This window comes from Chenopodium quinoa, unplaced genomic scaffold (genome assembly GCF_001683475.1).
Source record: "Chenopodium quinoa cultivar QQ74 unplaced genomic scaffold, ASM168347v1, whole genome shotgun sequence".
Classification (NCBI taxonomy): domain Eukaryota; kingdom Viridiplantae; phylum Streptophyta; class Magnoliopsida; order Caryophyllales; family Amaranthaceae; genus Chenopodium; species Chenopodium quinoa.
In genome coordinates, this window is record NW_018743389.1 from 3,804,778 (window position 1) to 3,876,866 (window position 72,089).

Below are 72,089 nucleotides of genomic sequence, written 5' to 3' on the forward strand. Positions count from 1 at the left end.
GTATGTTTGTGGTTGGTTTTGGTTGTTGTTGTTGATTTACTTACCTTACATATAACCCTTGTAGAATTATTAATGGTTTCGATCACATTACTCAGTTTAGGTTGCTATAATTGCTGATTTTGAAAGTGAAAATAGAGCTTCTATACACAAAGTACATGAGCTCAAAGTACATGTAGTCATGACTTATGCCCATGTTGAGCTTCAAGAGGTATTAAGACCTTCATAGCTCAGTTTAGGTTGCTATAATTGTGTAGTTTGCTTGCTTGATGTTAGGACATTGCCACACTGTTAATGAATTTTTGCAATCTAATATCTTTGATTAATAATGGTCTTTTCTAGAATGAAACATGGAGGTTCCGAACTACCCTCTATATTGCTATTGGGGTGGAGAAATTGTCCACAAAGATAGCGATATAACGTATAGGGGTGGGAATCAAAAATTTGTGTTTGTACATTCTGCGATGACATATTCACAAGTTCTGAACAAGCTATATGAAGAATTGAGTGTTGATCCTAGAGGTGTGGAGTTGAAGGTGGTTATGCGTTATCCTATGGCTGGGGCATATGTTGCAATTCCGTTAAATGACGACAACGCTGTTAGAGCTATGTGGATTGCTGTGACTCAGAGTTCTTCTGTTGCAATGCAATTGTTCATTGAACAAGTTCCAAAGGAGCCAGTTGTGCAAACTAACACTGGTTCCTTTCCGGGGATGGATTTTTTTGGTAGTGTGGATCAACCGTTTTCCACTGGTGTTCAAAGTGTGGGCATAGGGTCATTCACAAGAATGCTTGTTGATCCACATTATGTCAATGATCATCTCTCACAGTTTAGGTCTCCGGCCTCATCGCCTAATGTTGGAACCTCGACAAGAACACAACCACAAGGCATTCTTGATTCTCTTGACCCAAACAATGTTGATGTATTTGGTGATGCAGAGATGAATGACACTGATGAAGATGATGATGAAGAGGTAATTGAAGCTCGTGATAAGGCAATTAAAGGAAGCGCCCCCACTTCAGACTTCAATGAAGTGGCGCAAGTTGATCCTCGTTTGAATAACTCATGGATGTCTTGGTTAGGAAATGAGACATATAACAATGGGGGGGAATTTGAGGTTGGTCAGCAGTTTGACTCATTGCAACAACTGAAAGATGCTGTGAAATCTTACTCCATAGCTAGAAATCAAACAATTCGAGTTGTGGAGGCAGAGCCAGAGAAATATGTTGTTGAGTGCAAGAGGAAAGAACAATGTAGTTGTTCGTGGAGGCTTAGAGGAGTGAAAGATCCAACACTCTCTACGTTTAAAATTGTGAGGTACAACGGCCCTCATGCAAGTAACTGTGTTGGTGACATCGACTCGGGAGATCATAAGCTACTGACTTCCGAGTTCGTTTGCAATGCTCTTCTAGATGTCATTCGCGTTGATCCTTCATTGAAAATCAAGACAATGGTGCAACTTGTGAAAGAGAAATTTGATGGATTCCAAATAACCTACAAGAGAGCATGGCTAGCGAAACAAAAGGCATTTGATGGGCACCTCTGATATGCTTTGACGTCGTTGAGTTCCACCTCCCAGACCGAGTCCTTCGTCAGTTCGGGTTAGACCAGCCGATCCCACAGGATGTAGACACGGACGTTGCTCTACACAGGAAGGATCGAAGGGGACAGCGTAATTGGGAGATTCGGCATTCGGACCATGTACACGAGTGGAGTCGACGAGAGGCATTAGTCGTCCAGGGATACCCGTTCACTGGGACTTCTTCCCCGGCCATGACAGAGTACATGGCTTGGTACCGTCGCATCACGAGACTGGTCATTACTCCACCTTCGCAGGAGCGCCCCCCGAGTCATTACCAGCCAGCTACCTCGGACCTCCTGCTTGTATGAACTTCACTTCATTTCAATCTAGTTCTTACGTTTTTGATTTCATTTTACTAACATTAAAACTACACTTAAATGTAGGCACATGCATTTGCTGATTTGCACGTCCAGCTATCGGGAGCTACTGAGACCATCTCCCACTTGCCACCAGAGACGGCTATACCATTTGCCATACAGACGATGCAGGGTTTTACATCATTTTGTGGCCAAACCTTGTCTAGGGTGGGGCAGTCACACCTTATTCAGCAGCCTCGACCGTCCACGTCTTCATCTTCTACTGTGCACACTATGCCGATCAGACCACCACCTCATCGTGGAGGCCATTCAGCACGTGCCTTCCGTCCACCGACTCCTTCTCAGCATACTATCATGACATCTCCTCCACTAGTGCATCGCCAGTATCAGAGAAACCGACGGCGTAGAAACACTACGTCTGGGGTTGGAGTTGGCCTGGATGACATTCCAGAGGAGACAGCTGCATCATCTTCATCGTCACCTCATGGGAAGAAGCAACGCCCGAGCTAAGTGTATATTTTGGAACTAAACTAATTTTTTTGTAAATGCTTAGAATTGGATTTTGTTATATTTAATCAATTGAAAAATATTCGACTTTGCAATTTCGACTTCCTTAGATCTTCATAAACTTGTTATTTATGGTGGTTGTGTTGAAAATATGCTATATATCTCATGTTTTACAGGTACACAACTTGCAGGTTTTTTTTTTGAGTGATTATGCAAGTTTGAAAAAAAAACCAGTCCAGGGTAAACCGCTACTTCAAGTAGTGGTTTTTAAAGTAAACCGCTACTTGAAGTAGCGGTTTTCCAAAATAAAAAACCGCTACTTCAAGTAGCGGTTTTAAACTAAGAAACCGCTACTTGAAGTGGCGGTTTATTGCAAAGAAACCGCTACTTGAAGTAGCGGTTTACCCTGGACCGGAAAAAAAAAAAAAACCGGTTTTTTAACCAGTGCTTACGTGGACGGTAGAATGGGAAAACTTAAAACTTTGGCTGCAATTTGGGAATTGCGGTTCTTCTTGACCTTAATTTGGGAAAGAGCTCATTTAATGTATCCTTCCACAATCAGTAACATCATAATAATAATACTAAAACAGACATCAAGAATGACACGTGTCACTTCTTGGTGCTGTTTTTTTCCCTCTAAAACTTTTTTCTTTGTTTTTTTATTCACTTCCTAAAAAAAAAAGATAAATCACTTCTTTATATAATTGTGATTCACTTCCTAAAAAAATATTCACATATTTTTCATATTTTAATTGTATAAAATATTATTCTATATCTTTTACTTTTTTTTGGTGTTCTATCTGGTTCAACGTTTGGTCTAATCCGAATTCGGAGCTCAATTCTGGGTATAAATTAAGATTCAAACTTGTTCAATTTCATTTAAAAATATGAGGATTATTTTTTGGTAGATTTTGAATTAACGTTATAATTCGTTATAAAATTTTGTAAAAACCGTGCGTGACACGGGTACATAATGATAACATAAACTTAAGTTAAAAAAAAAGGAAAAATTAAAAACAATAATTCCAACTTTTATTAGTCTTCATAAAATAGTCCCTATTTTAAGTTAACTTATAATAATCCCAACTTTTAAACCCATCTTCTTTTATTGGACCTAGTAACTGGAAACGGGAAATCGGGAAAACAAAAATTATTAAATTATGAGAAACGGGGAAACGGAAAAATAAATAAATAAAATATATTTATTTAGAATAAAATACCAATTGATTAAAGACCAAACTTTTCCTCTTTCCTAATACAATGTTTCCACCGTCATTCATCTCCCTCTTCTTTAGTTCTTCTCAAGCAATAAGAACATATATAGAGACAATTCATCAATTGCGAATAAAAACTAAAATTGTTCATACGGCCATCCGGGAGTCACGCACATGAACGATGACGGTAATTTATAAGATTTCTCTTTTTCTCTCAAATTAAAACAAAAATAAACCCCAAACCACCAAGGTTTAATTATTTTTATTAAAGGGGAAACGCTTTTTTATACCCTTGATTAAGTTTCCCCAAGGTTTCCAATCTTACAAATGGTGTGAGACGTTTCGCAAAACCAGGAAACTTTCAAATGCGTCTCAAAACGCGTTTCGAAATGTAAAACGTTTCCAAAACGTTTCGGCGATGAATTTTCACGTTTCCGTGCATCAGAGATCACGATTTATGCTCCCTCTGACCACCATTTATGCTCCCTGCACCATTACTACTCAAGTATGCAACTCCATTAATGCTGCCCTTCCTGTGTAATTAACTAATTATCGTCTCCATTACTCCTATTTAACTACCAGTTCCAATTTCTCTACTATTTTGATCTGAAGGTGAATGAAAGCTGAAGTATTTGCGGGAGTACGGGAAAGTGTGGTACGTACATAATCTGCAGCAATAATAGTAAATTCTTGCCCAAATTCGTATAAAATTCCAAGTCTATTACTAGTAAATTCACTCACTCACTCCATTTCTATTGCTAGCAACTGTCCAATTCTTTAGATCAATGTTTTACAATTTGGGCAAAAACTTATTAGCAATGTAAATACTTCCTTTCTCCCCTATTAAATTCATACTAAGCTTTCAGTTTTTTGCTAAGGTTTTCCCTCTAGTTTTCTCCTTGGGAGGGTGTTTTTCCTAGTTTTTTACTAGGGTTTTTCCAGTTTTTTCTTAGGGTTTTCCTTCAATCTTCTCCCATTCTCCCTTTTTCCTCCTTCTCTCCTTGATCTCCATTGTGATTATTGGTAGGGGCTACCACTGGTTCCTTGATCAATGATAAGCCCTAAAATTCCTTTTCAATCGCTTATAATAATAGATTCCATCCTTAGGATGGTCTTAATCGGTATATATGATTTCTCTTTTATCATCGGAATTTCTAATTTTTTGGTGGTGGTTCGTGAGGCGTTGTATCAGTTGTCAAATCAACGAGTACAATTAATTGAATCAGTTTTTGTTCAATTTAAAAACTATCAAAAATCGCAAGGCCCCCTTGTAGAAGAAGGTTGCAGTGGACAGCGATTCAAGAGACGAGGGTATTCATCAATGTCAAATCGTAGTTCTACAGAATTAAAATTGTTATTTGATTCAATTTTCATTGTATTTATCGTTTCTGATCTCTTTAATAGATGTCGTATGACTTCTTATTAATGTATTTATCGTTTCTGATCTCTTTAGTACATATCATACGAACAATTAAAATACAATGTCGAATTCTTCCCCAATTTGTAATAATATTTCGTCCCCAAATTCCCCCAATTTCGAATTTCCCCAATTAAACTGTATAATTCGCCCCAATTTTCCTCAACTGTATAATGTCAAAGAATTATACACAATTACACAAAGCTTATTTGGTGGACTGATCTATAATTGTATGCTTAATTTTAATTACAAAGGTAATTAAACTACTGCAATCTTATAAACTTACAATAAATTAAACAGCACATACTTTAAAAAATAATAAAAAAAAACAGCCATGAAAACATCTGTAACTTTCGACCCGGTTAGATTTTTTTTTTTTTTGCCCAGCCAAATATTAAACAAAATCTGCAGTTACACCTTCAAACAAATTGTGGTAGAAAAAAAACGAACAGGGAAACTAAGATAGGGCAGCGAAAATTATGGTGGAAACAAAAACAAGAACAATAGAAATGACAGAGGAAGGGAAAGCAGGGTGTAAATGGGAGGAAAAAAAAATAAAATAAAAAAAATAAAAAAAAATAACTTTTTTTTTTTTTTTTTGTTTTTGTTTTGTTGCTCCATCCGGTTCACCCTTTGGGCTAATCCATATTCGAGGATCGGTTCTGGGTGGTTAGGTTCTAGTCCCTTCCCAATTATTGTTGCGGGGGATCGAACACAGATTCTGCCTATCAAGTGCAGTTCCAATCACCACTACACCAACAACCAATTGGTTAAAAAAAAAAATAAATAAAAATAAAAATAAAAAACTGTTGTTGCCCTCTGCTACATCAGGTGGAAAATGAGGAAGGTCCAATAAAAGAAGATGGGTCTTTAAGTTAGGATTATTACAAGTAATTTAAAAATTGGGACCGTTTTAAGAAAACTTTTAAAAGTTGGGATTATTGTTTTCAATTTTTCCAAAATAAAATTCAAGTTCTTAACATAATTTGTGACATACATTAATACATAGTACTCCGTATTATGTACTACTCTACCTTTATTACAGCAAGGATTTTTTTTTTAATTATTATTTTAAAGATTTTTGTATTTAATAATGTATGAAAAGCTTGCTAGGAAAGATATAAAAAAAAATATTTTAAGTTAGTTGATTATTGAAAAAAATATATATATCTACGGGCTAAATACATATTGATAAGATATTCATTTGGTTAACAAGAAGACAATGATATAAATTTGTTGGTGAAATATACGGTATATAAATACATATATGCGTATTTCAAAAAATTTATATTGTTAATAATATACTCTTTTTTAATAAATTCATTTTACAAAGTAATAACTAATAACTTAGACAGATTCATTTTTTTCTAATTACATATAAATTAATTAAATAATAGTTATTGAAAAATTACCGTACATGACACGGGACCTAACCTATTAAGGAATCATTCGTTTGTCTATGCTACAAAATTTGTACGGCCCATGATGAGGGTGGTGCTCAATGGCGAGGAACAAATTGTAATGCACTGCAAGCCTCTCTACATCACTCCCATTGCTTAAGGTAAATGGCACCACCTCGCAAATTTCTTATCCCTTTGTCAATAAAATATCGAACTCGATGACCCGAACCGGACCGAAAACCGAGAAATTAAATTTCAAGAATCGAAGACCGGACCGATTAAGCTAGGATAGGACCGAAAAATCGGTCCAAAACCCGGACCGGACCGGTTTAATTTGGACCGATTTTAGAATTTTTAAAACAAAAATTTCTAAATTTTAAATAATTTATGGAAAACTCGAAAAAAAATAAAGGAAAAACAATATTTTAATGTCTTTTTTTGTATGTTTGGTATATAAAAAGCTCATATGACAAAAATTTTCCAAGTTTGTTAAGGATAATCTTAATTATTATTAAAGGTTTTATGTATGATTTTAAGCAAAAAACCGGTCCGGTCCAAGACTGGTTTTTATAGAGGTTTTGACCGGACCGGGAAAATATAGTACTCGACCCGAAGACCGGACCGATTAATTTGGTCCGGTCCGGGGTCGGTCCAGACCGGTTTTTCAGTCTGGACCAATTTTTTAACACCCCTAGTTGTGGTGGTGGCGTCGACCAGGCAACAAACAGTTGTTAACTACTTATTGTTCCAATTTTTCATTTGCTTTATGTTGACCCAAATAAATTTGAAGAGTGATTGAAAAGTAGTAAGAAAAATGTGAAGAGTGAAGCTTAAGAGGATTATATTGATGAGCATCTTGGAAGAGAGAGGAAAGGATGAAGATTGAAGCTCAAAAACGATAGCGGAAACACCGTACCGTGTAATGAATTTGTTCACGAAGGAAAGAAAAACATATAATATTTGTAAATGAACATTTAATTATGGTTTAGGAGAACATTTACTTAGTTTAATAGATGATGAGATATTTATAAAATTTATATTATTTGTATTATTTTGAGAATAATGATAGAGGCTTATAGAAAAAATAAACATATTCTGTAGATAAAGTATATGAATATAATTATATATGAAAATGAACATCAAATAAAATTTAAATTGAACATTGTTAACGAGTTGCAAAGTGGCATTGTTGGAGTAAATATTTATATAATTTGAACATTATACAAAATTTATAAACGAGTCTATACACTAATGTATGAAATAATTTGAAACAAGTATATAATGAATTTGAACATTCTGCATGCCTTTTATAAATGAACATTAAATTAATTGTATATAATAAGTAGTGTATAATATTACATCGTGTTTTATAAAACCTTAGAAATTTGTTTATTATTTAAAATTTGAGTTAGATCATGTGAAATTAAAAAATTGAATAAAATTTTTATGAAAATGAAAATTAACATCTATCAATATTAGGATAAACAATATACTCCATATTAATATATGAAATAAGAATTTCAATATGAATATGAATACATATAAAAATAGAAAATATACATCAATTATTAATATTTGAATGAACGTCTATCCAAATGAAAATGTGAAAGAATTATAAAAATGAAAATGAACATCCATCGATAAGAAAATGAACATAAATTAATATGTATATAGCCATGTATTAATATCGCAATGGATATATGTAATCTGCATAATGAATTTGTTTATGATCAATAAACGATGATCTTTTTATCATTCCTTTTAAAGACTAATATGACCCTACATTAACGAAGTACTCCGATCTTTTTTTTTTTTTTTAATGTACTCCGTAGATCTTTTAATATATTAAACATGTACTCAAATCTAAATGGACATTTGTATACGAATGAACATGTATTAATATGAAAATGGCCATGTATCAATATGAGAATGTACACGTGAATTTTAGTTTGGCTGGATGGAAGATAGCTACAAAGTAACATATTGGGACACCTTATGATCCTTCTAAGGGTTGATATCACTCTACTTTACCCAATTTTCTCTTAACATACCTTTTTTCTCAGTCGTATGAAAATGGTCACAAGGTCATTCTTGTGACCACCTTGTGACCATTTTCGGATACTAGTCTTTCCCCTAAAGATTTATTAGCAGTAACTACCCTAGTAATCAAGGAGAAAAAAAGTTTATTTCCTCCTTAATAAAATCTAAGTGAAATTAATATCACCAACAAATCAAATATTGGATATCTATAAAATATCAATACAGCTTCACACATAGTATCAAACACTATAAACTTAGATCCAAATTCAAAAAATTAAAGAATGTTAATATATAAATGAACATATATTTGTTCGGATATGACTATGAAAGATAGCAATTGATGAATGAACATGAAATATACATATATTGGAATAAACTTTTGAAGCTTCCTACTACTTATTTTAAGTCTTTTGTTGCTTGCATGCAATAATTTATATTGTTGTTTTTAACATATATATACTTACAATAAAAATATTTTATTAAAATCCAAAATTCATATGAACGACTATAAATAAGTGATTGGCCTTATTTATCCATATGACGAAAATGAAAATATATTGAAACTCAAATTAAAATTGATATGAACAGCAGTTAATACATGATTGAATGTATCCAAATGAGAAAGAACATGCAAGTAGAAAAATTAAATGAACATTATTGTAGGATACAAAAATGAAGGAGTAGTAACAATCAATAACCAAGTGTACATCTATTAATATGTGAATGATCATATATCATCATTAAAAAATGAACATTGTCATTTAATACATTTGGTATGAATAAAAATTATATAGAACATCCTCTTTGTTGTACGTTTATACTCTTTATATATAGTCTTATGGTGTTTGTCTGCTTTTCTTAATACACCTCTTTTCTCGATATATGCATGCATCCTAGCTTTCACCTTTCTTATTTGATTATCCTGTGTAAGAAAAGATCAAATTTTTGTAAATAAAAAATGTTACTAAAATAAACAAAATTGGATAGTTAAATGAACATTTACATATACAAACATGAATTCATTATTAGAAAACAAACATAGTTCAATATGAAAATGAACAAGTATTTAAATCTAAATGAACATCTTTTAACATGAAAATGAACAAGTATTATAAGTCAAATGAACATCTTTCAATACGAGATGAACAAAGGTTAAATTTAAATTGAACAATTTTCAATTAGGTAATATGAACAAGCACTAAAATTCAAACAAACGCCTTATAATGTGATAAATGAAAAATATTAAAATAAATATATGAATACCGATCTTTAGATATGAGAATATAATATACTTATTATAAGATTGCAAATGAACATCTTTCAAATGAACATGAAGTCAAACTAAAATGAACATTTATGATAAATTAAATTACTGACCAATATTCACCAAATAACATTTTTAATTAACAAAATAATAATATTAATTGATAATTGATGTTTAAATTCCATTAGTATAATTGATAATTGTATATAATTTAGTAAATATAATATAATTGATATTAATTTTACAAATGAGCATGATGAATCCTATTTAAATGTACTACAATATATTAAATTCACTTGCCAAAATTCATCGAATAATAAGTTTTATTAATGAAATAAGTAATATTAATTGATAATTGGTACTTCAATTCCATGAATCAAAATGATAATATGTCTTCAAAATTAGTAATTACAATTGAAAATTTGAATATTAATCTTTCCGCAAATGAACATGAAGTTCATCTAAAATGAACAGTTATGAAAAATTAGATTTATTAGTTGGAATTCATCGAATAACAGTTTAATTCACAAATAAGTAATTTTAAACTGATAATCGATGTTTCAATTCTAACAATCCAATATTCGAAGATAATAATGGAATTGCAATTAAGATTCTAGTGGTTTGAATATGAAAATTAATTTTTAAAACTTTTTTCTAAAAAAAAAACCCAAATTACCTCCAAATAACTAATCAATTGTCTGACTATTGTAGTAACATGACTCACATAATTTCTATATTAAAAAAATCAATCATAAAAATATAGAATCATAAAAGCACCTAATTTATATTAAATTCTATAAAATTCATCACAAAAATCACCAAAGAATAATAAACACAAGACATATATATATATATATATATATATATATATATATATATATATATATATAATAATAATAATAATAATAATAATAACGTTGTGTTTGTATTTTTTCTTTCAAAAAATGAATAAATTAAATTACAATTTGATTTTACGTCGTTCTTTTGGAGAAATCTCTTGTAATTGTACATCATCTCTTATATTAGACATTGTGCTTGATTTTTGTAGAGAATTTCTAGATTTTTAGTTAATGTTTTTGCAAGTGTTGAAGGTTTTGATAAGAGAGAAAATGGAGAGAGAAAAGTATTCTGATTTCTGGAGGAAAAAAAATTAACACTTCTAATTTATTTGGGGGATAGGAAGTTACTATAGCAGGTTTTATGTTTTAGTGGGGAAAGTGGGTGGTGGGGGTGTAGGTGTATATAATTATTGCCCCACCCCTGTAGTAGTGCAAAATACTATTACATTGTGAGCTATAACCTTAAGGGCTGGCAAGGAGGTTGCCCAAACATTAATTACAGTGAAGAAAAATAAGATGTGGTCATCCACATTGTATTGACTTATTGTATTAGACTTTTAACAAATAAAAAAAAAAAAAAAAAAAAAAACAATCCTTGTTAGGATTAATGGAACAAATACATAAATAAAATACTTTTCACTTTGTAGTTATTATTGTACAAATTTTTTTAAAAAATAAAACTCATAGAATTAAAAATTTCTCTTAACTAAAATTTGGCTTTCTTTGTAGTTATTATTGTCCTTGTATGGTCTCCCTATATGTATTGATGGGCAATTTTTTTATTAATATAAGTCATGCCATCCGTTTCCTAAAAAAAAAAAAATTCTCTTAACTAAAATTGTGCTTTCTTTGTAAAATTGCAAAATGGGGGATTTCTCAAAACAAAAATATAGAAGAGTTAGGACTCATAGGAGACTATGGAAGTTTGGGGCGTTTGGAATGTGGGAATGGAAGTTTGGGGATTAAAAGGTGGGAATGAGATTGGGAATTAGTTGTTGGGAATTCATGAAAATATACCAATACTGTTGTGTGACAGCGGAAGCAAAGATCGAAAACAATAAAGAAAACAACAAAGAAATTCAATGCAAACAATAAGAACAACACACCAAGAATTAACGTGGTTCACTATCAATGTGATAGCTATGTCCACGGGCACCGAGATCAAAAATTCCACTATAAACTGCAAAGAATTACAAAGATGAATCAAGTCTTTCTCAAGAATGGCTCTCTCTCTGTCTCTCTTAACCCTAGCACTAGTATCAGGAAGTTTTTATATTAATCCCCAATTAAAAGATACTTGGGCTTCAAAATAATAAAAGATAACTCTAAAAAACTGCAAAATCCGTATCTCTATCGCTTCCTCTTCCGCTCGGTCAGACCGGGCAAGGCATGCCCCATCAGGCACGAGAAGCAACATCCATACGAGACACTTTGCACTGCTTTCCTCTTTCGCCCGGTCAGACCGGGCAAGGCATGCTCGATCGGGCAGTGAGGATTGCAAGATCCTTTGCCACTCCTATCCTCTCCGCCCGGTCTGCCAGGGCAAAGCATGCCCGGTCGGGCAGAGGAAGGCTGCACTATAGTACGAGTCACCTAATCATCAACAATCTCCACCTTGACGAGAACTCGTAGTCAGCAAAACGATCCCATCAACACATAGTGAAAAACATCTCAAGCCTAACCCGATGCAAAGCTCATGCATAAGCCATACATCCCGATAAGTCTCCAACCAAGACCCATCACATACTCGTCTCTAAGTATAACAACTCGTAATGCTCCACCTGCATCACAAGCCCCGGGCAAGCTCCACCTTAAGGCCAACATGCCTACACCAGGAGCTCCCCAACACCGCTCCTAAGGGCCTACTACATCACATAGTAATCGATATTTAGCAAGTCCAAACAATGTTTAAACTTACTAAATGGAACAGGCTTAGTGAGGAAATCAGTCGGGTTGTCAGCAGTCCCAATCTTCTTCACCTTAATCCTCTTGTCAGTACGTAAGAAATGATACCTGACATCAATGTGCTTGGTCCGATCATGGTGTACTTGATCTCTAGCTAAGTAAATGGCACTTAGACTATCACAATACACCGTAGCAAAATCCTATGCAATACCTAGTTCACCTACAAGGCCTTTGAGCCAAATAGACTCCTGAGCTGTAGAAGTTAAAGCCATGTACTCAGCTTCAATAGTAGATAATGTGACCGAAGACTGCAATGTAGACTTCCAACTAACCACAGAACCACCCAAAGTGAACACATACCCTGTCACGGACCTCCTGGTATCCACATCAGCTGCATAATCAGAATCACTATACCCAGTCACCAAGCACTCCTTACCGTTCCCATACACAAGACCAATATCAGCTGTCCTTCTCAAATAGCGAAAAATCCTTTTCACCCCCTGCCAGTGTTCCCTTCCAGGTCGAGCCATAAGCCTGCTTACAACACTAACAACATGCGCAATATCCGGCCTAGTGCAGACCATAGCATACATCAAACAGCCAACTGCGTTGGCATATGGAACTCTAGACATATAAGACAACTCCTCCTCTATTTGAGGTGACATAAACAAAGACAACTTACAGCTTACAGTAGTTGGCGTACTTATAGGCTTTGATTTTTCCATCCCAAAATGAGACAAAATCTTTTCAATGTATTTCTGTGTCAAGAAAAGCTTACCTCTAGCTCGATCCCGGTAGATCTCTATACCCAAAATCTTCCTAGCTGCACTTAAGTCTTTCATGTCAAACTCAGAGTTAAGCATCTCCTTTAATCTACCAATATCAGATTTATTCTTTGTGGCAACCAGCATGTCATCAACATATAACAAAAGATAAATCATGGAACCATTATCCAGCTTACTATGATACACACAGCAATCATATGAATTCCTATCAAAACCATGCGAAACCATAAAAGAATCAAACCTCATGTACCACTGTCGGGGGGATTGCTTAAGTCCATACAATGACTTTAGCAAACTGCAGGCATAGTGTTCCTTTCCAGGAACCTTGAATCCCTCGGGCTGCTTCATCAAAATCTCCTCCTCCAAATCACCATGAAGGAAAGCCGTTTTAACATCCAGCTGCTCCAGCTCAAGATCAAAGTGTGCTACAATTGACAATAACACACGGATAGAAGTGTGTCAAACCACAGGTGAGAATATCTCCACAAAGTCAACCCCTTCTACCTGACTGAACCCCTTAGCAACTAGTCTAGCCTTAAAACGCACTTGCTCAGTTTCTGATAACCCTTCTTTCTTCTTGTAAATCCATTTATTCTTTTTAGACTTCCCGGACTTAACAAACAACCCACTACCATTATCCTCATTATCACCTATAGCTTTCTGACGAAGTTCCCTAGTATGAAGTGCTGTCTTCACTTCTTCTAAGGTTAGTGAGTCTTACAAACAACAAAGGACTCTACAAAATTCTAAAAGCTAGACGGTAGAGACACAAGTAAAATCAACGTAGCATCCTCATCATCAATTTTAACATCTAAGTTACGCAAATCAAGTAAAATAGAGTTAAGTTTTTCGATCTAGATGTTCCCGTAAGGGAGTACCTGACTGCATTCGGAGGCTAAACAACCGCTGCTTCAGTAATAATTTGTTGGTCAACGACTTAGTCATGTACAATGACTCCAGCTTCATCCACAATTCAGCCGCCGTTCCCTGATCAGCAACCTCCGTGATGATGTGATCATCAAGGCTAAGTAATATGGTAGAGTGAGCCTTCTCTTCCATAACTTCTAATTGCAAGTCAGTCAGTCCGTCTCCTGTAGTAGTACTCTTTGGAGCCAACGGACGCCATATCTGCTGTTGTTTTAACAGAGCCTTCATCTTAATTTGCCATAGCCCGAAACTATTTTTCCCGGTAAACTTCTCAATTCTTATTGTTTGCATTGAATTTCTTTGTTGTTTTCTTTATTGTTTTCGATCTTTGCTTCTGCTGTCGCACAACAAATACCTCGTTTGGATAGTGAGTTGAAATATATAGGGAATACTTAACAATTTTATAAATTTACCCTTACTAATATTTCCTTTCATTGTTTTCATTAATAGCAAAAATGTCATTTTAAACTTATTTCCATTCCTATCCATTTATTACCTACCTTCCCAAAGTAATAAAATGGTGGGAATTCTCCCCTAAAAGTTTCCATTTCCATTCCCAAATCTATTTTTATTCCCATTCCCATCAAACAAACAAACTTTTTTCTTGAATTGGGATTAAAACTCTCAATCCCACCCTCAATTCCCACATACCAAACACCCTAGGAGTTAGTCCCCTAATCCAAATTCGAGCTTACCCTTAATCCAAATTCGAGCTTACCCAAAATCCTCACTTCACAAAATTTATCTCATAACTTCATCTTCTTCCTCTAAACTTCCACCAATTTTATTCTTTCTTTCTCATAATTTTGAAAAAAAAAAACTTCAAATTAAGATAAATTTGCCATAAATAAAATTGAAATGTCAAAGAAAGGAGGTGGAGTAGGGCTTCAAAAGGATGCTCCTTGGAGGGCTTCTCAAGGGAAACCCATTCCCAAAATTCACCATTCCCCTGTTCTTCGCATTCCTCAAAATCCCTTTTCCAATTACGCTGTTTCCATTATGAGGGTATTATTTTGTTTCCTTTTCCCCTTATTTTTTCTGTGTTTTTTCTTTCATAATTTTTAATCAATGAATTTGGGATTAAATTTGGGTTATTGGGTTGTAATTTTGTTAGTTATTTATCTATTCTTTTTTTTTTCATGTAATTTGATTTTGCAGGACTCAAATCCAGTGGGAAATGGGTTAGCTGTAGATGCTGTATTGGAGTCTGCAGGACCAGATTGCATTGTTCCTGGTCAGGCTACACCTGTTAAATTGCTTGGTTTAAAGGTGTTTTTTCTGTTTTTTTACTTTTACTTTTAATTTTGTTTTGTTTTGATTAATTAACTTCTTATTTAATCAATTATTGATGTTTTACTGTTAACTTCTTTGATAAATGTACAAAATATATCAAGATTTTGCAATTCTATGTTCAACAATTATGACTGTGTATATCTTTATGTATTGGTTTTGTTACAAAATTACTAATCTATGTACGCTTCCTGTTTAATAAGGAAATAGATTGGGAGTTTTTCGTGCACAATATTAGAAAATAAGTTAGGCTTTTGTCTATTTGATATAGCTTTGTTATGGAATTCTTTTTGTTTTATGTACAATGTGTGGAGTTATGGGAAAATCTCTTTCCCTTGTTTGTTGTATAGTACTTTCTTCTTATATGGCGATGATTGATATCTTTAAGGTGTTATATGTGTCTCACTTTAGGCATTATTTGTGTCTCAATGGGTTGGTGTATTGATGACTTCGTGTATGCTTCGAATGGTTAAGTGATGATACCCATAAAGCTACGTCAAAAGGATCACCAAAATATCTTGAGGTTTTATGTAATTGGAGTAGTAATAAGGTAGCTTGATCTCCGAATAACATTTGCTTGGTATTTTCTACAGCCTCCGATAAGTGATTAGTAGGAGGATTACAAAAAGGTACACTTTTAGAGATCCCAGTCTCTGCGAGTTTGAGGAGAAAACACCTCTTAAGTTGAATGTAATTTGTTTGGGTTTTGAGATATGGAAATTGAATGTAAAGATTGAGAAGTGTAAAACATGCATAAAGTTGCATAATTTTTTATCCATGTGTGTCTTTGTAGTTTGTACAATGAATTTGACAAGCTAGTGTTTTTTCCTTTATAGCTACAGTGAACTGAAGTTTTTTTTTTTTTTTTTTTTTTGAGGAAACAGTGAACTGAAGTTAGAAAATGTTTTGACGCTATGTTTTTAAGGAAAGGTTGGATGCAGTTTCTGTCCACCACTAATTTTCTGTTGTTCAATTTATTTATTTCTGAGAAAAGTTAGCTTGTATCAAACAAAACAAAGCTGTACAACATACAGCCATTGATCCAGATGTGCTCAGGGAATCACAAAATTAGTTGAGGGAGATTAGTTTCCATGGATCCTGTTATACTTGGGGAATCACGAAATTAGTTGAGAGAGATTAAGTTTCTTATATATGTATCAATACTCCCTATTATCTGTCAACAATCAACACCAAGGCATAATACCATATTTAAGTATTCAACCCCCTGTAGCCAAGTCCAAATCTTGGAAAGAGTCCATGTGTCCTAATTTTTTGGAATTTCCATACCGGACGCTCGGATCCGTACCCATACTCGACACCCCTAGGCAAGTCCATGAAATGTTGATTTAATGTATTAATGAATCAATGATTATCTCTATAAAAGTCTACTGCTACCTATTTTGCTTCAAAATATCATCTTTCTGTAGTCTTGCATGTAACACATGTAACTGTCGTTACATGCGGTGTCAATCTAGCTGCTCTCATATTCCAAATTGTTGTTTAATTTTTTGCTTTACCTCACTGTCTTGTAACCATTGATTCCTAATAAGCTTGGAATAAGTCTGCATCCATTTCATAGCACCTTCTGTAGGCTTGTTTCAAAACAATTTTAAAATCGGTGCTTGAACTATTCCACATTGCTTGCAAGTCTGATATTCTATCAACTTATCAAGGCAACCATTCTTTCCATAGTAAATATATAACACGGTGAGCCAACAGATAAAATTTCCAGTTTCTGGCTCTGAAGGTCTGAAATAAAGGTGTGTACCTGTGTAGACTGTTTCTTTTATAGGATCTCTCGCATGCTTCTAGTCTTGGGAGGACCCATGTAGCTCTGTTGTATATTCTTTCTTCTCTAGCCCAAGCTTTCCATAATGACTCAAACCATTTTCTTTTTCCCGTACAATTTTTGCTTTGGAAGGCCTTGTTCCAAGCCAGCACTTCCTTAAGTCCTAGACCTCCTTCCTTCCTTGGCATAATTACATTGCTTCAGGCCACTTATCTTTCTCTGTTAGTCTCAAGTTCATTCTATAAGAATAACTAGCTAAAGCTTAAATATTCTAAACAATGGCAAGAATACTGCACCAGCAATGTTGAGTTCCACATAAAACCTAATGTATATCCCAAGCCTGTTCTGGTTGTAATGCTAGAAATTAAGCTTACTCTGTTTGCTCTCCTTTAGTTAGAAGGGCGTAAAGGGAACTCTTGATTTCCAGATGGGAAATATCCCCTGATTGAAGCCAGGAAGCTAACTGATTTCTGTCATGTCTTCATATTAATGTCCCCAGTAAACATCAAACTCCTAAAAACTATGCATGACATAAAATTTTGTCAACTAGCTTCCTTAAGTTTGCAGCTGAATATAATTTTTATCTTTACTATAAATTATCTACTCATTCTCAAATCTTGGATGGGCCAGCTTGAGTTCTTTACATCCTTGATGTAATGTAAACTCCTAGTTTTTTTTATTATTCTTTGAACTCTCTTGAGACAAACTCCATTACCAATACAAAGAGATAAGAAGTAAGGAGACTATGAGGCTCCCTACCTCAAGTCTTTTGCGCCTTGGATATAGAATTCCATTTTCCCTATGACTAATATTGAGAACTTGGCTGAGCTGAAACAAAGCATGTCACAAAACAGTTGGGGAAGTGAAGGCCTTGTATTTGTAGTACCTTTTAAAGAAATTCTTAGCTTATGGAACTGTAAGCTTTCAAATTCACTTTTAAGGGACACATTAGGGTGCTCTTCCAATTATAGATTTTCCAAGAGACATCTACTAGCTTTGACAAGCTGGCTTTCATTCATTCAGCGATAATTTTGTAATGGCTTGTTATTGATACTTGTAGCAGGAGAGGGGTCTGAAATCCTGTAGATGAGCAAGGTTCTTAAGTATCTGAAATCAGTCAAGTTGAATTGTTATCGACTTGATTACGGAGCTTCCTTCTTAAGAAATTCTTAATGGTTTCAGTGATTTTGCATTATGCCAGCACTTGTTGAACGTGTGATAAAAGGCTTCTTGATCTCCCTGTTTTTGACTGGTTTGATGAGTTATGCACTGATTCTTTGGTAGCAAGGATCTGTGGCACTTGCCTTCTTTTTGAATTTAGACTCCAAAGATCTTTGTGAAACGTCACTATGTCTTCCTATCTTCTGTTATCAGTGAACTTCTACCAGCATCATTTTTCAGCATATATTGATTGAGAGGTTATTCTTTGCTTAGCAGAAGTGTCAAAAAGGAGAAGCATTTATCTTCAAATCTTAGAGATTTGATATAAGCTTCTTGTCTGATAAGGTTGTTCCAAAGCCTCTGTTCAAGCTAAAAGCTTTTCTTGATGGACAGCAATAAATCTTACTTTGAGTTCATAGGGTTCAAACTAGAGATGTACACTTGTAATCTCGTAACTGAGTGGCATGGGGTTAAGTTCAAGGTTAGGACATATGTTGACTCTAATGGAATGGGTTCCAATGGATGGCAGTTCACAGATTGCAAGTTTTCCACAATAGCAGTTCATTATTATTTCCAAGTGTAAGTGCGAGAGTGTGTGTGTGGGGGGGGGGGGGGGGGAATGTGTTCCGTTTCAAGTCCTTTGACGTCTAATTGCATGTATGTGCTGCTTAACTTTATCTTCAGCCTCGTTCGTTTCATCTTCTTCTGCAATTCTGCTACTTATTGTTTTCTGAAATTTTCACGAGGTCTTTTCAAAAGATTTGCTTATTGGTGAGAGATTTGTCTTTTAACACCATCTCTCATATCTTTAGTAATTTGCTGCTAACGACCTGTTGCACTTCATCCCTATCGTGTGCTTCTAGATGGGGCGAAGTTGCTTTGTGCAGATTGTATTTTCTAGGTGTTCCCTTTTTTTCTTTTTTTTTTTTTTTTTTTTGATTTTTAAAATTTTTATTTCTAATATCTTAACCTTAACCTGTTGATTATAATGGTCTTTTTCTAGTTTTGCATATCATCCTCGCCCTTATATTTGCAATTTGCTCTGTGTTCAGGTGTGGCCTATAGAAGTTGATTTGAAATTCATGGAGCCAGTTGGGCGGGAACTCAAGAATATTGGGAAGGTAAAATACTGAATTATTATATATATGCCTTTGCTACTATTAAGTTTATTAAAGGCATAATTTGTCATGGAAAACATCTAGGTTGCTGTGTGTGATCAGATAACTAGTTCCCTATTCTATATCTTTGTGAGTTGAAAGTACTAAGTGGAGACTTGTAGTCAGGGATAGTGTACTCTAGGGAAAGTTGTTGTAGAATTGTTTCAAAGGTGAAACTATCTGGTTAGAGGTTTTGTTGTTAGTAGTGAGGATTAGCTGATTTCCTGGTTAGTTGGTGGTGACTTCCAATATGTTAGTTAGTTTAATGCATCCTCATGGAAAAATGATCTCAAATTCTGTGAGTCTGGAAGACTTTGCTTGTGGATTTATTTGGCCCTCATTTTACACTATGTTTGTTGCACCTCTATTCTTATGCCATGGATCGGAAGAAAATAGTGGGAGGTTATGTACAGCATGCCTATGTGGTTCTACTTGTAGTTGTTGAAGGGTTGACTGTAGTTTATAAGGCTTGTATTGCTGTTCCCCAAGGGTTAGACTCAAGAGTGCCCATGCATATGTAGTGTTGGTATGGTGACTACCCTCTTAAGAATATGATCTTTAGTTTAAAGTGGCATGAATAATTTGATTTGAAGATGTTGCTTCTTTCCACAATAAAAAAAAAATAAAAAAAAAATGTTGATCCAATTGGAAGGACCTTGGCCCAAAGTTTTAGATCTCAACACAGGAGTTGGAATTGAGTGTTCCTAAGGCCTGATTTTTCACTTTTATTGAAGATTGATCATGTTTCATTGCTGATAGATGCAAAGCAAACCATTCGCATATGATATATGCTCTATGCTGCAGAAGTTTCACTTCTTTATGCTACAAGAAAACTATACATCATATAACAGAGAAGGAATCATGTGCTCAGTCTTTGTAACCTTCATGTTTTTCTTCGAGATTTTCATCACCTTCTTTAGCTAGCCAGCTTCATTTGTCATATCTTCATGACCCCCCCCCCCTCCTAGTAGCCCAAGGTAACAATGCCACTTATTAGATTTTTCAGTTATTGTTGCAGTTAGAAACAAGCTAACAGCTTCTGTATGCAGTTTATGTTTTATTTCATGCTATTGCCTGAACTTCTATTGATGACTATGTATGCAGTTTATGGATTCTGCGGTGGATCTGATGAACAAGTCATTCATTGATCGTTAATGATTATTTAACATTGAGAAATAAGAATTATTGCGGAGGTCCTCATCTTATTGGCTGACTCTTGGTTGCTGGTACTGCATATTTTTTTTCAAGTAGATGAGCTGTGGGTTACAAAGCTGAAGATAATATAACCTGTCAGGTATACTTGAAGAGGCTATTGTTTCAATATGGAGTTACTTGTTTATCTGTTTATCTCTGTCATTTGTCAAGGAATTTTCTCAGCGTGATGTTACATAAATGTAATATGCTATTATTTGAATTACGATGGTGAAATTTTGTTGGTAAATATGTTCTGCCCTGAATCACTAGGCATCTTTAAATTACTCCATATTATCATTAAGCAATCACTTCCCCCCCAAACTATCGTAAGCTCCTTTTAAATATACCAAATGTTTTTGTTAAAGACAATGAGTTGCTGTATTGTTGATGTAAAATGTCTTGATTGGAATTTAAATGTTTGGTTAAGTAAGCTTCTTGTAGGCTGTTCCCATTCTTGGTTTATGGGTAGATTAAGCCGCGGAGTAATCAAATGGTTTTGGTGGTGTAAGGGTGCCTTAATTATGGTATGCGTGACTGCAGTTCTTGTCTTCGATTCTGACACAGGTCCTTGCAAAATGGGTTGGGTTCTAAGGGCAGAGCCTCTGATGCCCACCTTGTACATTTGAAAGTACTTGAGGGAGTGAGTTTTCTTCTTGTAAGGATGACCTCCCTTACTTTTGCTCCTAAGGGGTTATAGACTTGTAGTAACTATATGGGCATTGATAATCTATTTGGGTTACCTTTTTGGGTTGAATCGTAATGTTTGTTGACATCATGATATGATTGGCTTATATATGAGCTTTGGTCACGTTAGGCCAAAATGTTACTCTGTTTTTTTAACTTAATTTTGGGCAATGATCAAAGAAAAAGGGTAACCTGCTTTCCTGGCTTATTTTGGCAAATTGTGAGTGCCAGCTACGTTGACTATATTGCAAAGTAGTTTGGGTTAAGAAAAGTGTTTTTTTTTTATTTATTTTTTTTATTTTACTTTTTATCTAGGCGTTTGGTATGTGAGAATAGAGGTGTCAAAGCCACATCCGATTCGTAATCGACCTGAAAAATATCCGATTCAGATTTGGACTCGCGTAGACACAATATTTTAGCATGACTCAACTTTAAAATATGACTCGATCCGATCGGGCCTCATCAGACATGATCCGATCATCCAAATTGACACCTCTATGTGAGAACGAGATTTTAAAAAATATAGATTGGGATTAGGAATTGGAATTTGTAGTTGGAAATCTATAAAAATTAGACCGATTTATTATTTGGTAGTAAATGGTAATATGTGGAGAATATATTAAAAATTTACAAAATTATCCGTACTAAATTTCTCCTCTTACCCATTCATTAATGACATTTTAGGTATTTTCCACCTCTCAATCCTCATCCTCTAATAATACTTACCCCCCGGTAATATATTGTTGGGAATCGAGGGCATATATTCCCAACCTCTTTCCTGGTCTCTATTCTCAAACCCATGAAACAAAAATGTGAGTTCCTTCTACTTGCCTACTTGGCATTATAAGTGACATAATACCTATTTTTATAATTTGTACATTTAAAAAAATAAAAAAATTGGCTATTATACATGAATATAAATAAGAATTATACACCTTATACAAATTTTGTTATTTAAAAATTTAGATTTTCATCAAAATTATGATATAGTAATGTTTAACGTCGTCTAATACATTTTCAATGCAAGAGGTCATTTATTAGTGTGTTACTGTTTAAATTTGTTTCAATTTCTTAGGATAAATTTATAAGTTGTAGTTGTATTGTAGAATTCGAAGCTTCTAATATTCAAATTTCAAAAATGTTAAATATAGTAGCTCAAAAAAAATAAAAAATAAAATGATATCATCCTTGCATTTAGACGGCAAAATATTTATTAAAAGAGTGACATGTGAACACTGATAACGTCAACCTACTCTGTTTTAGTAATAGTTAATAGATTCTCGTCCTAAACTTTGACATACCAAACAACCCCCTCGATAGGATGAGCAATATTTGATTACGATGGTTGCTACTACAGTACGACCCACTGACCTTTTAATCTATAAAGGGGTATTTGGTCAAATTTACCCCTTTCTTTTTCCTCATTACATTATGTTGGTAGTGAGTTGGGTGACTACAAAGTACGCAGCATAGGCGGCTGCTAGAAAACAATTACGGGTTTTGGCGTCTACCATTGCTTGCTACAAAACCCTTTTATTTTGGTGAGATTCGTCCCATAATCATGTTTGAAAGTCAGAGAGTTAGCTATTTGCTCTAGCCTCTTATCTCAATTAGGGGTGTACAAAAATTGGCCCGGACCTGAAACCGGACCTGAACCGACCTGAACCGGACCGGACCTGACCCGGACCTGTTGATTCAGGTCCGGTCCCGGTTCTTAAAAATCCAGGTTCCCGGTCCCGGTCCGGACCCGGTCCAAACCCGGGGTTTTCAGGTCCGGACCTGAAACCCGGGAAATCGTAATTAAAAAAAAAAAAAAAAAAAAAAAATCTGATTCTCTCAGAGTCTCAGCCTCCCTCAATCTCTTTCAAATGTTTAAGTTCTAACCCTAACTCCTTAAGCCCAAACTCTCAGCCTCCCTCAATCTCAACTTCTCAACGCGGCTGTCCGGCTGTCCCAACTCGCTCCGGCCACCGCCCACTGCCGACACCTCCCTCATTCTCTCAGGCGATGCACACCGATAATATCTGGTAAGTATTTGCTTATAATTTTGGTATTTTTAATTCGAAATAATAAATTAAGTGTGAGAATTTATATGTTTATTCTTGTTTCAAATTTTCAATTGCTTTTAATGATTGTTTGATGTTTGCATGTTGAATTTCTTATTTTTAGTTCATCTCTTTCGAATTTCTGTTTTTTTTTTTTGGTTTTTTTGAGTTTAGGGTTCATAAGAATTAAGAAGTTTAGGGTTTAGGGTTCAAGTGCGAAATTTAGTTCGAAATTTTGTGTTTATTATGATTATTAAGATTAATTTAGTGCGAAAATTTGTGTGGTAGGGTGGGTTGGGGTGGGGTTATGGTGGGGTTACGGTGGTACGGTTCTGGTGTGTGGGGGTTAAGGGTTAAGGGGTGGCAGTGGGGTGGGGTGGGGTGGGTTGGGGTGGTGAGCTGGGGTTTTTGGGATGGCTGGATGGAAAATTGTGAATGTTGATGGGGTTGTCGGGAGTGGAGATGGGGTTTTCGTGGTGGCTGGTAGGGTCACCGAGAGTGGAGATGGGTTTTCGGGGTGGCTGGGTGGTGTTTTGGATTGGAGGGGGTTTTGGAGTGGTTGAAGAATTAATCAGGACTTGCAGAGTTGCAGGCTGGTGTATCCAAGAAAATGAGGAAGATAGGCTGTCCATGGTAAATGTCGTACAAATTTTGGAAGGAGTCACACAAGTGGCTAATCCTCCAATTCCAAGATATCTGCAACATGTTACAGAAATCCCGGAGGTTTCTACAGCTTACCATACATGCATTGTTGAGTGATAATCAACTCGTGATAAAATGGCAGAGAATTATGTTTACCTGAAATAATAGGCCATATCATGTTGCTAAGTACAAATTTGCAAAATTAGCCAGATTTCCCTTCTGATGTTTGCTTGAGCGTACTGCTGATATGCTGTAATAGCTTATGAATATTATGTACAAGACTCGAAATTGTAATATTCCTTTTTCAAATGCAGACCTCTCTTTTATTTGAGTGAAAGTTGCAGTTTGAGTTATCTACCATAGTAAAAACTTTATCATAAAGATGTACGAGTTGTGAGTACTGCTGTACTGTACTAGTTTAATTTTTATTGTGATTAATTAGACAAGTATATCGATAATCAACCCTATTAATCTGATGTTCTGTTTTAGGTGAAATTTTATTCGTGTAGGATTAAGTTAAGCTACACAAATTAACATATGACTAAAGCACGTATGTATAATTCCTTGTCTTGAATAGTGTGGATTTATGACTTGAACAAACATACTGTATGTATAATTCCTCCATTAATTTTCTACTGCAACATCTTTTTCCATGAATAATGTATCTAAATTTGAATATAGTAGTATGTTTTTTCTTGTTTTAAATGCAGTCGTTGAAATTTGCAAAGACTGAAATAGAGATTGGCTTGAGAATAAAAGCAAAGAAGCTACAAGGTAGCTGAAATGAAAAGGATGTATGTTAGAGAGAGACTTGATACAAAGACAAAATTATATTCAACTTAAGGTTGCAGAAACCAAACAATAATATCCTCCAATTTGAAAATTCTTCCTATTTAGCTGATCAAATTCTTATTTTTGTTTTTATTCTTGCAGGGAGTGAAGGAAGTCAAGGAACCACGGATTCTTATTCTTGCAATGTAAGTTGCTCTTAAATTTTTTTATAAAATGGTATGTGTATATAATTGTTACTTTAAAATTACTTATATTGTATATAATTATATTGTAGATGGAGAGCTCTCAATCCAAACGGTCTGCTTCTTTTTCTGAACAAACGTCACAGCCACTTTCTGAAAAGGATATGGAAGAATTGCAATCTACTTTGCCTCCTGATAAGAAGCTAAAAGCGGGGCGGGAATATATATGGAACAGAAAAAGTAAGAGGAAAGCTGAGTATTAGAAATATTACTTAGAGTACGTCGAGAATGGAAAACTACGAGCTGAATGTAAGTTCTGTCCTAAAACTTTTGCTGCTGATGGTAATCTTAATGGTTCAAAAAATGTTAAAAACCATGCAGAATCATGTCTCGGTAATCCTATTAATATAGAAAAAGAAAAGGGCAAAGAAAAGCAAACTAAATTGTATTTTGATCAAGAACATGAGAGTAGTGAATTAAAGTGTGGGAGTAGGATTATTAACTTGAATGATGTTAGAGAGGCATTGATTCACATGATTATTGTTGATGAGTTACCATTTAAGCATGTGGAAAAACCCGGTTTTAGGCACTTTGTGCAAGTTGCATGTCCACAATTTCACATTCCATCTCGTGTTACCATTGCTCGTGATTGTTTAAAGTTGTATTATAGTGAAAAAGAGAAATTGAGAGAAATGTTTAAGACATGTCAAAGAATTTCTGTGACCACTGATACTTGGACTTCAATACAAAGAATTAATTATATGTGTCTTACAGCTCATTTCATTGATAATGACTGGAAATTGAATAAAAAGATCATAAATTTTTGTCCAATTTCTAGTCATAAAGGAGAGGCTATTGGAAAAGCAGTTGAGGCATGTTTAGAGTATTGGGGTATTGATGATAAACTTTTTACTGTCACTGTTGATAATGCTTCTTCAAATGATGTTGCTTGTGCACACTTGAGTAGAATGGTTAGAAGAACAGGATGTATAAATGATGGAAAAAATCTTCATGTTAGATGCATTGCTCATATCATTAATTTAATTGTGTGGGATGGTATTAGAGAACATGGTGTGTGCATTGATAGAGTTAGAAATGCTGTGAAATATGTTAAGAATTCCCCTGCAAGAATACTTAGATTCAAAGATCTTGTGCAAAAAGCGAACATAGATTCAAAATCTTCTTTATCCTTTGATGTCCCCACTCGTTGGAACTCCACATACATAATGTTGGAAACGGCTTTGAAGTTTCGACGTGTTTTTAGTGGGTTATCTCTTCCTGATGGAGAGGATTTGAATGACAATGAAAGGCCTCCCGAACCCGAAGATTGGGAAAAAGTGGAGAGGTTGGTTTTGTTTCTAGGGGGGTTTTATCTGTTAACTAAACGAATTTCTGGTTCCCATTATGTGACAGCTAATAAAGGTTTAGGAGAAATTGCTTCTATGTATGATATGTTGAATAATTGGGAACAAAGTGAGGACTTGAATTTTCAAGCCATGGCCATTGCAATGAAAAAAAAGTTTGATAAGTATTGGGGGGATGTGGATAAGATGAATAAGTTCATTTATGTTGCTCTTCTTCTCGACCCTCACTCTAAGATGGTCATTGTTGAATTGACACTAACGGATATGCATGGACCGGAAAAGGGTACAAAACTTGCTAATGATGTGAAGGAGTTCGCTTACTCTTTATTTGAGGAATATAGAAAAATGTATGCTACTTCTAATATTCCAGATTGTGGAGATAATATGTCAATGGATATTGATAATAGTAAAGGAGTGGGTTCCGATTATGTGAGGAAACTAAAAGAAAGAGCAAAACGATTGAAGGGGACAAGTGGGTATGCGATAAGTGAGTTGGATAGGTACTTAAATGATCAATTAGGGCCGGAGGAGGAAGAACAAGATGCATTGACATGGTGGGGTAAGAATGGTCAGCGTTATGTGATTCTTAATCGCATGGCACGTGACATACTAGCCATCCCATTGTCGACCGTTGCATCGGAATCTGCTTTTAGTACGGGAGGTCGTACTCTAGATCCATTTCGGAGTTCTTTAACTCCTAAGGTAATGCATCGTTATCTTTTTATTTTATAAAATCAAGTTTGTTTATATCTTAATATGACTTTGTTTATACATATTTGTGTAATATTTTTGTATTGAAGATGGTTCAAGCGTTACTTTGCACACAAGATTGGCTTAGAGCTAAGGAAGTGCCAATTGTTGATGTGGAAGAAAATTTGAAAGAGTTAGAGGAAATAGAGAAAGGTTGTAATAATTTTATGTATTTGAAATTTTGTTACACCAAATTTATTATTTCATTGTTATCAATCATTAATATATTCTATATTGTATTTTATTTAGAGGTGCAACGTGGTGAATCTAACGATGTAGACGATGAAGTTGTTTTCGTGGACTCATTAGTGTGAATCACGCGATCAAAGGGAAAACAACTCGTTGGAGAATTTATGTATTCCTAGTACTTGAGAGTTGAGACTTAAGAGAATTTATGTAATTTTATGAGTTTTCGTGGACTTATTTGTATTTTCGGTGGACTCATTTGTATTTTTGGTGTTTGAGAATCGGGACTTTATAGACTTTATGTAGTTTTGTAATTGATAATTTTGGTTTGTATGTAATTATTAAATTATGCAACAGGTCTAAAAATCACAAAACAGGTCCATATGCAGGTCCATATGCAGGTCCAACAGGTTTTGTATTAAAAAAAAAAAAAAACGAAAAAGACACAAAACAGGTCCATTCAGGTCCAAACCCGGTCCTCATAATTACCCAATTCAGGTCCCCGGTCCAAACAGGTCCGGTCCAGGTCCGGTCCGGTTTTGGACCGGTGTACACCCCTAATCTCAATTAGTCCCAATTAACATCATGGGCTGAATTAACAATTATAATTCAACATGAAAAATTTAAAGCGATAATATATTAGGGAAGCACAATGACTACTAACATTGTTGAATATTTTTGGATAGGCAATGATCTTGGAATTCCAATCTCTAATAACACAATTTCTTAATAACACAATTTCACAAGCAATGCCCTAGCTAGCTCATCAAATCTATCCATTTCAGATAATTTCTTAATAAAGAAATGACGGAAGCACATAAGATCAGATTTCGTAGATTCGGTATTAGCTCTTCAAATCGCCAGTGGCTCGTCATTCATTGAATATTATCCTAAGCTATCTTATCTCAATTTTATAATTTCTTACACTTTCATATCATATGTTAGTATTAAACAATATGGTTTAAAGTATCAAGTGGACTACCAAATATACGCAATCTTTAAAGAGCTGTGGAGCTTACATCACTTAATTAAGTACCTAAGTACACGAAAAATTCGCTAATTAACATTATATTACACAAAATCAATAGCCAAAAGCGACAATGGATGATGCAAAAAGGAAGCTAATCTAATAATGTTTATGTACTAGTCCATGTCCAAAAGATGACATACTAGATAATTAATGTATGATTATCACCATGAGTTCAATTTGAGCCAATTGGGTACCTTTTTATTTATGTATTCATATTAATTTGGGTGTTAACCCACCTATAATTGTTGCCAGGTAAGATTACCGAGTCTTAATAACTCTTTTGTGATATTCTTTGCCATTATCTCGTATGTATAAATAGCGAAACTAGCTCCTAGCTAAGCATCTTCATCTGCGAGTTCAATTTATTACGACGATTCATAGTCATTGTTTTCTACTACATACTATAGATATTTGTTTTATTAACCAACAATGGGGGAAGAAAATCTACGTAAGGGTCCTTGGTACGAAGAGGAAGATGAACGGCTCAAAACTTTTGTCACGGTTTTGGGTGCACGGCGATGGGATACAGTGGCTAAGATATCAGGTTAGTGTTTCCTAATGCATCAACTCATCAAGGCATCACTGTAAATAATATTGGTTTTTTTTACTAAATGATATTGGTTCATGTAGTATTATTGAAACTCCTTTGTTGTGAAATTACCACTTTAGAAGTTAGAGGAAGTACTCTTACTATCACCAATTAGGTCTTGTACACTTAAAAAAAACATATATATATATATATATATATATATATATATATATATATATATATATATTAATAAAAATAATTTCAGTTCAGCAAAAATAATAACTTCAACAAAGAAATATAAAACAGAATCAACAAAAATAGTTTCAGTTCAGCAAAAATAATTTCAGCTCAGAAATAAGGTGAAAAGTATATTGAACTTTCTTCTGTATCGGGTTGCCTACCCAAATCTCCTTTATTTTATTTATTTTTAAAAAATCTACAAGCGTTGTTGATATGGATGATTTATATTTCAATGTTTTGCAGGGTTAAGTAGGAGTGGGAAAAGCTGTAGGTTAAGATGGTTGAACTATCTTAGACCTTGTCTAAAGCATGGCTCTATAACTCCACAAGAGGAGTTGCTAATACTTCAGCTACATGAGAGATGGGGTAACAAGTAAGCTTTATGTTTTAAGTATCTATGAAAGTGTGTTCGACAACAATTTTTAGAGTGTCACATGTTTTATGTTTTACCTCCATGCCTACTTATACGAAATTTCATGTAGAATTTTATTAAATTGGTTTAAATTGTTTTGTGATAGATGGGCTAAGATTGCTCGAAGATTACCAGGAAGAACTGACAACGAGGTAAAGAATTACTGGAGAACTCATCTGAGGAAGAAAATGAAAATGCAAATTTCAATTTTGAACCACTCAATCTCATCCCCTACATGTAACGTTTCATCGTCGATAGAAACATCTTCAAGTGAGGAAACAAACAATTATTCCAACCAGTTAGATGTGTTGATCCAAGAAGGCAATATGATCACTCCACAAATAAGTAGTAACAATCCTAACACGAAATCTACCGATGAAAACATTGAAGCCGTAACTAGTCATTATTATGTTGATTGTAATGACAAACTGAAGGGACTAACTGATTGTATGAACACAAACTCGTCCTATGCAAACCGATTATCCGATTTTATGATAGCAAGCTCGCCCTACGAAAACCGGGTATCGGATTGGTTGAACACGGTATTAAGGGATGTGGATCAAACTGATAAATACAATCCAGGTTGTTGCGAGATTAGCTATGGTTTACCAGATTTAAGTTTACATTATCCAACGACGTGGTGTATTGAAGATGCAAGTGCATGGGATTTCCTAGATACCACGTGGGATATGGATTTGTTCAATTAATGTAAATCATCTGTACTTTTATTTATACTAGGGTGACTAACACGCACGATGCGCGCACCATAATTAGTCTTGTTTGGGAGGTTTTCAGTTGTTGGTTACATTAATGAGGAAAAATATATAAACAAATATTTTACGGGTATAATTGTCCGTACATTATTCTAATTAGTTTTTTTTTTTTTTTTTTTTTTTTTTTTTTTTTTTTTTTTTTAAAGAGCAACTAACATTAATGAAGGCAAAAAAAAAAAAAAAAAAGGGGCCCATTAACTTTAATGAAGGCAAAATAACAAGTTGTACATATTAATGACTATAATGACGGTAAACATGTAAATGTACATTTTGAAGGATATAATTGAGAACGCACTATTCATAAGAGTAATTTCATATTTTTTTTTTTTATGAGATAGGGATATTAAAAAACATGTTAAAGAAAGTTTATATATCATGTGACGACACTCTCTTCTCATACAAATTATACAATGTACATGTCAGCTTTTCATTTAAAAAATTCAGCATAGTTAGTACAATGTTTTTAACACGTAATCTATAGAATGAAAAATGAATACATAGCAATCACCATTTATTAGTTCAGGGCCCGTTTGGTTTTATGGAAAACATAATTTCAAGTAAAACCAAATTTACAAATTAGTTTTACTTTGTTTGCTTTCATCAAGAAAAGTTATAGAGAAATTAAAAATAGGGGTAGAAATGTGAGGATGGAAGAGGGAAGGAAAATGTGGCTTCCTTTTAATTTATAAAGGAAAATGTTTTCCACTATACTTCCTCTGTTCCACAAATATTGCAACAAGGATGAAATTACGCATCCCAAAACACGTTTTATATGTTATATATCTATAATTATATAACAGTAAAAATTATAAAAAGTTGATATTGTGAAAGTATTTTACGAGACGAATCTAACAAGACCCCACATGACTATATTTTATATTACGTATAAATCATAATTGTGGTCAAACAAGCATGATGAATAGTGCAAAAGTCCAGTTGTTGCAATATTACTAGAACGCGGGGAAGTATAAGATATAATATTAATTTTCCACCATTGGGAAAATTGTTTTTCACCCCTTCACAAACCAAACAAAGGAAAATGAAAAAAAAAAATAGAAAAATCGTTTTCCATAAAAATATTTTACATCAAACCAAGCGGACCCTACATCATTGTTAATTGGTTAAAAAACAAAAAAAAAAAAGGTTATTATTATATATTTTCTTACAAATTTACTACTCCATAATTAATTATGCCTTTACCACATTTACCGCAATAACAATAAAGTATTTTATACTTTTTTTTTTTTTTTTTTTTTTTTTTTTAAATAGTTATCAAATAGCATGCAATCACTTATCACATCATAATTTGAACATTTTCTCATATACAAAAAATCTGGAAAATAACAATTCGGAACATTGTCTGAAATATACACTAGTTAGAGCTTTAAATAAGTAAAATTGGAATGAATTAGATATATAATGTACCAATTTGTATGGATGAAATCGTTTGAATGCCAAAATTGTCCAACTGGATGAGTCGAGAACACTAAAAAAAATCAAGAGTTTTATTTATTTACTTTTTTTTTATTATTATTTTTATTTTGTAGTTTAGTAGAGTTCTCTTTTCCTCTCTCCCTTTGGAGAAGAATATTGTATATATCAAGGAAATCAAAACATGGAAGGCTATCAATTAGCTTCTAGTAAGAATGATAAAAGAATGGTAAGTTCATAATGGATAGCAATCAAGAGGCAATAAGCTTAGTAAGAAGTTAACCAGGCTTAAATGGGGCAATTGATGCATTAGTTACACAATTTATACCATTGGTTACGCTCCAAAACTATGATACAAAGTATTAAATTAATCAGGATTATTAAACAACGCCTACATTTTATCAGCTACGCACGCATTTTAAACTTAAACGGACAAACATACTCTCGTGTGTATTCCGTGCTTCACCCTACTCATTCTAATATTCTCTCCTCGCAACAAACCGCCACCGACCACCGACCACCATTGGACGAAGAGTATTAAAGTCGTGGTTTTTTTTATTTTATTTTATTTAAATTTTTGGGTGGTGGCCAAATTCCGGGGATTTAGAATTAACCACTACTGTATAAAACAATGACTTATATAGTAGTGTTTGGCGATCCAGGTTTTTGATTTCGATTTGTTATATATTAATGTATGGTGTATAGGATAGAAAATTTTGTCAGAAACTACCACAAAGATGAACAATTACTGTTGTTTTTTTTTTAAAAAAATTTGTAAACAACTATCCCTAAGATGCGAAAACTTTGTCTAGAACAACCCACTAACAGTTTCCGTCCAATAAGGCCCACACTAACGTTTTCCCACCCAATTAACTCCCTTCCCACTTATTTAAATTTGTACAATTAATCTTTTCCTCCCAAACACAACCAAAAATCCAATAGCCCATGATTCGGACAATTGAAGACAAGTACTCATCAAGTCAGGTAACGTTTGAAGTTATTGCTATAAATCGTGGACAATTTTTACGGTTTAGGGTTTTAATTTCATCAATTATCATAACAGGGATTAATTTAATAATGGTTTATGATTTCAATTGAATGAGGGGATTTGAATTTCTAGGGTTGGGGTTTGAATTATATTAGGGATTTTGCATTATTGGGGCTTAGGGTTTGAATTGAATAGGGGTTTTAGGTTATTACTACATTGTACCTCCTAGGTCCTTGTTTTCCTTCAGTATTTTCTGCATTAACTTTTCCAATACCTTTAGCCATTGCATCAATTTGATCCTCTAACATGAAATTACCTAACATAGTAGGAAAGATGAGTAGGAAAGAGAGAGGCAATGTATGAGAGGAAATGAAAGAGTTTTTAATTGCCTTATTTATTGAAAAAGGGAAAGAATTTGGAGTTGTAAGATTCGCTTAGGTCTAAAAAAAGACGGTGAAAGGTTAAAAGCGGAGGAAAAATGGAGGGAAAGTTAATGAAGAAGAAGAGAGGTAGTCGGGAAGGGAGTTAATTAGGTGGGAAAACATTAGTGTGACCCCACAAACGGCTAAAGTGGGAAACTGTTAGTGCGTAGTGCTAGACAAAGTTTTCGCATCTTAGGGGTAGTTGTCAACAATTTTTTTTTTTTTTTTTTTTTTTTTTTTTTTTTTTTTTTACAAGGGGTAGTTGTTCACAAAATTCCCCATCTTTACGGTTAGTTACTGACAAAATATAATTAGATTTAAGGTTAAGGTTTAGTGTTTAGGGTTAGATTAACCTTAACCCTAACTGTAACCTTATACAAATCAAAGGAGTTAAAGTTAGGGTTTAGTGTATAGGCCAGGATATAATCCATCCTTTTGAAAATGTAGGATTTTTTTAACATACGATATCATTGATTTATGTAGTAGTGTTTGGGGATTTAGACATATGATAACCACCTCTAAAAGCACACTACTTAGTACTAACCACCCCTTTGTACGAAATGGTAAAATTCCACCCCTCACTACTAGAAAACAGCCAATCAACGACGGAAAAAATCGCTCGGAAAACCCTGAAATTCCGTTGGAAAGCACCGTCGCATTACAGTTTGTAGGAAATTCGCGATATTCCGAGGGAATTTCCGTCGGAATAGTCCGTTCCGATGGATTTACAACGGATTTAGTTCTGTCGGAGTCAAGTTTGACTTAATTGGGAAGTCCGTCACAAGTTTCCGACGGAACAGTTTCCGTCGGTATGAGTTACCTTCCGACGGAAAATTCCGTCGCAACAAGCCAAGCTTCCGACGGAATTTTCCGTCGGAAGGTTTCGAACCTTCCTACGGAATTTGTATTCGTCGGAAGTTTCCAACGGATTATTCCGTCGGAACGTGGGCAATGTTGCGACAGAATAAAATTCCGTAGGAAGTTTACGATGGAAATGTCCGTCGAGAAGTATTGTGCGTTGCGACGGAAATAAATTCCGTAGGAAAGTTACGACGGAATTTCCGACGGAATTAGACAATGTAATTGTTTTTTTTTTGGCGGGAAATTGCTACCATTTGATACCTATACCTCCTGCACCTAATATCACGACAAAACTAAATTATTGATATTCTTACAAAAATATTTATATATATATACTAATAATTCCGCTGTATACAACCATAAAACGTAATCCAAATTTAGTACATATAAACACTACATAAAATAAAGCTAAGCAACTGCCGAAGTACCCTGCCCTGCTCCGCCACTACCCGGGTCGTCGTCCCTGGGGTCTCGATGAGGAGGTCGCAAGGTGGAACATGTGTCATTAGGGAAACGACTCATCCACTGTTCCCACCTCTCCTGGTTTCTCCTCTCTATGGCTTCCATTTAGGCTTGAAGTGAGGCTTGAAGTCGGGCTTCCATCTCGACTTCCAATTCACTCCGGATTTCACTCCAAAGAGCCTGCACCCTGTTTTCCATCTGATCCTGCATCTGAGAAACAAGGGAGGGCGTGTACTGCTGGGAAGATGTGGAAAGTCGACCCATCTGGCTGCCATAGTAAAGGTCTGCACTTCCGCCAAGTCCCTTCACACGCCCCTTTTTGTTCCGACCACCCACAGTCTCCCAGTACAGCTCATTCAGACTCTTCTGAGTCCTTTGAGTGCTAGCCTGCTCAACCCTCTTTTGGTAGGCCTCCTACAAGATATACATATGAAAAGGAGGAAACGAGTTAGTAAGTTATATAAATAAGCTTTGGGTACAATGAATCAAGTGTGGCATAGGTGACTTCTACTTAGCCCAATTTCTTCATTTCTTAGCAAATGAGCTCTTTTTTTCTCATTCCATATCAATTATACATAGTTTTAGGTTTATAGATGACCAAAAAAAAAACTAAGTAACTAAGTTTTGGGAACCATGTTCATGCTAAATGAACCAAGTGTGGCATAGGTGATGACTTCTATGTTGCTCATTTTCTTCATTTCTTAGCTAATGTTCTCAATTTTCCTCTTAACATGTCAATTTTATATAGTTTTAGGTGTGTAGGGCTTGAAATGATAAAAAAAAAAACAAAGAAACTAAGTTTCGGTACCATATTCATGAAAAATGCACCAAGTATGCCCTAGGTGACTTCTATGTTGCCCATTTTCTTCGTGTCTTAGCAAATGAGCTCCATTTTTTTCATTACATGTCAATTATTAATAGTTTTAGGTGTATAGTGCTTGAAATCACCAAAAAAAAGTAACTAAGTTTTGAGTACCATATTCATGAAAAAACAACAAAGTATGCCCTAGGTGACTTCTATGTTGCCCCTTTTCTCCATTTCTTAGCTAATGTTCTCATTTTCCCTCCTAACATGTCAATTGTAGATAGTTTTAGGTGTGTAGGGCTTGAAATGATAAAAAAAAAAACAATTATACATAGTTTCGGTACCATATGCATGAAAAATGCACCAAGTATGGCCTAGGTGACTTCTATGTTGCCCATTTTCTTCATGTCTTAGCAAATGAGCTCCATTTTTTTTCATTAAATGTCAATTATTGATATTTTTAGCTGTATAGTGCTTGAAATGACCAAAAAAAACAAAGTAACTAAGTTTTGGGTACCATATTCATGAAAAAACAACAAAGTATATGCCCTAGGTGACTTTTATGTTGCCCATTTTCTCCATTTCTTAGCTAATGTTCTCATTTTTCCTACTAACATGTCAATTATTGATAGTTTTATGTGTATAGTTCTTTAAATCACCAAAAAAAACAAAGTAACTAAGTTTTGGGTACCATATTCATGAAAAATGCACCAAGTGTGGCCTATGACACTTCTATGTTGCCCATTTTCTCCATTTCTTTACTAATGTTCTCATTTTTACTACTAACATGTCAATTATTGATAGTTTTAGGTGTATAGTGCTTGAATTGACCAAAAAAAAACAAAGTAACTAAGTTTTGGGTACCATATTCATGAAAAATGCACCAAGTGTGGCCTATGACACTTCTATGTTGCCCATTTTCTCCATTTCTTAACTAATGTTCTCATTTTTCCTACTAACATGTCAATTATTGATAGCTTTAGGTGTATAGTGCTTGAAATGACCAAAAAAACAAAGTGACTAAGTTTTGGGAAGCATATTCATGAAAAATGCACCAAGTGTGGCCTATGACACTTCTATGTTGCCCATTTTCTCCATTTCTTAACTAATGTTCTCATTTTTCCTCATAACGTGTCAATTATACATAGTTTTAGGTGTAAAGTGCTTGAACTGACAAAAAAAACTAAGTAACTAAGTTTTGGGAAGCATATTCATGAAAAATGCACCAAGTGTGGCCTATGTCACTTCTATGTTGCCCATTTTCTCCATTTCTTAACTAATGTTCTCATTTTTCCTCCTAACATGTCAATTATACATAGTTTTAGGTGTATAGTGGTTGAAATGACCAAAAAAACCTAAGTAACTAAGTTTTGGGAACCATATTCATGAAAAAACCACCAGGACTAAGTTTTGGGAAATTGTTACCGCAATTTGCTTAGCTTTGGGGTTTACTGGCACTGTGCGTTTCCCAGGCAGCTCCTTGAAGTGCGTCTTCAGAAAGAGCTCAGGAGTTGGCCTTTGCTCTTCGCCGCCTTTGAAAAAACAAAATAGAAAAACAACGTTAAACATGTCACACCCCCGTTACATTGTAACACACAAATGCCTTCTATTATACTTGCTTTATAAACAAACTTACCATCCTTTTTGCATGTTGGACAGCTGACAAAGAACCCTGAAAGTGGGTTCCTTCGATGTGATTTTCCATCGAACTGGCCCTTCTATTATTTTTGTTTTGGGCTGACCTTTTCTTGTACGTTGGATCCGTGGCAACAATGTCCATCATCTTCTAGTGGACCTCCTCATTCAGCCAACTTGGCTTGGCGCCATTCATTTTGTGCGTGACTGTGTGGAACATGTCACGCAGTCGTGTTGCTGCCCTCCTCCGAAATGTGACTTTCACTTGCTCGTTCAACGGAGGTGCCCATCTGAATTGTGCCTGCAAATGATAAAACATAAAAGTTATAAACTTAACTAAATCAATACAATTAATAAAACATCTATAATCTAAGTTAAAAGTAACATACGCTGAACAAGTTCCACCAGTGTTCTTTCGTAGCTTCATCCACTTCTCCAAAGTTCCTCCAAGGGGCTCGGTAGTATCCAGTAATCGTACCGGATACCGCACTCCTCACCTTTTGATCATCAAACATACATGAAAATAGAAACAACATGATATATACTTGTTAGAAGTAATAAATAGGTTACAATTTCAAAAATAATAACATAAGTCTTGTATCTGATCCACCATATCATGATATGTACGTACCAGAGCGTAGTAGGTCCAAAACCGGTAGCTCTGACTCATCCTGTGACTGATCATCGGTAGGGGTGGAGGGGGGCGACTGATCGGCACCCAAATCATGTGCCTCTGCATCGACCATTTCCTCATCAGGGTTGTCTATGAAAATGGCGGCAGGTTTCTTTTTCGCCTTTCTTTTCCTCGACGATTCTCTAGTTTGTTTTCCGGCCATGACCACCTAAAATACATGTTAGTAAAATGACATGATATTATAAATGACAAGTGTAGTGCAATGTAATTTGCCTTTTATACAAACAGTAAAAACTTAACATAAGACCAATTCATTTATATTTTACAATAAGAAACACATTCTTAAAAGAAATTAACATATTCTCCTACTCAGTAATCTCATCACTACTATCACTACTAGAGTCATCACTACTATCATCTAATAATACATCCATGTCATCATCCTCGTCACTATCACTAGAGCCGATACTAGATTCATCATCTTCATCGCTTGAGATAATAAAGCCATCGTCATCTTCTTCCTCATTATCATCTCTGGCGTAGTCTGGAATGTCATTTGGTGGGCATAGTGTTGCATGTACTTGTGGGGATGGTGCTTGTAAAAACTCTAAGTCCACCGGAGCATCAACCACTGACCTTGTATGTATTTTAAACACAGACCACCATTGAACTCGGTCCCGTTTCAGGCTAGGGTATGATGCGTAGTACACTTGAGTTGCTTGGTAAGATAAGACAAATGGATCATACTTGGGGTATTTCTTAGTATGATTTACTTCAACAAGCTTGTATTGTTCATGTATGTTCATTCCTCTACCACAATCCATCCAATTACACTTAAACAAAATTGTCTTGTACTGTTTTTCGGGACCAGTGTAGACAAGTTCAATTATGTCGTCTAAAATGTCAAAGTACACTCCACCATCCTCACTGGATATACACACACCATAATTCATTGTTGATTTGTGCTTGCCATGGGCATGTGTATGGAAATTAAATCCACCGACAAAAATCTGCCTCCAAGTTCGAACTCGCTTAAAAGGACGCATGCACAACGCTCGCAGGACATCCGACTTTGGATTCTCATCAACCACCTATGAACGTTTTGAATATCAACGTCACATTTCATGAATTGAATGAATTGAAGTGCAAGAAGTAAAATTCATAATTATGTCACGGTTAGACCGCTTATATCACCTTGTGATGAAACCAATCAGAGAATTCAGCTTTGCATTTCTCCATGACTTCTTCTCTACGCAGATACGGTCGAGCTCTAAGAATGTAATCCTCAAACTTCCTACGAGGCCAAAGACACAATGTAAATCAACATTGTAATCATTGTAGTTGTTCGTAAATATGAATACACTGCATACCTAAACCAAATATACCTTTCACATTCGCCAAGAATGCCGGTGTTTCATAACACGAACAAATGTGCACACTCGAGTTCTTTGTCATCTAAGAACCGAGTTTTACCCTCATTTGACACACGACCGCTATCCTCCTTGAACAACTCTTGAATTTCAGCGTCGTCCAATGTGGAGTCGACGTCGGCATTCACATTTCGGCCGAGATCTCGTGTTTTAGTGTCAATTGTCGACTGAAAGTAATTGGAGCAGAAGTTTACTATTTCTTCACTGAGATAAGCATTGCATATGGACCCTTCAACTCGAGCCTTGTTCCCAATTTTCCGTTTCAAATGATTGAGGAACTTGCAATTATAGTTTGTAAATTTTTGAACAAGTCATGCCAGTGAATAGGATGTAAAACATAAGATGTGAAAGGGTCTTTGATTTACCTTTCGAAGGGGTACATCCATCTGTATTGAACAGGACCACATAACTTCCCCTCATATGGCAAATGTATAGGTAAATGTTCCATGGAGTTAAGGAATGCAGGAGGGAAGACCTTTTCCAGCTTGTAAAGGATCTCAGCTATGTTTTTCTCCAATTGCTCCATGTCACTAACTGATGTTGTATAACAACACAAGTCGGGGAAGAATTGGTTGATCTCTGTAATTGCATTCCAAATATGGCAAGGGAGCAATTCCCTCAAAGCAGTGGGCAACAACCTCTCCATGAACACGTGACAGTCATGGCTTTTCATTCCGTGGAGCTTACATGCTTGCAAATCTACGCATCTGCTCAAATTGGAGGTGTAACCATCAGGAAACCGCAGCTGTTTAACCCACTCACACAAAACTTTTCTCTGAGCCTTGTAAAGAGCGAATGGAGCCTTTGGCATGAACTCTTTTCCTCTATCCTCCTCCTGAAGATGAAGCCGCGGACGTTTACAATATCTGGCAATGTCATTCCGAGCTGATGGCGTGTCACACGTATGCTTTTTCACATCCATTACATTGTGAATTAATTGATCAAAGAAGTTCTTTTCAATGTGCATGACATCTAAGTTGTGATGAATGATAAAATGCTTCCAATATGGGAGCTCCCACAGTGTGCTTTGCTTGAACCACCCCTTCTTTTCCTTTTTTAGCCGTTTAAGTGAATCGGGCCCATCTTTCGCCTTCGCAAGGTCCTTCACACGTTCTCACAGCTCCTCTCCTGACATGATGTGTGGAGGGGCACCTTTTTCGACTTTGTTTTTGCAGAATGCAGTTTTACTAGTCCGAAAAGGGTGATCTGTCGAAAGGAATTGGCGGTGGCAATCAAACCAAGAAACTTTACCACCATGTTCGAGCCAAAATGCTTTGCTTTTCTCCATGCAATGTGGACAAACTTTCTTACCAGCTGTGGCCCAACCAGACAACATACCATAAGTCGGGAAGTCAATAACAGTCCATAGGATGGCTGCTCGATTGAAATTCTGTTTCATTGAAATATCGTAAGTAGCCGCACCAACTTCCCACAACAGTTTCAACTCCTCTATCAACGGTTGGTTGTACACATCCAAGTTGCCCTTAGGGTTTTTAGGACCAAGAACGAGCAATGAAAAGAACATGAATTGTCTTTTCATACACATTGAGGGAGGAAGGTTATAAGGGGTCAAAATGACAGGCCAACAAGAATATTGTCCCCCAAACTTACCATGAGGAGCAAAACCATCTGTACACAAGCTAAGTCTCACATTACGAGGCTCGGAGGCAAACTCTGGAAAGAGACTGTTGAGGTGTTTCCAAGCTTCACTGTCACTGGGTGTGCCATTGTGCCTTGAACACGGGGATTTTTCGAATGCCATGTCATTTCCTCCGAGATGTTCTTGGTTGCAAACAGTCTTTGCAACCTGGGTATGATCGGGAAATAAAACAGAACATTCAAAGGCACTAGGCTACCTTTGGAAGTCTGCTTGTATCGGTCGCTGCCACACACCTTACATGCAGACAACTGAGCATCATCCTTCCTAAACAACATACACCCTTTCGGGCATGCATGAATCTTTAGATGAGACAGTTCCAACCCCTTCACAATCTTCTTCACCTCATAGAATGTCTCAGCCATATGGCTGTTGTTCGGAATCGCTTCACTTAGCAAAGAAGCAAACCCATCAACACATCTGTGGGGCAAATTATACTCACACTTTAGACTAGTGATTCTAGCGGCCATCTCTAACACAGACAAAGAACTCCCTTCGTATAATGGCCTTTAAGAAGCCTGCAACAAATCCATAAATTGCTTAGATGTTGCATTAGGCTCCTCCTCCGATGAAACACTAGCCTGCTCGGAGTGCCCCTGATCTTGACTATGACCAAAAGCATCGAAAACCATTTCATGATATTCATTAAACCGCCGTTCAGGAGCTCCCGAAAACTCTTCCCCGTGACACATCCACTCATAGTAGTTAGGTATGAAACCCCTGCAGTACAGATGAATTTTAACCGTATCCGCATCCCAAAGCAGTTTGTTCTTACATTTGACACATGGAGACCTAACTTCATTCGGGTTACTACTCTCGGGATGATCTGTGACGTACTCAATGAATTCATCAACCCCTTTCACGAACTCTAGATTAATATCTTGCCCAACCTTCCGTTTATACATCCAGCTACGTTCTCTTCGTTTCATGATTACAACTTCTACACAACTCACGCATATGTATAATCACATTTGTCATAAACCGTATTTTGTAATCATTATCCATCAAAGTGTTATGGAAATGCAAATGAGATTTGAAATGCTTCCAAAGGGTCCTTATCACTCCAACCTAACCCATCCTTGTACATACGTTTAATCTCACTAGTGAATGTAAGCCAGGTTTTCAATTCTATGGAAAATCCGCCAGCATTTCCCTACAGTTCTCCAAGTACACGATGTAGGCGATAAAACACACCTACATATGTACCTAGAGAGCATTGTAGAGAAATGAAAAGGCATGATTTTCCCTAGAATAAAAAACAAGGCTTACATTCACCACCTAAGTGAGAATAAGCGTACAAGGACAGTCCCAACAGGGGACTATTCAAGACATACTCCTAATGTGTATGCCTTAAACGGGTATCTAGGCATATGATTATGCAAATGATTCATTTATTAAATATATAAAGTAAAGGACACATGCATTATACTAAACAAAGATATATCATAATTAAACTAAACTAAGCAAATAAATGAGCACAATTATTAAATATTATATTAAACATTATATCAAACAAAAATATTAAACTAAATAAACTAACATACACTATATTAAACTAAACTAAACTAAAATAAACTAAACTAACATACATTATTATATTAAACTAAACCAAACTAAACTAACATGTTATAATACAACAATAAAAAACTAAACTTAAATAAACTAAACTAAACTAACATATCATAACACAAACACATTCATTTCAAATATTTCAACATATTAAAATATAAATACAACAAATTGTATACACTACACTAAAAACAATAATAAACTGACATATATCTACATACAATTAGTCAATAACATGCCAAGTATAAACTAAACTTATAATTTTAGGTTTTATATACTCTCTAACCTGTAGATCTGCACTTGTTATTGCCAAAGAACCAAGTATATCTACAAATCCTACAAATAATTCAAATTAAAAACTTAGTAACTAAGTTTATGATGTCAATTAATATAGAAAAATGAAAAAATGCTGTCAAGTTATATAAAAGAATAAAAAAAATAAAAAATATTAAAGAGGGACAACAACCTGCTGTCGGCGGCAGGCTGGGCGTCGTTCTGGTTGCAGATCAGCGGGCGGCTGGTTTCCGGGACTGTGGGTTTCAGATCTGAGGTTAGTTTACAATTCCAAAAAAAAAAAACAGAAAAAGGGCAAAAAAACGAAAACATTTACTTAAAAAAAAAAGGAACACCACTTACCACTCGACGGCGGTGGCTTTGAGGTGAAACCCGGTGGTGGTTGTGGTGAAAGTTGGTGGTGATTGTGGTGAAATCCGGTGGTGGCTAGGTGACATGGTGGTGGTGGTTAGGGTTTTCCGGAAATTTTAAATTAAAAAAAAAAACAAAATAGCTTCACTTACCTACACCGATGGCGTACTTGCGGCGGAGCGGTGGTGCCGGTTGCTCTTTCTCCTTCTCTCTCTTTCTCTCTTCCTCTTTCTCTTTCTCCTTCTCCTTTTCCCTTTCTCTCTCTTCCTCTTTCTGTTTCTGTGCGAATTATGGTCGTTATTTTTTTTTTAAGTGTTTTAACTTTCCGACGAAAATTATTCCCTCGGAATTTTCATCTTCCGACGGAATATTCTGTCGGAACATATTTTTCCGACGGAATATTCCGTCGGAAGATGAAAATTCCGAGGGAAACAAAATCCGTCAGAATATTTCCGACGGATTTTCCGTCGGAACGTACCTTTTCCGACGGATTTTCCCACAACCCAAATTCCGTCGGAAAATTCGAATTTTCTGGGGGAATTTAAGTCCGTCGGAGCAAGTCCGTTGGAAAACGGCCTATTTCTAGTAGTGCCTTCAATTAAAAAGTATTAGCGATCACCACCCTTTCTCAAATTTCAGCCACAATTCTGACCTGAGGGCCCACAAGTTTACTTGAAAAACAAGTAGGAAATAGGTTATGAAAAGTATTAAATTGTATGATGATCATAAATATGGTTTAAGGAATAAAAGGTTTACGTGGAGAATAAGTAGAGGAGACTTAATATCAAAATATATATGACCAAATATAAGTAAGATATTGAAATAGGAACATCTCGAGATTTAATTAATATAAAGTAAGATAATTCAATCAATCAAAATCCATTTTTATATATTTTCCAAATTTTCGGACCAAATCATTTAATAAAAATCAGATTTTATTTTTCAAAAATCCGAAAAGCATATATTGATTTTCAAGTTTAATAAAATAATTAGTTTAACAAATCCTTTTAATAAAATTCGAACAAAATTATATTTTGCATAAAAATATGAAATTATATACTATAAGTATATAATTTTCGGTTTTGTAATCAATTTATATGTATAATTAATTTTATCCAAAATCCAAAATAATAATGAAGTTTGAAAATATACTTGGCGCCAAAATTCGAATACTCTTTTGGCTCTAAAATTTAAATTACTAATCAAATTACCAAAATATCCTTTTTAAGAAATATTATAATAATTAATTTATTAATTGAAAAATACTTATAAAAAAACAGAGTATTAATAAACACCCCCTTCCCCTTGAACCACCATCCCCCACCTTGAATTCCCCTACACACCCTCCCGCACGAAACCCTTAAAAAAACCCCTCCCCCACCCTTAAAATGCCTAACCACCTACCCCTCCCCTACCCCCCAAAACCCTAGCGGCTAGGGTTTTCGAGGATAGGGCTGGGGGAGGGGCGGTTGGGGAGTTCAGGGGTGGGGGTGGGGTTTAGGTCCTATTCTTTAGAGCTGCTTTGTTATGCTAAAATCTGCTTTGCTATAGTGAAATATGCTTTGCTATAATGAAATCTGCTCTACTCTGCTGAGCCCTACTTTGCTCTGCTTAGTGTGAGGAGGGTAGCCTGTCATTCCGGATCCCACTTCCTTTATGCCCATGACCCTTTAAAGCTTAGTAGTTTACACTTTTTTAAGGTGTATTAGGATTTGAATTCCCGACAGTTTGGGGGACCTTGAATTAGAATTGATTCTATCATTACGCTTTTTGTAAGAAACTAATAAGAAGTCGCCAATGAGTTTAAGGAAAACTCATAAACCTTGTTCATGCCTTTCTCCCAAGTAGGGTTCAAGGGATATTTAGCATGAATCATAAGTTTGTCCATGCCCAAATTGGTCTAGTTGTACCAGAAATGAGTTCGGGAGCGAGGGTACTAAAATAACGTTCCTTTTAGGGAGGAATCGCTATTCTAGCCCAAGTGCGGCCTCTACAAGCTCTTCCTTTTTCACAATTTCATCACCAAAAAATATATGCAACGCGATTCCTAAATACTAAGTTAGTTGATTTTATTTACAAACATTAATCACAAAAAGTCTACATTGCAACGAATGTCGTTATTCTTTTTTTTAATCAAATTCGTGAAAGGAACAAAAAATAAACAATATTCGACTTAAGTGATAAAACAACAATTAATTATTCCAATCCTAGTCTTATATTAATGCAAGATACTATGTGAAATTAATTAATTAAAATTTTGTTTAAAGTGATCAAACAACACTAATTAATCAATTAAAGGTATTTAAACAATAAAAGAAAAGTGATTTATCTAAGTGCTCAGGAAACTTCCGCTATTTTTTGTATGCTAAATCTCCGTTTTATGCGCTTATGGACTTTCCTCCTTCTTCATACCTCCAAGGACTTCAATGGAATGGATTAGGGTTGAACAATATTTGGGAAGAGAGGGGAAAAGTAATATGATATTAAGAGGGTTTGAGAGATTAAGGATTTCAGAATTTAGGGTTTTAATTCTGATTTTTCTGTTGTGATTAGGGCTAACGAAGACCCCTATTTATAGGCGTAGGAATCTAGGTTTAGGGTTTTAGAGCCGCAGCGTCAGGTGGCGCGTGCAACAGAGTCGCGCTGGATTGCGGTGCGCAACTCTAGGACTTGTGCGCGCCAGGCGCGCGCAACTTAGTGAGTTGCGCGCCGTGCGGTTTACCTTATACGAAAACGTGTTTTTAAAATTTTCATAATTTTTTATTGTGAAGTCGGATTAAGGAAAATAAGATATCATTGGAAATCTCTGGATGTCTAATTTTCAATTCCATTAGAGTTAGGTTAAAATCTATAATGGATAAAAAAAGATATGGCCGTCTGAGTGTAAGGGTGTCAACTTTAGGACCCGGTTTAGTATTTTAATGATAACTTCTTCGTTTTAACTCGGAATTGAGCTTATAATATACCGTTGGAAAGCTCTTTGAAAGGAATATCCATTTGTATAGGCTTTTTATGGATATTTGGTGGTTAAACATTCTGGTTGACTCAGTTTTTAACAATGTAAGATCCATTTGATCAAATCATTGCATTTGACGCATTTAGGTTTGTCATTAATCATGATTGAACACGTATGAACACGTTTTAGGCCTTATTAGTAATCGGATTAGGCTCTAAGATAATATGGTCTCAAATACGGGTTTTAACTTACTTTATAATGGATTTCGAAGTCCATAAACACTTTAAGTTTGATCTAGCATGAAGAACAAGTTTTTGTAACATCATTGCACTTCCTGTCGGGACAAGAGGCCAAAAGTAGGTGTCTACACTTAGTAATAATCCCTCTATTTTTTTTAAATGCATCACTTTCCTTTTATGGGTGTTTTTTTAAATGCATCACTTCTATATTTGGTAACTTATACTATATATATTTTATCATTTCTCTATCTTACTTTAAACCCCACTTAAATTATTTTATCATTTTTCTCTCGCTCAGGACCCCACTTAAATAATAAAAATATCTACTCTCTCACATATTTTCTCTTTCATGGTCACAATCTTATTTTTACTATAATAAATTATTCACCCACTCACAATATAGTATTACTCTTATAAAACTCCGCGCATCACCAACTAATGCATTTTAAAAAAAGCAAAGGGAGTAAAAATAATAATAATTAATAAAATAAATAAATAAATAATTTAATAAAATTAATAAATAGTAATTAGTAAAGCCAATAAATAATGAAATTAATAATTAGTAAATAACAATTAATAGTAAATTAGTAATAATAATAATAATAATAATAATAATGATAATTTCTTCGCTCTACTCTGCTAAAATCTGATGTGCTATGCTGACACCTGCTGTGCTCGGCTCTACTAAAATCTGCTCTACTTTGCTCAGAAGCTCAAAAGAACAGAGCCTTAATGGGTGTTGAAGTGGGACAATGGTGGTTTAAGGTGAAGAAGGAGACTGCCGCAACGGGGTCCTAGGCGGGGTACGGTGGGTGGTCTAGGCTAGTGGGTGAGGGGGTATTTTTTTTAAGGGTTTTGGGCTGGAGGGAGGGGGAATTCGGGTGAGGTATGGTGGTTCGAGGAAAAGGGGTGGGCAGAGGCACGGGGTTATAAGGGAAGGGCGATGCTAGCGCGGGGGAGTTTTAGGCGCCGGTGGGGTGGGGGGCATGGGTCGGGGAGGGGGTGGTTGGGATGTGGTAGTGGGTTATTTATTTATTTTTTTTATAATTAGTTTTTTAAAAAGTCCTTATTAATTAATTAAAAATTTAAATAAGAATAAATCAGAGGCTGGCACGTGGAATAATTAAACTTAATAACTAACGGAGCTAATGACTTTAGGTTATTACGGTTATTTGATGACATTTTTGGGAAACTCATGGGTATATGGTGAATTTGAAAATCTTGGTGGATATATGGTAAATTAAGTGATAGCTCAGGGGTTATTTTGTGAAAAATCCATATTGGTTATCCTTCTTTAGCAGGTTGAGTACAATGTATATGTTAATTCATGTTGGAAATGTTAACACTAAGTGACATGTTTAATTAAACACTAACTTAATCTCATGCTGTGCACGGTTTTACTTAACCCAATTATGAATTACAATGTTAATTTAACAATAATTTGCAAAAAAGTATCTATATTTTATTGAAGCAATGAAAAATAACTTGAATTTCTTTTCAAAAAAAAACATGAATTTTATATGTATATTGATATCAAAAATTATTGTTCATTTTTTAAAAAAAAAAAATTTAATGATTATAAGAATGATAATACTTGTTAATTACTACCCGTGCAATGTACTTATATACCCCATTCGTCCCTATATATATAGTTATTGAATAGTATTGTTATTATAAATAAATCAATAAATATATGCTAAAAGCTAAGTATCAATACTGGTTGGAGCAAAAAAAAAACTTTGAAAGACAAAAATACAAAGTAGAATGATAGTATATTATTATAATATGTCACCTTATATATATGTAGTATATGTATGTTATTTTTATAAAAAAGTGCCTAGTATAAAATATATGAAAATTATGTTAAATATTTTCGTTGAATGCAAAATTATGTTAAATATTTTTCGTTAAATATTATGTTAGCTTCGTATATATATATAGTTGCCAAATTAAAAGTAAAATATTATAGGATACAAATCTTTTCATGAAGATTTGGTTAAAAAAAAATAAAAATAAAAAAGAGGAAAGTAAAAATGGCGAGAAAATATTTAACCAGAGGATGACATGTGCCATCTTTGATTTCGCATTTAGTATATAGTTATTGATATTTCATGTCATGTTGACTCACCTAATTAAATTAGTCGTAACTCTTTGGCACTAACCTGTTTTTCGTGTTCGGTTCCCTTTGTATTGTCGTATCGTTTTAACTTTTGTCAACTCTACCTCCAATGTACTATATTATGTAACTGTACACCCTAACCAGTGACGGATCCAGGATTTCTAACCAGAGGTAGCATATAATAATAAGGAAAAAAAAAAAGAAAAAAAAAGTAGAAAAGTTCTATAGTATGTATATCATTTAACTAATTAGCCTTTAACATTTGAACATTCAATTTGGTAGATAAATTTTCAATTTACAAATATGGAATAATTCATATTCTAGTTACCAATAAGATTAAATTTAAAATTATTCCATATGTTTAATAGGGGTAGTACATACAAAGTATACTATGAAATTATTTTACTTAATATAAATTATTGTTTTACTCATATAAAACAAAAGGTAAATATATTACTTAATTAGCAAGTAGATATGTGCATTGAAAAATGCAACAAAAATGGGAAGAGTTTCATCAAATAAAGGAGTTTTTAAGAATAATAAGTTATTTCATTTTTTTGGTTATGTTTGGTATTATGTATAGTGATTAAAAAAATAATTAAAGTATAAGTATATATATTTTATAATTTTAAAATCATAAATTCGACTAATTTATGATAATTTTTTTTATAAATTAAATGAGAGTCTTTAAAAAAAATAAAAAGAAATTACATACAAATATAAGTAAAAGTAAAACCTATAAGCTAGGAGACTTGTTTTATACATAACTGGTGTCTTATATTTTTAACAATGCATATAGCGCGCTTGATTTTAATTTGTTATGGGCCTTATGGCAACCTCTAAGATGTTATCTAAGATAACTAGTCTCTTTGAACAATTTTTTTTTTTCCTCTCTTGTGCCTTCGTGGGTCTGCCCCTGACCCTAACACCCGCCTTATACAATGAGTACTTTCCATTTGTACGGTCATCGGCTTGGATGTATAGTTTTATTCTATCTAATCATATGCAACTTATCAAGTATATCTTAGGTACATTAGTTTTATAATCCAAACTTTATATCCGGTTTTGTTTTGGACGTCAGAGATTGGTCCTCAAAGCTACGTACACTTCCTAAAAAGGGGAAAAGAAAGCTATTCAATGTGATTATAAATTAAAGAAGGATAAAATATGGATAACATAAGATGCAAATTAATTATTTTTAGATCACCAAACATATCCACTATATCCAAGATCATTCAGTTCATTTAGACACCAAATTATGTGCAAATATATATATATATTTTGGAATTATCCTTCTAGCTTGCCCATGCATGCTCACGCTTGACCAACTTCAATAATCGTATAAATAATTAAAGTGCAACCATCACTTATATTACATAGTCATGGGAAATATCTGGTTTTACGCAAAAATTAGAAGCTTATTAATTTGTAGTTGCTTATATATATTCAAGAAGATAGAGCCTTTTTCAAAGAACAATTTACCTAGTTTTGGAATGTGAAGATTTGAATGGAAATAGAAAATGTGGCCTAATTATTTGATATCCTTCTCATCCTTTGTCAATATGAATACATTTAATACCTTTGTGGTCAAGTTATAAATTTATAACTAGTGTGTGGTGCAGATGATGCCTCGGCATGCTAGTTTGTACTTAATTAGTTTGCTAATCATATCTGGCTGTTTTTTCTTAGTGTTTTGATAATTATCTTGAAATTTCATAACTTGAAAAAAGATTTGTGAACACTAATTATCTAAACTACGTTAACTATAATTTTGTTTGATAGAAAAGCACAATAAATGAATAGCTAAGATGGTAATACTTGTAACTTAAGACTTGTTGGTCTTGAGTTCAAGTCTTGTTATAAGCATTTAATAGTTACTTTGTTCAAATCTAATACATGTTGTGGAGGTGACATATCATCTTAGTGTTTAAAGGTGTGACATGTGGCACATATTGCTGACATGTCATGTTTATAGTTCTTAAATAAGGTGACACGTGGCACATATATTGTTTTAGGAACGTTTTTTAATATATAAGTATGGATAGACAGATTGTTAGTTGATGTATTGATTCTTGCCAACGCATGGTTTGTATCATTATATAGAAGAGGGAAAGGTGGTAAAAATAAATAAGATGGAGAAGGAAGCTATAGTAGAAGAAATAGGAGACTAAAGAATTTTTTTTGAAAGATATAAATTTTAAAAATAAGTTATGTTGACCTTATTTTACTTATTTCAGACTTTAATAAGGGTTGATGATGGTCACCCAAATTCATATTACAATTAAAATAAGTTTTAATAATTTTAGATAAGATAAAATAAGTTCATATCAGTAAAAAATTAGGTGAGTAAAACACACCTTATATATGTCTTCATGTTCAACTTAATTTTTTTTTTAATTCACATATTCTATTCTCTTCTTTTAATATTTTATCAAAGATAAATCAAAATAATTAATTTAAGTGCCACGTCTCATGTCACATTTTTTTTTAAGAGAGCCACAAGGACGAGTGATGAAAATCGATCCTAAGAACACCTAGAAGCGGAGGGGCGCTCTATCTAATTTTGCAACATGAGTGGAGGACATAAATTTCAAGAAGAGGAGAGATATAGAGAAGAATAAAGATATGGACTTGGGGTGAAAGTAATTCAGTTTAAATTCGAACCGAACCATATAACTGATCGGGTTTTTTAAATTTTTTTTATTATTATTTTTTTTTATAAAATAATACGGTTTGGTTTGGGAATATTGAAAAATATGGTTTACGGTTTAGTTAAATAAACCAAAACCGAAACAAAAAATTGAATTATATACATAAGCCCAAATATTAAGCCCAAATGCCCATTACCTTAAAAAACCTAGGTATATATGCCTAAAAAAACACTAATAGTAATTTGATTTGGTTTGGTTTGAAAAATTCCACATAGGTGATAACTACGCTAGGTCCAAAAAATTTCGGTTTGGTTTGGTTTATTTTTTAAAAATTGAATTAGAAATCGTTTGGTTTGGATTGGACCGAATAGTAATTTGATTTGGTTTGGTTTGAAAAATCTCAAACCGAATTAATATGGTTTGGTTTTGATTTAAGCTATAAACCAAACTTTCACCCTTAATATGGCTCATGTGATAAGGAGAGAGACCATGCATGTACAAACAGTAAGATGTTGCAATATTTGTGAAACTTCCTAAAGTGTGCAGTGGTAATTGTTGTAATATTTGTTGAATGGAAGAAGTATAAGCCAAGGAGGGAGAGGAGTAAAAAGTTGGTCTCTAACTTTTGAAATACCCAAATTGCCGCTAAAAGTTTAATATAATAATAATAATAATAATAATAATATAATAATAATAATAATAATAATAATAATAATAATAATAATAATAAAAAAGTTCATTTGAAGGTCAATGTAATGGAGTACCAAACTTTACTCTTATTGTATATTTTCGTTGATTATTAGGGCAGCTAATGAGCGTAATGCTCTCGCCATAGCTAGTCACATCTAAGGAGCTCTTTTGGTTTGGTTTTATGTCATAACTAGTGTGTGGCCAGGGCGTTACGCCGGGTTGTTACTTTGAAACATAACGTTAATAAAAAAGAGGATTTAAAGAGAATAATCCTCCATTATCTTGGAATTGCTGAGGCTATTCCGCTTTATTCATTTATTCTGGGCTACATAATTATTCTTTATCTTTTTTGTAAAGATATATTTTTGTATCTGTAAATTGAGGACATAAATTACCATTGGCTAAGATGGTAAGAAATGTGATCTTACATTCATGAGGTTCAGTATTCAAAACTTGTAGGATGCTTTTGACAAGTTAATAGACATGGAATAATTGTTGCAATGCAAGTGGTGACATGGCACAATGCTAGTTAGATGATGATGTGGCACAACGCTATGCAAAACTACTTGACACATAAGCGTTTTAAGAACGCTTTTTAATATATAAGTATAGATATAAATTTTAATTGTTAATATCATTAATGAGGGAAAATTTGTAAACAAAGGGAGAATAGAATTAATATATCTTCTAGAATTATCCCCTCTCCTCTTTCCTCTCTTCTAAACCCTAGCCTCCACTGTTGATTTTTGAGGGGCTTCCATCGGTTTCAACTGTGGAAAGCCCCAATTCTTGTTTCGCTTCTTTTTTTTCTTTCTTTCTTTTAGGTTTACAATAATGGTTCCTCTTTTGAGAGGAACTTTTTCTCTCTCGAAAGAAACGGTTTCCGATCTCCTTCGAAAGACAAGGGTTTTTCAACATCCTTCTAAAGACAAGGTTTATCTCCTCTTTTCGAGGGAAAAATTTATAATAAGGTTATCAAGTTTTCAAATACAATTGGATGAATCAGAAGGAAAACATCCTCTCGGCTACAAAAGATCGTTAGATTGTCTCTCCAACAAGGCTGTATTTTCCAGCGATATAAGCGGGAGATGCTCCACAGTGCAATATCTACTCGACGATTGTAGTTTTTATGAAGGAATTTTTTATTTGATTCAATATCTTATGTATTTGTTAAAATCAATTCTCCATGTCGTATGACAATTTATTAATGAATTAATTTTACTATTAAAAAAAATGTAAACAAAGGGATATAAATGTCTAAACATTTCTTAAGAGTATATAAAAAAAAAGCCAATTAACATTAATGAGGAAAAAAAAATAAATAGACATTTTATAGATTATAATTGTCCAAACACTATTTATAAGAGTTATCTGAAAATTTTAAAAAGGTAGGAAACCTATGTCTCAAAAAAAAACGTGATACTACCTCCGTAACTATTATGCGCAACATTTGCCAAAAACGGAAGCTACCTATTATGTGCAACACATTCTTTTTCCTCTTTTAGTAAGTTTTTTGTATGCAATGACCAACCTGCCCTCACTTAAACAACTTACCTCCTTAATCATTTCACTAACCATACTCTATTATAACCCTAATTAAATTGATTAAAACTAATGATTCCCACCAAAATCAATCCCTATTTATCAGATTCACTCACCTCCTCAACTACCACATTCATTGATCATTCAATGCAATTCATCAAAATGCTTCCCCTTCTTTAATTCTGGACATTTCTCCAGATTAAAAACCCTAGAAACTCTTCTACTTCTCCATTCTCTCTCCTCTTGCGATCTGGGTTTTCCTTGCAAGTGTCGAAGAAATTCTTCATCCAAAATCATGAGTTCCTCCAGCAATGGCGATGACGATCTGTTCTATTATGAGTCCTTGGACTCTGGTTCAGGTAATCGAAGATTGTTTAGCCCAAGAAAAAGTACAAGGCGCAGCGTGGAACCACTACAAGAAAAAAGCTATTTTGCGACAGCCATAATTTGTCGCAAAACATAGCAAAAACTATCGCAAAAAATTGTTATGACAGTCAACTGTCGTAAGCGTTTGTTGCAGTGTCATTCGTCGTAGAAATTTATTTCTACGACAGTCAATTATTACGATGGTTTTCCTAATTTCAACAACAGTTTATATTTTTTCATTGGAATTAATCTACGACGGAAAAAAAAAAACCGTCGTAAAAAAGGGTTTTAGCGACGGCTGACCGCCGCAAAAAACTGCCCCACCCACTACTGACACCAACTCACCCTTCCCACCAGCCCACCACCACCGACAACCCCCTCACCTTTACACATTAGAAAAAAAAATACTAAGATCTAAAAATAAACTCCAACAAACAAAAAAACAAAGATAAAAAAAATATAAAACAAAAATACATAAAAATAACAAAACATCAAACAAGAAATACAAATATACATCAAATAATCAAAAACCCAAAGAAAAAAAAAACGGGAAAAAAATGAATGAAGAAACATAAATTATCGAGAACAGTACAAATTTCGAATAAATAAGCCATAAAAAATCGAACAACAAAACCACAAAAATTCATCAAATCAAAAATTAAATGAAATTAAACCCCAAAACAATAATAATTAATAAATAAATGAAATTCACCTCCAAAAATCAAAGTTAATTTAAAATAACTGAAAATAAACACAAATAACCAAGATAAGACGAAAAAAACGGCATTACAAACTTAAGATCTGGGTTTTTTATAGTTCGGAAAAATAATACAACAATACGAAAAATACAAAAAAGAAATAAATAATTAACATACCTTTTAAAATTTCCTCTTTCTTGGGTTTTCATGGTCAAATTCGACCATAAAAACTCCAAATTTGGAATTTATATGGTCGAATTTGACCAAATGAACTCCAACATCACTAAATTGGACCTCAAAACATGATGTTTAATTAACCCAAAGAAATTCGACCATGAATTCGTTTCTTAATGCATGAGAAACAAAGAGGAGAGAGTAACATAGAGATGAGAGGTGAAAGAAACTAAGAGAAGGTGGAGAAGTGGAGAGAGAAATAGAGAAAGAAGGAGAGGAGAGAGAAACTGATTAGAGAGGAAAGGAGAGGAGAGAGAAACAGAGGAGATGAAACGGCGGAAAATGATTTAGGATTTGGTGAGGGCTTGATGAATTGGGTATTTAAATACCATTAATTAAAAAAAATCAACTCTGCGAAAGTCATAAACTGTCAGAAATATGTAATTTTTTTTTTTATAATTAGTTTTAGTGTCTATTACGATAGTTTTATTGGATAAAAACTGTCGTAACTCAACAATGGTTTAAAAAACCGTCGTAATATTACGACAGTTATAAAAACCGTCGTAAAATTAAAATATTACGACAGTTTTGCTAGCTGTCGTAAAAACAACTGTCGTTATTTACCCAGATTTTAGTAGTGAACTGGGGTTCTCAAACCAGTTCGCCGTGCTTCCTTGACAACTATGAGGAGGATACGTGGTGCGAATCTAGTGGAGTATATTTCAAGTGATGAGGAGAAAGTGAAGCCTGAAAGGGGAGCTGTGGTGAAGGAGGAGCCTGTTGAGTTAGATCTGGTTAAGGAGGAGCCTGTGATGGTAGATCTGACTTCGGTGGGTGCTTTGGTTGTTATTCCTAAGGTTTTAGCCACATATCTGGCCAAAAAAGCCGAGTTCCTTGAATCTGCTAACCCGGAGCCACCTGTTCCGGTTGTTGCTAATCCACTGCCTGCTATACCAACTATGGTTGGTGCCGGTGAACCTGTTGCTGCTCCTCCAGTGGATGGTCTTTCAGAGGGGGAGGGAAGCGTGTGCGTGCTGGCCCTTCTGTTGAAGTAAGCAACTTTGATGATGGGTTACTTGTTTACTTACAGGCGAACTATATATATCCTGAGTTCTACCCCTCTACCATCTTATTTCGTAGTGTAACTATTCTCAAACCCTAATTTTTATTCCATATCTGTTGTTTTTGGTTTCTTTACTTGGATTTTGTTGCTTTGTTGTTTTGTTGTTGGCGACGTTAAATAATTCATACCTTAATAACATGTTACTTACCCATATTATGAGCATGGAGTCCCTGTCCTTTTGATGCAAGTTGTTGATGATGTTATTGGTTTGTCATGGTTGTGCTACTTGATGTTGTTATCGGTTTGGCATGCTTGTTTTTTACTATGCAATGGCTACTAGCAATACTATGATGAAGCTATGTTTTGTCTAGACCAGAGTCCCTGTGTTGTGCTTGACCTACACTATGTACTGATTGACCATGGTGATTTAAACATTTGTGAGTGGAGTCCCTTTGTTGATTGATTCATGTGTGTGTGTTGTCAATGCTGTGTTAGCTTATGGTTTTGAATCCCAACCATTTGCTATGTAAGATAATGCTAGTTAAAAAAAAAATCCAAATGATAAAGGGATCCATATGTAACATGATGATTAAGTTGTTTTGCTCCCACATATTTGGCTCAAAGTCGTGGTTGAGGTAACACTTATGTGATCAATTTGACATAAAAACATAACCCTTACTGATAGTCACAAGTCAATTATAACCCTTACATTCAAAAGATTACATAGTGAGTTCCAAATAAAATATGGCCTACTACATGACTGCCTTCAATGTTTCTATGCTGTGTACACAAAAGACAAATAACTAACACTTAAACATGTAGAACTTTGTAAGGACAATATTTACCAAAAGTGTGTTTCTTTTGAGTTGGTTATTTGTGGCAGTCTATGCGTGCCTTATTTCATGGCTAGTACGATGTCACCCTAATCTACACCCACCTTCATTTGAGCCTCCTCTGCCCGACCTTCTGTTTCTAGGATGAACATTGTGTTCAAATAGTTCACTACTTAATTGACAAGTTCCTTGTCCCCTTGTATCTGTTCTGGTAGTAGCCCCAATCTTTCTAACTTTGTCTTACCCATGTGAGGTATCTTGTAGTTGTTCCCTCCTTGCTTCTTCAGTATCTCCACCATACATATCTGCAATGTGATCCATGTGTATTTGTTGATAATAGGATCAAAATTATCATAATCTTCTTGCACCTTTTAGATGAGCTCATCTAAGGTATGTCTTTGGAAAAGATTGATACTGCAATGACTGTATGACTCTGAACAGAACTTGGTCTAGCACATTTAGATCAGGGGATTGTGGTGGCTAAAATATCATCTGGATGTTGAACCCATTAGCCTTGAAAGCATCAACGAATTCCTGATATCTTGGAATTTGATGTGGCCTTGCATTATTCAATTGAATGAATACATTCTGAGGCACACCAGGAGGCCACTGTGATTGTATTGAAGGGATAATGTATTCCATAAGCATTGTTCAGATAGCATCTTTGTTGACACTTTGAACTACTTTTGTTTCCCAAGAGCCTGCATCTCTGTTTTTGCTTTTCTTCTTAGCCTGCTGTTTGAAAACAAATGGGAATATGCCATACTTTTCACTATGCAGAAGGTTGTCATTCTAATCAAACAATGGTTTGCCCACCATTCCCATAAACATGGCTTTCACCGTGAACCTTTTGGATTGCTGCATTTGGTATGGTCCTCTTCCTTGGGTAGAAGGTAAGACCTTCTAGTTTCAAGATTCAGATAGAACCACTTCTCATCAATGTGGATAACTTGCTGCATATTATGGAATCTAGGGTTTCCCTCATGTGGAGATGGGTTGATATGAGCTAAAGCCCACTTCAATCTAGCAATCTTATGGTTTGATGTTAATGCTGGATGGTTGTTGCTTGTGTGTATTTTTAACCTGCCCTTTTTTTCAGCTTGTGAAGTAACACATGAGAGATTTTAAGAGCTGCAGCATAGCTTCTCTCTATGATCCTTAAATAAAGGGGTACTAATTATAACCATTCATCAGAGTATTCTTTTGCTTTTGGACCAGTTTTCCCAAGTTTCTTGCTCCTGACATCTATGACATTCCCCTCTGCCATTTGCTTCTTAATGTCTTGAAATAATCTAGCTGTAGTTGATCTGTGTAGGCCATATTGTCTTGCTAACTTTGACAGAAAACCCCAAGGCATTGAACCATCATGCAAGTTGAATAGAATTTCATCCACAAGTTCTTTTTTTTTGTATCATATTCAGTTGGTTTTTACCCCTGCCTTCATTGTCAGCATCTTGTTGTTGATCTTCATTGCCTGTTGCATTATCTACTTCCTGGTTTTGTTCCATGTTGTCATCATCAGAATCCGATTCCATGATTCCATCATCAGTATTTGGCATCATTATTATCTCTTCCATTAAGAGCTGCTCTATGCCAAAAAAAACCTTCATCAAAGAAATAATCCATTTTCTTTGTGTATGGGTCCCTTTTTTTGCAAATTTCAAGGAAGGTGATGAAATTTTTTGGCTACTAGTTTTTTAAAGTGGTGAAGCTGAATCTGATGGTGCTAATGACCAACCACTGACTGTTAATTAGGGAGATAGTTTAGGCTTAAGTTGAATTAATTGCTTGTAGAAATAGGCCTCTCTTTTGGTTAAAAAACTTTCTGTGATTAAAGCTAATTTTGGTATGTAATATTGCTAAGTGTTCTCATGGTGGTCTTTTGAAACAATGAATGCTTTGTCCATCCTTATATACGGTGTGAAACTATTAAAATTTGTAAAAAGTGGATGGAATTTGAATGGACGGAAAATAATTTGGGTGAAAACACCAAACATTTGAATTTTCATGAAAATTTGGGTGTGAAAAGTCACTAAAAATTCTGCTTTTGGCAGATTTTAAAGGGATTTGTTAAACATCGCCCACAAATTACTACATAAAGCCCGCAAAATATACTTGGTTTGACACTTTTGCCCATTTGTGAATTCTTACCCAAAACGAAAAATTATGACATCGAAAAATCAAATAAAAAAAGACACTTGGTTTGACAGTTTTGGCCATTTGTGAAATCTTACCAAAAACGAAAAATTTTGACATCGAAAAATCGAATTGAAAAAGACACTTGGTTTGACACTTTTTGCCCATTTGTGAAATCTTACCAAAAAACGAAAAATTCTGACATCGAAAAATGTGGAGCCTTACTAGGTCCGCGCGGGAGACCGGAGAGCCGAGGGACGCCAAAGAGCCGTCGTCGTCGCAGCAAAACGAGGTAAAACATCGTCGGAGGCGTGAGCATGGACCACCACCGTCATGGTCGGGGCGCATGGCCAGGACGCTGGTGCCATGGCGGTGGCGCCTTAGCTAGGACGCCGCCACCGTGGAGGTGGCGCCTGGCCAGGACGCCAGAACCGTGGTGGTGGCTTCCAGGCTAGGCGCCACTCCCACGATTCTGGCGTCCTGGCCAGGCGCCACTCCCACCGTGGCGGCGTCCTGGCCAGGCGCCACTGCCATGGTGGTGGTGGTCCAGCTAGGCGCCACTGCCTTTTATTTTATTTTTTTAAACTTTTTTGTTTTTTTTTTTGTTTATAAATTTGATTAATTGAAATTCTTAAAAAAAAAAAGAAAATGTTTTATTTGTAATTATGTTTTAAATATTTGTTAATAAATTTATTTTATAATTTTGTATGTGGAAATTAGATTTTTAATTTTTTTGTTTTTTTTTAATTAATTTGAGAAATTCAAATTGTAAAAAAAAATGTATAACTTGAAATGATGTTTTACATATTTGCTAATAAATTTATTTTATAATTTTGTATGTGGAAATTAGATTTGTGTTAATAATTTACAAAAAAATTGATTATGTTTTAATTTTGTTTGTGTATGAATACTTTAACACATAATTATGTTTTAATTTTGTATGTGTATGAATACTTTTATAAATGATTATGTTTCAATTTTGTATGTGTATGAATAGTGTTATACATAATTATGTTTTTAATTTTGTGTTAATTTACGCTTTACGTAATTATATGTATTTAAATATAATATCTAATTTATGCAGGATTATGGTGGAGACGGAAATGATTACAGTGGGATATTTGTACATGATGGTCCCTTCGAAGATGCTCAACAAGCGATTGATTGGGCTAAACAGGTTGCAATTACTTCTGGTTTTGCTTGGTAGTAATAAGTCATAAATCTCAACGGGATGGTAGAATGGATCGCATTTTGAGATGCGACCGTTATCGCAAAAGAGAAGAAAGATATTTCAGTACAGCCACTCGGTTTGATACAAAGCGGAAAGGTTGTGGGTGTGAGTTCAGAGTAAAGGTTCGGCAACTAGAGAGTCGTGAAGGTTGGGAAGTGAAGGGTTACTCCAAATGGGGGTATCACAACCATGAGATGATAGTATATGAAGTGGGTCATCGACAGTTGAGCGGCTTAAGTCCTGCTGCAAAACTGGTTGTCAAAGAAATGAGTGATGCTCAAGTGAAGCCTGCTAAAATATTAGCATATATGCTAGAGAAATTTCCTGAAGACCAGCCAAACCGAAGACACATCTACAACGTCAGACAACAATTGAGGTTTGAACGGTCAGAGGGAAGGAACCCTATACAGCAGCTTCTACACCAGGCACAAGCACGTGGTTACCTGTTCTGGTATGATTCTGATGAAGATACAACAGAGGTGACTCATCTATTCCTTGTGCATCCTGATTGTGCTGATATGATCAAGTCTTGGCCATCTGTGATTTTGATCGATTCAATGTACAAGACAAACAAGTACAGGTTCCCACTGGTTGAGATGATTGGGATGACTCCAACGAACCAGAACTTTCTGATTGGCCATGCAGTCATCAAGGATGAGACGGCTGCGAGTTATCATTGGGTCTTGGAGAAGTTGAGAAACTACATCGACCCTAATGTTCAGCCATCAGCCATCGTCAGTGATTGTGAGGGAGGTCTCTTTGCCCCCATAGCAAAGCTGTTTCCAAAATAGAAGCACTTATTATGCACATGGCACATCAACAACTGTGTGAAAGTGAAATCTTACAACCTCTTCAACAAGAATTTGGAAAGTGCAGAGAGATTGGTAAATGGTAAGTGGCGGAAGATCCTGCAAGCTACCACGGAGGCAGAGTACGATCGAGCCTTGGCTAACTTCAGGGATTTGTACCAATGGTGTCCGGCACTGATAAACTATGTGATGCCGCAGTGGGTACCTCACAGGGAAAAGTTTGTCAAATATTGGACAAACCAAGTACTTCATTTTGGAAACACTACTACATGCAGAGTTGAGAGTGCTTATAGAGCTAGAAGGACTGGACTGATTCTTCCATCGCTGCTTTGGATACACTGTTCGAGAGAATAAACAAGGCAATTGAAACTTAGAAGAACGGCATCAGGAACTCTCTGGAGGACTCTAGGCGGCGACATGGTACGATGTATAGCCATTTCATATTTAAGATTCTACATGGGCATGTGTCACACTACTGCTTGGGGTTGATTTTGGCCGAGCATAACAGGATGAGGGAGTTGGCGGATGAAGTTGATGTTCGGTGTGGATGTGCTATATCAATTACTCATGGATTACCTTGCGTATGCACCATTCACCGCGTAATTACCCAAGATAGGACGTCGTTACACGTTGATGAGGTTCATCCATTCTGGCGGATGCTCGTTATTGGTGAGCATGCAGATACGCAGACGGTCGACCGCGAACATGAGGAGTTGGAGCAGTTTCGTTCAATGTACGACCGAGTATCCTCCAGTCATTCTTCCATTATTCGTGATGCTACTCACGTACTGCATGACATGTTCAACACGTCCTGCTTAGATCACGAGGAACCTGAAGGGGTCGAGCGACCTAGAGGTCGTCAACGGCGGAACAGGAGTGCGTTTGAGTACATTCGTGGTCGTGGTCGTACATCGTCATCCAGTCGTAGCCAGTCTTCTTCATCTGTGAATATGCCCGGCACTGGTACAATAGCTTACTTTAATTTACATTTTATAATGGTTTTGAGTTTACTGACTTGTTCACTGTGTTTAATGCTATGTTCAACAGGAAGATTTGATATTGACCAGTTTCCATACAAGGATAGAATACCTAACATCATCATGTCATACTTGGACGGCTGGAATGATGTAGTTGGAGATGGTAACTGCGGATTCCGGGTCATGACTTATGTGTTTCAGATGGGCGAAGACAACTACGGTTTAGTGCGTCAGTTGATGTACAGTGAAATTGCCTCTAACCGAGATGTTTATCGTCATGTGTACCAGGACGGCTTGGATAGTGCTCTGCGGCGTATCCAGTGGGGAGGAGGACCTTGCGGTCTAAATCACTATTTCGACAAGCCACTAGATCTCTTTACCGTTGCAAACATTTACAAGTGCGCAGTAATGCATTTCGGGCTGGGATTGCATAGTCGAGCTTATTATCCTTGTACAACGATTCTCCCTTGGTCATCGCGTGAGACCGTCACTACACCGGTCAGAGAGTTAACTATTGCATTTCTTGAGTCGTCATACAAACATTTCATCCGGCTGGACCTGTCATCCGATTTTCCTGTCCCACCGATCATACCTAGGTGGTACGACATTCGCACAGCAAGCGTAGAGGGTTGGGATGCGCTGTATCATGACCGGATCCATCAATGGAACACCCTAGCAGCTTTTTAGTTTTTCTTTTGTACACTATTTCTATGTAACCTTATTTTTGCGTTGCTTATTATGCTCGTATTGTACTGTTGATTACATTTATATCTTACATGCATACTTTCAAATGTTAAAAAATAAAACGATTAATTCAAATGTTAGAACCTAAAACGATAATTTCAAATGTTAGAAACTAAAACGATAATTTCAAATGTTAGAAACTAAAACGATAATTTCAAATGTTATAAACATCAACGATAATTTCAAATGTTAAAAACTAAAACGATAATTTCCAATGTTATAAACATCAACGATAATTTCAAATGTTAAAAACTAAAACGATAATTTCAAATGTTAAAACTAAAACGATAATTTCATATGTTAAAAACTAAAACGATAATTTCAAATGTTAGAAACTAAAACGATAATTTCAAATGTTAGAAACTAAAACAATAATTTCAAATTATCATGACTTAAACGTTAATTTTAAATGTTAAAAACTAAAACGATAATTGCAAATGTTAGAAACTAAAACGATAATTTTAAATGTTAAAAACTAAAACGCGTTCTTTAAATTCTGCAAACTACAAAGATAATGTCCTATTTCACAAACTAATTTGATAATGTAAAAAATGTTCAACAAACAAAATGCCAATAACATCAGTAATCCCTCTTTGCCGCCGACTCCCAATGCGCAAGGATTTGTTCCAACTCATCAACAGCAGCTCTCCCTGCTGCACTCATGTTGTCCTTCTCCAGGGAGAGTTTTTGTACGCCTTGCATTATCTTTTCCATCCACTACACAGAAGAAAAAATAAAACATGAAATTGAATAACGATATATAAAACTTTAAAAAAAACGCAACAATAATTTTTTGTTAGACATACCGCATCTACGGCAGTTGGCGGTGGCATATCATGATCACCGGCGTCGTCGCCATGGTCGAGGTCTCTAGTCAACCTCGGGTGCGAATACCATTTGTACCATTCCATGTAGTGCTGGTCACACATGGGAGGCACCCCAGTAGGCGGCCTCTGCAACTCCGCAGTCCATAAGCGGGCAACCATCGGGAACTGCTCCCACGTGGCAATCATGCTATCCGGCCATTGGACGACGTACTCCTTCGACGACGCAAATCGGACCGCCTTACTCGGCCATGCCGGTGGAGGAGGGACAACTTGGACGAACCCAAGCTGGCGAAGACAGCGCTGGGGCATGTACGCCTCCACGATCTCACGATACTGTATGAGTCCCGTGTAGAGGGTCCTGGGTACCCTATTACTAGGGTTCTGGCCGAAAGGCATCCAGTTCACCTGCAAAAAAGGTTTCAAATTAGTAAGATTCATATAATAAATGCATTACTGTACAAATTTTGAAATAATTTATACACTTTACCTCTAAGGGGGACATCCTGTCAAGCGATAACCGTATCGATCGGAGGCGGTCAACAGACTTCTTCTCCAAACGCGGACTCCACGCACAGGCACGGGGCATCCCATCACCAATAGGAATCGGGTCACGGTGTGGTCGAAATGCAGGAAAATACTCGTATATCCAGGTCAGCAATAAAGTCAGTCATCCAGTGATACCTGCCGCATCAGCCCGACTACAGATACGCCAACGTAGCCGACCCCCAAGAAAACTGACCAACACTGTCCGGCTCACACGCATCAACTATGTCGCGTGGCCTGAGCTTGTTTCCGCTCTTATCCGAAAACAAGGTACACCCGAGGAGAAGAAAAACATAAGCAGCCAGCTGTGCATCGTGCGTCCTACGTGCACCGGGGTGCAAACAACGCTGCAAGACGGACGCGATCTTCACACCGCCGTGGTCCCAAACACCAAGCGCCCCGGTGTACAGCGCAACCCTGTCCACCGCCAACAGCTCCGCCAGCAAATCTGCCTGATCCGCATTAGTCACAACAGAAAGGCGTTTACCTTCTGCGCGAATCCCAAGAATGGCCTCGATGTCATGCAACATGATCGTCATCTCACCGAATGGAAGGTGGAAAGAGTTCGTATCCAGCTGCCATCGCTCAACGAAAGCCGTGATCAGCGTCCAATCAATCTTATCGTGCATGGTGGCAGGAAGGTGATTCACCCCAGTGCCCTGCAGTCGGTCGAACATCTCGCTCTCCACCGGCCAAGCCTCAGCCCATCTGCTCAAAACGCTACAAGTCTTTTCCCGGGTTTGGCATTTCAAAATGCCCGTCACCAAACCCCTCTCCTGGTCCTCCCAGATACGGGTAGCTGTGTGTCTTAGAAAGCTTGGAATCTCACTCCCGTCTACAGGCCCCCAAGGCACCGCACCCTTAACCATCCAAGAATCATTAACGGCCCTCGACTGTTTTCTGCTTGCCCCAGACACGGTGGACGCAGATGATATGCCAGATCTACTCACAAACCTACCATCCCTACCCTTACGCACATCTACCCTATGCGTCTCGTACATGTCATCTAGCCTCTGACTGAATGGACCGTAATCATCATATGGTCCACTCCCATCGTCCACATCCTCATATGCGTCCTCCTCCTCCTCATCATCATCATCGTCATCATCATCTTCATCCTCATCCCGATGGTGAACCCGTTCTCTACGAGCCGAGGCCGAAATACCACGGGATTTAAGATGTCTGGGCCCCGAGCTCTCCATTGAGTAGTTTCCAGACCTAATAAGGTCTAGATTATTCCCCGTACCATGGCGAAAATGCGACACCTTCAAAAAATTAAAAAATGTATACACATTAAAAAAATTATAAGAAAAATAACTACCAAAAACCAAATCAAATGAACTAAAAAAATACTAGCAAACTAACTTGAAAAAGAAATTAACAGAACACAAAAAATAAATTACAGAATAAAATATACACATACAAAGAAAAAAAAAACCAACACATACAAAATTTATATAAACATAGAAGAAAAAAAAATAACCTAAACGAAAATATATCAACTAAACAGAAAAACATACTAACAAATTGCAATAACAAATATAAAAAAAATTGTACAAAACAAACATACAAAGAAATGTAAAGGAAGTATAAACGTAAAAAAAATACAACAAAATTGAAAAAAACATAAATCACAAACAAAATTTTAATTTAAAAAAGAAATTACTGAAAAAAACAAAAAACAAAAATACAATAAAATTATGATTTTCAAAAAAGAAAACAAAATAAAAAAAAAACCGATTTAAAAAAAACACCATAAAAAAACAAAAAACCAAAAAAAATTACTTAAAAAAACAAAAAACAAAAAACAAAAAAAAAATTCTGATTTTCAAAAAAAATATTCTGATTTTCAAAAAAAAAAAAAGGTGCGCATGGCTGGGACGCCACACCATGGGTGGCGGCGCCAGATCCAGACGCCATGGCCGTGGTTCCGGCGTCTGATTCTGGCGCACCGTCGTGGCGTCCTCCCCAGGCGCCCCGCCCTAGTCGGTTTTTTTTTTTTTTTTTAAACGGAAAAAAACCTACCTTTCCACCGTGAAACCTCCTTCCCTCCTCCGCCGCCGCCGCTAATTCCTTGCCTTGCCGCCTCGACATTGCCAGACTTTGAATTTTTTTTTTTTTTAAAAACGTAGAATGAAAGTGGCACTGATTTTTTTTTTGGGTGATGAGAGAGAGTTTCTTTTTTTTGGGTTAAGGACAATATTGTCAATTCAATGGAAATTTGTGGGCTTTAGTTGGTAATTTGTAGGCGATGTTTAGCAATCCACATTTTAAAACCCCACGTGGATCCCTACCCTTTCCCTCCTCTTTTTACTTAATTGCATCTCAAATTTTTTGATTAACCCTCCTTAAAACTTTTACCTAAGAGTCCGGGTGCGACTCATTTGTTGCACATAATAGTTAACAGAGGTAGTATTTGTATTGGGATAAAGGGGAAATTGATTAATTCCAAGGTATGGTGACATTCTAAGGCACAATAAATATAAACACTTGTAGTTGATAAAAGGCAAAGTTATAAAAGAAAGCTTGTAATGCCAAAGAGCCCTAGTGAGACATAAAGAGTTTTACTCATTAATGTCAAAGTTAGAAGTAACAGACAAGAATTAATTCGATTTCAAGATGTTTGTCATAGAAAATTGACGTTAGGGATGACATACAAATAACAAAATGATAACATCAACAAAAGAAATAGAAGAGTGTAAGTTGGGGATGAATTTGTTGGTGTGGCTCCATCATAATCATCGCTGTAATCATAATCATCTGAGTCTAATCCTGTTTTGTCACCTGGTCCAGCACTCCACTTGCCTAAGCTGTGTCTACTGCATTGTTTAAACGCAACATATTCATTACGTAGTACATGATATGAGATAACACAAAACGACACAACATACAAACGTAAAGAACTTCAAAACAATATAAGGAAAATACATTCTAAAACATATGGTATCTTTAGCAAAATTGTAAGTCAATAAATTATAAAGTTATAACGATATAACATATCTATCTCATTTATGTTGGCTACAATTCAATTTTCAGTTTTTAAACATATTTTCGATCCAGTATAAATTCCTTAAAGTTTAACTCATCTATTATTCAGTAGTCCGTATTATATCACTCTATGTATTTGATTATCATAGCCTCCTAGTAAGTATCACACACAATTACCATATAAAATTAAGTTTAATTAGTAAAAGTCAATTTTAATTACGAAAATAATAATAATGTGAAGATGAATAGATGATTAATAAAAAAAGAAAAAGAAAGGGAAAGATGAAAAACCTGTCGCCAAGAACGCCAGCATGCATGACAAGTTGGTCAATGAAGGCAGAAGATTTGGGCTCCACACTGTAAGCTTTCTCATATTGGACTTCAACAGCCGCTCCTGACGCCACAAAATATGCGCCGTTCACCATTTCGTCTCCTTCTGATCTCCAATTCCACCCCTTCCAATCTTTCTCGTCTGTTCCTACTCTCTTTGTTACCTGCATCCATTAATTCCCAATTTATCCCCACTTAATGTACTCGTGTTCAATATACTATCATATTAGAATGTACTGGTGTAAACGCACATGATATTGTATTGTGCAGAATGATATATAATTTGCTACAAAGTGTGTTTCTTGTATTGCTATGATGGACAATTGACTTTAATATATCACTATAATGAAGATATATTATTTTTTAAATGTTTAATTGATGTGATTATTGAATTAAGGCAGTTATTGCCTTTTTTTTTTTTTTTGAGGAATTAAGATAGCTTTTGATTTTTTAATCGGTAATTCGATAATTCACAATATACCCATAAAACTTTTCAAATACATCATATACTCCCGAATTTAATAACAATGTCACGAAATGCCCAAATGACTAACGGATGTCAACTCCGTTACTCATTAAGGCTTAATTGTGCCACGAGGCAATTTCTAATTGGTTTTCTTTTAAATCGTTTAATTACTTATTTACTTAAATTAATTAAATAAAACTTTTAAAAATTAAAAAAACAAAACCACCACCCCTTAGCCCAGCCACCTCCGGCCTGGGCCCCACAACCGCCACCTGGTTGAGCCTCCCGTCACCGGCGCCCAAACCCTCCTCCTTACCGCGCCGGCGCCGGTCCTTACCCCACCGTGTCAGTGCCTGCCCCCTCCCTTGAACCGCCATCAACCCTTAACATCCTCTCCCCCAATAGCCCTTCCACCTTAGCTGAACCCACCACCCCAAAACCCCTCGCCGACGGCCTAGACCCCTTTCTCTCACGTCGCCGCCGCCCACATCAGCCAAAAATCACCAGCCCGAAATCCTAAGTACCAAAATCGAAACCCTAGATTTTGGTTTTTAGATTTCGATTTTGATTTTAAGACTTCAGCGTACTGGTTCAAGGAGAAAGGGGGAGGGGATTGTTGGGGGAGGGGCGAATTAAGTTCGCCGGCGCAGGGGAGGGAGTGTGAGCGCCGACGAGTTGTGATAAATGGTTTTTCGGAGGGGGGAGGTGGTTATTGGGTAAAGAGGAATGACGGTTAAGGGGAAGGGGAGGAGAGAGGCAGCAACGAAAACCGAGGGTTCGGGGTGGCGCCACCGGCACGGGGTTCAGGGGCAGAATGCGCCGGCAGGGGGTGATGGTGGTGGGGGCAAGGTGGTAGTACGGTGGTTGGGATTTTTTTAATTTATTATTTTTTTTTTATATTTTTTTATATTTTTGAATAATAAAACAAATAATCATTTTAAAAATTAATAATTTGAAAGGAAAACCAATCAGAAGGCTCTACGTGGCATAATTAGCTTTAATGACTAATGGAGTTAGCCGCCGTTAGTCATTAAGGGTATTTGATGACATTGTTGTTAAACTCAGGGGCATATGGTGTATTTGGAAAGTTTCATGGGTTTATTGTGAATTATCAAATTACTCAGGGGTATTTGGTAAAATAACCGTTTTTTAATTGATTTTGGAAAAATGGCTTAGAAGGCTCTACTCCGTCCTAGTTAAAACTAACATTCTTACTCCGCACTATTGTATAAGGCTACTCTACTTTTTACAATTTTACATTAAGGTTAATCTAATTAGTTACAAGGCAAAACTCAATGTATCAACTGAGTATCTAAAAAAATACATTATCAATAACGTATTATATATTCATATTTATACAATAATATGCAACATTTTAGATTACAAAAAATTTCAAAATAACTGCTAACATTACTTTATACACTTTATAATAGTTTCACCTTATTACTGGTCTTGTCATGACACAGGCTAAACAAAACTAACATGTTCCACTTATATTGTAATCATCAATAAAGAAAGGAAGATTTATATTATGATCAGCATGTAAATAAAACATTTAATTAAAAAGTTAAACATGCATGCAAATAGCTCACTAGCTAGCCGAGTAATTGATAATTTTGGATCAGTGGAAATGCTAATGCATGTTCACACTCCACTTTACTCATACGTAGGAGGCAGGACAACAGAGTTCAGTGTTATTGGAAAAAATGGTATCCAATGATAATTTAGGTCCTACTATCAGATACGGGACCTTCCATTTCATACAAAGTCAAAAACAGATGACTTTTAATCAGTGGCGGACCCAGGAATTTCCGACTGGTGGGTTACAATCGATAATCAAGTATGTAAAAAAAAAAAATTACCGAACAACCAAATAATAGTACTAAAAAATACATCTAATTATTCAAACAGTACAAAATACAGCTTAACATCCTGCCTTTGCCAAGACAATTTCTGGTCAAAAGCCTTACAACTATCAAGATTATGATTCAAATGGAACTTGTTGGTAGCAAGCTCCAATTCATTCAAAACCTCCAATTCACCATACAAATTAGCATTAGCACCCACATACCTCTCCATCTTCCTAATCATACTATCCATATCCTTAACCAAAAACCCCAAATCTTTGACATTAATCCTACCACTAATAATATCCCCATAAACATGCTCAAAACCAAGCATGGCTGGCTCAGTACATCTTTTCCCCAACCTAGAGACAACCTCAGCAACCCTATTCAAATCATCTACCCTCTCAGAATAAGCAAGCTCTGAAAGGTAAGAATCATCACAAGAAACCAATTTCTTAACACCCTCTGATTTAATCAATTCATGCTTCAGTTTCGAGATCTCTTCATCAGAGACTGAGTTATGAAGATGGACCAATTTTGACATAACATTAGCAACCTCAAATGACAAGATACCAATATTAGAGCAACTACTACTACTGCTACTTTTCTTCTTTCTACTACTACTATTACTTGTGCTTGTTGGGTGTAAAAGAAGGGAGTTTTTCAGATTGCTACTTACCTGATTCCCCATTCTCAGTAACCAAGGCTCTGCAACCATTGCTTTACTGGGGTTCTTCTTGTTCTTGTTCTTCTCCTTCTTCTTCAATTGAAAGATCTCAACTTTCAAAGAAAAGAAAATTGGGATCAAGGGCGCATTTTAGCAGAGGGGGGTAAGTTAATTAAATTGTTTCAGAGACAGAGCCGGAGGCGGCAGGCGCTGATTGAGGCGACTAGGCGTCGGCGAGCAGCGGAGCAGCCAGCAGCACAGCCCGCACAGCGAAATAGCGAATTGGCTGAATTAAATTGAAGATTGCGATTGTAGTTTAATAAAATTAACTAATTAGAATGAATTAAATTGAAGATTAGAAATTAACAATAAAAATTACAAACTTACTCTTTGATGAAGAAGTGAAGAACTGGAGTTGCAGATGATTGATGAAGGATTGAAGGGAAGAGGCGAATTGGCAATGGCGAAGAGAAGAGAAGAACTGAAGAAGGCTAGGGCTTGAAGTCTTGAACTGAATTCGTGTTTGGTTTTTTTGGGGAAAACTGATTTTAATTTTTTTTTTTTTTTTTAAAATAACTTAAATTTTTTTTTGGGCCTGGTGAGTCACTTGACCCACCAGGTCTAAGCCCAAGTCCGCCACTGCTTTTAATCATATCATGGGGCCCATATCAAAGTTAGTTATCATTCTGCCTATTGGCGAACTTCATAAATTAAAATTTAATACCTCCTCCATTTTTCTTAAAACCTGCGGTATTTACTTTTTATTTATCCGTTTTTTAAAATTTTAATCACTTTTACACTATTCTTTTTATAATAAACTTTTAATAACTTTGTGGGGTGTAGTTAGTTTTATTTAAAAATATTTTATTCTCTATTTCTCTCCTATTAATACAAAAGTGTTTATATAAAGTCTCTATTTACACTTTTCTTAATTTACATATAAACAGTAATTAAGTAGGACTCAAGAAAATGGAGCGAGTAATTAGTGGAATTTGTACCAAAAGACATTAAGTGCTTTTTGAGTTTTTTCCCACGGTTTTTGCTTTGAATTAAACAAATTCACCTCGCCTTCAGACTTGTCATACACATAGTTTAGATTACACTTTTACTTGGACTAATGAATAATTATTACAGTATTTGGCTAGAGAACCTTTTACTTTGGTACCTGTATATAATTCAAGCCACAAACAACGGAGAAATATGATAAATCAAATAAGATACGTGGTCTAGGACTCTGGTTGTCACCTCCGATTTCACAAGTTAAATAACATGGAATCTAATACAGTGTAATATCAAATCAAATCAGAAATTAGCAAGAAAATGAAGACATTAGTTAGAGGCTTAGCTTAGAGCAAATATTACCTCTTTGGCATAACGATCAAAAGGAGCAATAAAACGATTTCCTTGGCTATTAATGGTTGGATTTCCACTACCACCAATTGCGTACATCTCCCATTGTGTAAAATCATTATTCACAACATGTATATACCCTTTTCTACACCTTGGCATCCTCTGTACTAATTTCGGTCCAAAATGGTTGAACGCGATTGTAACCTGTGTAACATTTATAAATCTCGTAATTAGTAGTCACATTGATCTCACATGATAATGTCTTTTTTTTTTCTTGGTGTTATAAAATATTACGTACCTGCATTCCTGTATCAGGCTCGTACGTGTCACTATGCCCTAGAAGCATAACCTCATTATGGTGAGAGAAATGGTTGTTGGACACCGTGATAGCGGTTGAGCCCATTACAATGTCGATGAGCCCATCCTTACAATGAGACAGCGAGCAGTGGTCGATCCAAAGATCCTTAGATCCAAATATAGAGATCCCATCTCCATCGGACAAACTTCGATAACCATAATGGGTTGGGCTGTCTCGGACCATGGTGTTACCGGATTGGTGGCAGTGGTGGACGTGGATGTTGGTGATAATTACATTGCTAATATATTGCAAGGTTATGCATCCTCCTCCTGTTATGTGTACATCCACCCCTCTCCCATCTACTGTCTTGTAACTATTGAAGATTAGCTCCTACAACAGAATATAATAACTAGCAGAAATTAAATCTTGGAACTAAAATTATGCTTACAATGAAATTTAGATAGTTGAAATTGGTAAAGAATTTTGCTAAGCATGTATGTCTTGCTTTATTAGAATAAAGCCTCAATTTGGCTTAAAGCTTTACCTCGTTAATTTCGACATCTTATCAGGTCCAGCCAACTTATTAATTTT

General features: G+C 35.5%; 4 protein-coding genes across 4 annotated transcripts in view; 3 read left to right on the forward strand and 1 right to left on the reverse strand.

Annotated features, from left to right (window-relative positions):
• Nucleotides 1-1,538: 1,538 nt before the first annotated feature.
• On the forward strand, nucleotides 1,539-2,499 carry LOC110738446. Its single transcript, XM_021918855.1, has 2 exons — nucleotides 1,539-1,882; nucleotides 1,964-2,499. Exons 1-2 carry the CDS (start codon nucleotides 1,772-1,774, stop codon nucleotides 2,405-2,407), a joined length of 555 nt encoding a protein of 184 aa, XP_021774547.1. The 5' UTR covers nucleotides 1,539-1,771; the 3' UTR covers nucleotides 2,408-2,499.
• Nucleotides 2,500-14,749: 12,250 nt separating this feature from the next.
• Nucleotides 14,750-21,049, forward strand: LOC110738447. The gene is made up of 4 exons (XM_021918856.1): nucleotides 14,750-15,200; nucleotides 15,354-15,464; nucleotides 19,488-19,556; nucleotides 20,697-21,049. The coding sequence occupies exons 1-4, from the start codon at nucleotides 15,054-15,056 to the stop codon at nucleotides 20,745-20,747; spliced, it is 378 nt and encodes a 125-aa protein (XP_021774548.1). The 5' UTR covers nucleotides 14,750-15,053; the 3' UTR covers nucleotides 20,748-21,049.
• A 7,809-nt stretch (nucleotides 21,050-28,858) lies between these two features.
• On the forward strand, nucleotides 28,859-30,542 carry LOC110738293 (transcription factor MYB59-like). Its single transcript, XM_021918659.1, has 3 exons — nucleotides 28,859-29,005; nucleotides 29,474-29,603; nucleotides 29,749-30,542. Exons 1-3 carry the CDS (start codon nucleotides 28,891-28,893, stop codon nucleotides 30,347-30,349), a joined length of 846 nt encoding a protein of 281 aa, XP_021774351.1. The 5' UTR covers nucleotides 28,859-28,890; the 3' UTR covers nucleotides 30,350-30,542.
• A 35,151-nt stretch (nucleotides 30,543-65,693) lies between these two features.
• The window catches only part of LOC110738448 (probable pectate lyase 12), an 11,313-nt gene continuing 4,917 nt past the window's right edge, over nucleotides 65,694-72,089 (reverse strand). The window contains exons 3-6 of the mRNA XM_021918857.1: nucleotides 71,499-71,888; nucleotides 71,213-71,404; nucleotides 66,832-67,034; nucleotides 65,694-66,371 (exon numbers count right to left, since the gene is read on the reverse strand). Coding sequence (XP_021774549.1) covers nucleotides 66,179-66,371; nucleotides 66,832-67,034; nucleotides 71,213-71,404; nucleotides 71,499-71,888 — 978 coding nt within the window. The 3' untranslated portion in view covers nucleotides 65,694-66,178. The remainder of the gene's footprint in view (nucleotides 66,372-66,831; nucleotides 67,035-71,212; nucleotides 71,405-71,498; nucleotides 71,889-72,089) is intronic.

Coding starts and splice junctions, on each gene's coding strand:
- LOC110738293 (XM_021918659.1), top strand. CDS start 28,891: ATGGGGGAAGAAAATCTACGTAAGGGTCCTTGGTACGAAGAGGAAGAT. Junction 29,006..29,473: donor TACAGTGGCTAAGATATCAG/GTTAGTGTTTCC, acceptor AATGTTTTGCAG/GGTTAAGTAGGAGTGGGAAA. Junction 29,604..29,748: donor CATGAGAGATGGGGTAACAA/GTAAGCTTTATG, acceptor GTTTTGTGATAG/ATGGGCTAAGATTGCTCGAA.
- LOC110738447 (XM_021918856.1), top strand. CDS start 15,054: ATGTCAAAGAAAGGAGGTGGAGTAGGGCTTCAAAAGGATGCTCCTTGG. Junction 15,465..19,487: donor TTAAATTGCTTGGTTTAAAG/GTGTTTTTTCTG, acceptor CTCTGTGTTCAG/GTGTGGCCTATAGAAGTTGA. Junction 19,557..20,696: donor AACTCAAGAATATTGGGAAG/GTAAAATACTGA, acceptor CTATGTATGCAG/TTTATGGATTCTGCGGTGGA.
- LOC110738446 (XM_021918855.1), top strand. CDS start 1,772: ATGACAGAGTACATGGCTTGGTACCGTCGCATCACGAGACTGGTCATT. Junction 1,883..1,963: donor CTACCTCGGACCTCCTGCTT/GTATGAACTTCA, acceptor ACTTAAATGTAG/GCACATGCATTTGCTGATTT.